The sequence below is a fragment of the Sminthopsis crassicaudata genome, chromosome 4 (genome assembly GCF_048593235.1).
Source record: "Sminthopsis crassicaudata isolate SCR6 chromosome 4, ASM4859323v1, whole genome shotgun sequence".
NCBI classification, from domain to species: Eukaryota; Metazoa; Chordata; class Mammalia; order Dasyuromorphia; family Dasyuridae; genus Sminthopsis; species Sminthopsis crassicaudata.
Window position 1 is genome coordinate 463,372,860 of NC_133620.1, and position 55,887 is coordinate 463,428,746.

The window sequence follows — 55,887 nt, forward strand, 5'->3', positions numbered from 1 at the left end:
CTCTTGCCTATTAGAAATACTTTTTACCCAACCATATTGCTTAACCAGGACTCCCAGTTCCATGTAGAGATTCACCTGCATACAGGAGACAAATGAGGGAACAAGAACAGAAATAGCCAATCATTTTAAAGGTTAAGAGAAGGAGGGTGGGTTAGGGGATTTCTGTGGTTTTGGGCTATTCAACCCTGCTTCTTGCTTCTGTAAAGTGACCTCCCTCCTCCAGATTTCTTTCGAGAATCAAATAAAGAAACTTTCTGTTTGCATCTAGAGAGACGCCTCCGAGTACTCAATTTGAGTTACTCTTCGTGTTCCACATTTTATGAATTTAATAAGTATCAACAGACTTGAATATTTCTATGTACAAAGAACTGAAAATGTGTATATAATTGAAATATTATATGTGGTTCTTAAAGCGTATATTAAACTTAAAGTAGTAGTAACATTTCCCTATGCTTCCTGTTGAACAGTCTTGAACAAGATGAGGTGAAATCTTTCAACTGAACCAGTCTTGTGCTCTCTTTGCTGTCTTTTTGTTCCATGATGATCCTTCCTCCCTCTCTCCATGCCTTCTTTGTTCCTTTACTTCTTCATTCTTTCCCTCCCTCCTTTTGAACCAGCTCTGCCAACTCACTGAAATATTTATCAGCAACCAATTATGGGAAATATCTAGGCTTTTCTCCTATTTCCTGGTTCAAAGCCCAACTCCTGCAGGACCTTACTGACCTTGGCCAAAATCTTACCCCACCTAGACCATCTTATCTAATAAATTCTTGCCATTGTGATCTACTCAGGTTCCAGTGGGATTAAATTCCTGGATTAGATTGTCATTTACTTCTAAATTGCCTAGCCTTGGGCAAGTTACATTCCCCCCCCCCCTTCCTTAGTCCTTCATTAGAATGGTTCCATTTCTCAGTGTAATATTCATTCTCATTCATTATTAACTATCAGAGTAGATTTCCATCCTCAGAAATATCCCCTCGTCTTCCAAGGGCATATAAATCTTGAGCCCATCACTAGGATTTGTTTTTGGTCTGAGAGAGAGACAGCCAAATGTCCTTTCTTTTTATTAATAAAATAATTACCCAGAAAATATGTTTCTCGAACCTTTTAAATGTCACATAATACTGAGAGTCTATAGTCAATGAAATTGTCTCGCGGCTCCAGGTCACCTTCTACAAATGATACTGGCTTAAAATGGGCACCTTCCCACTGTTGCCACCTGGTGGGACAAAATGATAACTCCAAACGAAATTCAAATGATAACTTCAACACATGGATATTGTGGCTTGCTCTTGTAGGTGAAAGTGTCAGGGACTCTGCTCACACCTTGGTCTGTTGGATTATGTAGGTCAGTTGTTTTTAAGTTATTAAGGCTGGGCAGAAAACTGGAGCCTCTCTTTTTGCAAATTTTGACTACAATAGCCATAAGACCCAAAACCGCAGTCATTTATATTTAAATATATATTTTATGGTTCTTTCTTTTAACCACCACCTAGATTTTTTTCCCATATCTTCCCCCTTCCCTTCCGTGAAAGAACTATTTTGTGTGTGTGTTTTTAAGAGGAAGAGAAAAAAATCCATTAAGGTCAACCAACATATATTCCAATATATTGTTCTATAAGAAGTGATGAACAGGCTGATTTCAAAAAAACCTGGACAGACTTACGTGAACTGATGCTGAGCGAAGCGAGCAGAACCAGAACACCATACATAGTAACCGCAACATTGTGCAATGATCAACTTTGATAGACTTGGCTCTTCTAAGCAATACAATGATTCTAGACAATTCCAAGTGACTCAGGATGGAAAATGCTATCCACATCGAGAGAAAGGACTATGGCGTTTGACTGCAGATCACAGCATACTATTTTCACTTTTTTTTTTTTTTCCTTTCTCATGGTTTTTCTCTTTTGTTCTGTTTCTTCTTTCACAACATGACAAATGTGGATATATGCTTAAGATGATTACATGTTGGGGCAGCTAGGTGGCGCAGTGGATAGAGCACAGCCCTGAATTCAGGAGGACCTGAGTTCAACTATGATCTCAGACACTTAACACTTCCTAGCTGTGTGACCCTGGGCAAGTCACTTAACCCCAGCCTCAGAGGAAAAAAAAAAAAAAAAGATGATTACATGTTTAAATTACATCAGATTGCTTGCTATCTTGGGGAAGGGGAGAGGAAGAAAAAGGGAGAAAAATTTGGAACTTCAAATCTTACAAAGATGAATATAGAAAAAACTATCTTTACATGTAGGTGGAAAAAATAAATGATAAGTAAAAAAAAACAAAAAACTAGAAAACTGCCAACCCCCACCTCTAAAAAATTTATCAAGCATAACAAAATATGGTTAGTCCCTGTGTCAATGTCCTGCCTGCCTCCTTCTCCCCAGCCCTCACACACTTTTGCAGGCTGAACCACCAGGATGCAGCTACCATGACTCTGCATGGTTTTAGGAGTAACCCTGAAGGATTAGGGGTAGTATCCATAACTTGAGTATCTACTGGTGTGCTGTAAATTACTTTTCCAGACTTAATTAGCTTTTACAAAGGAGTATTTTACTAACATGGTATATATATATATATATATATATATATATATATATATATATAGAGAGAGAGAGAGAGAGAGAGAGAGAGAGAGAGAGAGTAAGAAGAGCTGAAATAAAAACATCCCCTCCCACAATTGACACATTTTACTACTAGATCAGGGGAAAGTGCCTCGAGTTTAAAGCACTTTTGGTCAAATAAAGTCTTTTTGATGGGAGGTATCCTCAATATATTTCCCTTTGGGATAGTGTAACTTTTCTGCGGGGCTCCTTGTAGAATCTTCAAAGTTATCTCTCCTCCACATGTCTAGTTTTTTCCTTGGCTTTGGATGCAGACACTGCCCAAAGTCACAGCTCTATTTGAACATTAATTTACCTATTGAAATCAGGTTCCATGATACCCCTCTTACTTATACAGTATTCCATAACCATGGACAGTGATCTCTGCTGTGTGCCCCAAGGCAGTAGTGTTTGATCAACTCTCCAAGAAGCTGCCAATCTGCTAATCTGAAATGTAGAAAGGGTTTCCATACAGGGAGTTTCTCTTATGGATGAAATCAAAGGTTCAGACCCACCCCAAAATAAAACAAAAAATATGTGAGGCACTGTACTAAGTAATAAAGATACAGAAGCAAAACTAAAAACAGATTTTTGCCCTCAAGGAGCTTATTCCTAACAAAGGGAAACAAGACTTATACAGATCAGACAATAAAAAATAAATATAAAACTTGCTGGGGGAGCAAGATGGAGAGAACAAAGAAAGTCTCTTGTAGAAGGGGCTCCTTAAACTGAGCCTTGAAAGGAGTTAGGTGTTCTAAAAGGGAAGAGAGGTCCTTTGGTCCCAACATTTCATTTTACAGAGGAAGAATCAAGGCAATGTCACCATTCACAGAACTAGAGGCAGAACCAGGACTCTCAGAAGATGCCCAGGGCCCAGTCAGTATCCCTGCTACTTCTTCCTGGTTCCTCTTAAAACTCATCTTCCCCACCCAAATACCAATCATCCTACAACCCTCCCTCATTTTGGTAAACATCTTTCTACTTCCTCAGGTTCACCTTCTGAACCTCATCCTTACCTCTTTTCTCTTCCCAATCTGTCACATGCAGTCATAAGATTCCAAAGAAAATCAATTACATGGAAATGCAGTTAATCAAAATAAATTTTGGGAGAGGCAATCAGGGTTAAATGACTGGCCCAGAGTCATATTGCTAATGTCTGAAGCAGAATTTCAACTGAGGAAGTGGAATCTTCTAGCTGGGCACTCTCTATCCACTGTCCTATGTAAAAGGATTTTAAAGCCAGTCTAAGAGCAGTAACAGCCAACTCCTTCCTAACTTTAATACGTTCTGACAAGGATCTTGTGATTTAAAAATACTGATGCAGAAGGCAAACCAGGCCCTATGGCCCCCAGGACTGCTTTTTATCATACTTATTGAAATATTAGAGGACTAGATTATCTCTAGAATCTCAGCCAGAATTATACAATTTAAAGATGGCTGAAGTTCAGGAAGAAGCTCCATTTATCTGAGTAAAGACTTCATCTGGCCCAGGAAGGGGAATTCTTTAAGGGAAAAGCAAAAGTTCCAAATGCTTATTAGGAAAAGTCCTCAGCAGTCTCAGAGGGCAGGCCTTAGAAGGTTTGAACTCAAGATTTGGCTTCATTACTGTCAAAAAAAAAAAAAAAAAAAAGATTTGGCTTCACTTCTGTAAATTCAAGATCCAAGGCAAGATCCAAGGAGATGAGTATGGAAGCCATTTGCAAAATGTGAAATGCTGTTTCAATGGAAGTCATCGTTCTTAGACACTACTTGTGTGGTGCTCGCCAAGATACACATCATCTTCGTGGGTCAGTTTCCACATCTGCAAGACCAGACTAAAGATCTCTAAGCTTCCTTCCAGCTCTTCAACTGCAACCCCAATGTAGAAGCTGAGGATTGCTTAATTAGAATAGTAGCTTAACAGGTGGGAAGACAGAAAAACTACAAAAATGTGACACAAGACCTCAAAAGGCACATATAAAGGCAGCCAGCCATTAAACCTTCATGAAGTGCTCACTATGACTGAGACACTGTGCTAACGGCTGGGAATACAAAGAAATACTGTCCTTGCCCACAAGGAAGCTCACATTATAATAAGGGGTTGGAGCATGTAAATAACTGTATAAAACAAGATTTATAGAGTAAGATGGATGGTAATCTCAAAAGGCAGGCACTAGTGTAGGGAGGACGAGCTGTCACAAGTTTTGAAAGCACCAGAGCCCACCACTGTCATTGCTGCATAGATCCCCCCACTCATGTCCCAGAACCCTGAACCACCAATAAAAATTATTTCCACTTTCCATCTTTTAGTAGGAAAGAACACAAGAATTGTTTTAGAGCAAAGATGAGATAAAAACATCAAAATAAAAGTCTTGGTGTTTAAAAGAATCATCTGGGGGTAAAAACAAAACAAAACAAAACAAAACAAAAAAAAACCCAAGATGTGAATGTCTTCCCTGCAGTCACATGGGTTGTAATTGTTCTTCCTTTTAAAAATAACTTATCTTCAAAGGGAGGCAGTTAGCATAGGAACCAATTCTCTCCATTCCCCAAATTAAAGACCCGAGAGCCCTCTCTCTGTTGGAATACTATACTTTATTGTTTTCAATAGTGATACAAATTATGCAGGTTGGTTACAGAAGAGAAACTCTAGCAGTAGGTTATAGAATGAGGTACGTACTATTTATTTTGGTTCAATTAATTTCTAATATCCACAAAAGGAAGGCTCTAAGAAGCTGGGAATACACATAAAAGCCTGCCAACCTCACATAGTGAGAAACAAAGAATGCCCACTCCTGTACCAGACAGAAACACAACTTCGTCTGCAGTTTGGCCTGAAGTCAAATGTCCTGCGACAACCACCCTAGAGTCTTATGGATTCTAAGGGGTGAAAGGGAATGTGGCAGCAAGGAACTGGATTTGCAATCAGATGACTTGGGTTCGAGTCTCAGTCTGCCACTTGTGACCATGGGGAAAATCGCTCAATTACTCTCGAGTCTGTTTCCTTTTTTGTAAAATAATGTCATGGGTCCAGCCAGGTTGGTAGGTCCCACCTACCTCTAGGTCTGTGATCCCGTTCAATTGGTCAATGCCATTTCAGAAAAGAAAAATGCTCAAAGATCCTTTAAAGGCACCACTAATGACCTTCCCCTCCCCCCCATCTACTCACCTGTCCCATTTCATCTTTTGAAGAAGTCATTTCTACACATTCGGGTAAATGTCTAGAGGGAGGAATTCTCCAATTAGGTTTGATGGCTGTGGGAATGTGCAAACAGAGCGACACAGACCGAATAACACTTCTCTTAAATGTCCCAAGGAGCCTGGTCACCCTTTTCTATTACGGCCCAACTACAAACCTAAGGAATGCTTGGGTAATTCTTGGTCCCAGGTCCAGTTCCAGTAGGGAACCGGAGAGAAGGGGGCGTGAAAAAACACATAGTCCGGGTTCAAGTGTTCCTCTGACAAAAAAGGACTGTGATCTTGGAAGGGAGGGACTTCTAGTCTTCATTGGTTCACTGGAAAGATTCAATGCAATGCCCAGGTCCAGATTCCCCCACTACCTCCATTAAAAAAAAAAAGAAAAAAAAATCAGTTTAAAGGGAAATGTCAATACTAAATTATAGAGAGGTTTATACTGAAACTGCACAATGTACAAAATCCAATCCATCATGCTGCAAATCCTGTAACTATCAAAGGGGGGGGGGGGGGGGGGAGAGAAATCAGTCTCATTTGTAGCCAGGGAATCTAAGGTTCTCATCTAGCTTTTCAAGATCTTGCCCTTGCAGTTTAACAAGTCCCAAGGAGGACGCTGCTGCCAAAGGACTTTCTGTCCCTTTTTCTGTCCCTGGGAGGCTCAAGTGTTAACAAGATGAAATGCTCAACTGGTCTTTTAAAAAGAAACAACTGAGCACCCTGAATTCAACTTGACCTTTCAAATTTCTTCCTTCTCCTCCATACACATCAAACCCTCCATTCTTTCCCCTCCTTCTACCTGTATTTCTCCCCCTCCCCAATCTTTCCACAAGAGCAAGCTGTTTTTGGAATACTCACTTTTAGATGGACTCTTTAGCCATGGGTCAGGGAAGAGCTTATCAAGAACTTCCTATTAGGACCTGGAATTCAATGAATTCTGTCATTGCTCCAGAATAAGAGACAAAAGGCAAATGCCCAGAGTGGCAGGGTAGCCTCTTGGAAGAAGGGGATTTTTAGGTCAGGCAGATAAGTGCTATGTTTCTAAGATTTATATTCAAAGAACTTTAACCCACACACCATTATTTAGCTCAAAAGGAAGAGCAGAATGAAATGGCAACTACTGGAAATTTAATCCACTGCTGTTACTGAAGTCTTAGGGGGTAGCATGAAAAATCCCAAGAATTGGCATTTTTACCCCAAGATTTTGGTTTATATAACATGAATATTTTTGCCCCTTCCCACTGCAAAGATCTGGGTAAAAACAAGTATTCTTTAGTTTAGCGAGGAGTTTCCTGAGCCAGAATCACCTACAGGATCACTTTATTACTTATAAAAGCATTTCCTGTATTCGGGCACTAAGAAACACTCAAAGCTCATTTCTGGCCATTAGGATAGGCCCCAAAACTAGACTACGCAAGAGTCTTGGCCTAAGTGACTTTGGACCACGGATTCCTTGTCAGCTCCAATGTTCCATAACTGACATATAATTCATCACAGTTCCATAACTTTTTCTAAAATTTTCTCCCACTTACTAAACTAGACAGAATGGTTTCAGGGAATCAGACACTGACTAGATGGGTGTTTGTTTCCTGGTATTGAACATCATTCTGACTCTAGGGACCAAAGTTCTAATCCAGTTCGTGGTATGTACTATTGTGACTATGAGCAGTTCCCATCCTTAATCTGGACCTCACTTTCTATTTCTATCAAACAAGGGGGAGTTTAAGATCACATGATTCCCTGAGACTGCTTTCCAGTTAGGATGCTAGAAAACAGAGCCTACATCAAGGAGAACAGCTCTCTCAAGATAAGGTATATTTATCATCAGCCTTGATCTTTTAAAAGTTCATGTTATAATTAAAAGAAATTGGAAGTTTTTGCCTTTAAGAATGATTAAGTTGAAAGGGTCATCTTTCCTTCATTTACCAAAAAGAAAAAAAAAAAAAAATCCCCCAATTTTTCATTATCAACTTAAATTTCTCTTTTTCACTCAAGTAGTCAGTCCCAAGGGCATAGAAAGCCTTTCACCTTTCCAGGAAAGCAAAGTCAAAATGAGCAATGAAAGAAAGGGTGGTAATGGTAAAGGAATCTATCTGCTGGTTCAACAAAATGAAGGAAACCTTGTGCCTTGCCTTACAAGAGCAGTGTGATGTCCCAGATCCCTTCCTGCTCTGAACTTTTAATGTCCTAAGTATCTGTACAGATAGTGCCTTTCTGTACATCACGAGATTCTACCCATGTTCTCCTAAGCTCCCCAACTAAAAGGCCATTTTTGCTTCCTGTATCTGACCATTTGAACAAGGCTTAATGCTTTTTAGTATTTGCTAAGTTTTAAAAATTAATATTGCAGGGACCTTCCAGGAGATCCATCAACTTGAAACCAAAGTTGCAAAAAACTGGATCCCAAACTGTTAAGTTTTTCTTTGAATATCCCAGATAAGTCAGATTTGAAATTTCTTCCTATCATGAAAATTTCTTAGCATTTTCCAGACCAGAGCTAATGCCAGACTACATCAGAGGGTTATGTTTCTGTCTGGTAGAAACAACTTCTTTTCCAACTTCAGAAAAAAGGGACAAAGAGGGAGGACAAAAAGCTGAAATGAGACTCAGTTACTATCTTTTCAACCCATTTTTCAGTAAGGTTTTTTTTTTCCCCTTCCATTTTTCAAGGTAAAAATCACAACAAATGTTAAAAATCATTTAAACTGGACCTTCTCTTTCAAATAAACCAGCTAACAGAAGTTTTCAGCATCAATCCATGGTGAGCAGCTGAAAAACTGAGAGAGACCCATAAATAAAGACCAGCATTAAAATATTACTTAAGGTTTTCTTTTATTTAAAAGATCATTCACAAAATACCATATCCATAAATTTACTTTCTGTCATGAAGCAGAATGGGTTAAGTGTTTGGAATTCCATTCTCACATTTAAAATGCAACTGGATTAACCAGAAGTTGAGATTTTTGTTGCTGTTGTTCTTAATCTTTTCCACATTGAAGATGTAAGTAGGTCATCTGAAAGCATCCGTTTTGATTACAACCACATAATGCATGTCTTTCTTAGATTACGTGTTGGTGTTACACAAATGGTTTCTTATCTTAGGAGCAGAGAGTATGACAGGTGGAAGGAAGAAGGAGGGAGGAAAGGAAGAAGGAAGCAGGAAAGAGGAGGAAGGGGTCCTGTAAATTGCTGTAACTCTAAAACAAAGATAACAGTAACTGGAGCCAAGAATCGGGAGTCAACAACAATACCATCATCCAAGTAAGACTGACTTAAGTGGTCCCGGTTTCCAAGAAACCCGGACTCTGTGGGCTTCCTTCTAGTTACTGGTATCCCCAACCTTAAAGTTTGGTCTTTTCATTTCCCAAGCATTTTGAAAGTAGAAAGTAAACTCTCCCCTGATGAGCCTTCTTTCTAAGAGGCACAGGTCCATCTACGAGATGTTTCAAGGTTCTTGACGAATCTGAATGAGACACAACATCGCCAGATCCTAGGGTCGGCTTTCCTGGCCCATTTCAAAAAATGATAAAGGGAAGCACAGCATCTCACTATTGACTATTTACACTTGGGGAAAAGGAAATACCGGGGCTAGAAGCAAAACATATGGCCAAAGGTAGTAAGTTTTACACTCCTTCCAACATAACACAAAGTCAACTTTATCTGTATAAACCTGCATTTAAAAGTTACTTACCAAACATGTAAAACTTTAAAAAAAAAAAAAAAAAGTGTATAATTTTTTTTTTAAAAAGCAAAGACTCAATGAGCAGTTTTTTATGTTCAAATAGATACAGACCCACACCTTTGTGCAAGCACCTCATCCCAGTTGAGTTAAAACCAGATTGCAATTTGCAATCATTAAACAAAGCCCAACCCTCTCATCTGCCTAATAAAAAGAGTTCCCTAATAAGGATTTTGGTTTGGGCAGAAGCTATATTATCTACAGACCCGTGGGAGTGAAACCAATTAATTGTCTAAGGTAATACCCATTTTCCAATTTTATACATATACATACAGTTTAAAATTTGATCCTATTCTGCTCATATCATATCTGTTTATGGGAAGGAATTGAGGGGGGGGGGGTGAGAGGTAAAGAAAACTATCTGTGAACTAGTTGGAAGGGCTATGCCAGTGTTTGATCCCTAGCCTTAGAGAAGGCATCCAATTCTATATGTAGGTCAACAGATGGTTCAACCTGGTGGGGAGTTCTTTCGTATTTGCTTCTTTGGAGCCACAGCAATCCAGAACCAAACATGCAGGTCAGAAGAGAAGTGAGGAAAATCCAAAGGAAACAATATTGGAGTTTTAACAAAGTCTAACCAGTGTTTCTAAAGTAAAACAGAGAAAGCTAAGGAGGAAAATGGAGCAGCACCTCATCCCCAGGAACTCCCACCCTTGCTGATGACCACAGCTTTCATTCATCTGCAAGAAACCACGTGCTGCGAAAACGAAGAGGGAAACAGGAAGGGGAGAGGAGGGGAGGGAAGGAGGAAAGGGAAAGGGCCAAGGTGGTGGGGAAAAAAACAGCACAAAACAGGCACTAGATACAGCAAAGCCAAGAACGTACTAAAAACCACTTGTTAACAGCTGACATGCATTCACAAGCTCTGTGTGTTTTCAGTTTCAAGAAAGGAGGAGGACAAATGTCAGGTGGCAGGAATGGTAACTGCAGGGTTGACGTCCAGAGTAATGACTCTGCTGCTGTCTTGCTCAATAATTCTCCCCCCATTCCCTCCCAACCTTGAGCTCATTCTTGCTCTTTGTGAACCACTTCCTCTCGGGGCCTGGCTCCACCGAAGATAGCCGAGTTGGGATTGGCTACTTGATTGAGGGGGGTAGCAACTGTTCGAGGTTTAAGCTGAAGTCGGGGCCTCTGTGCTCTTTCCTCTGGAAAAATAAATAAAACAGCATTTATAAAGCGTGATTTTCTCCAGCCAGGAAATGACCATGACAGCCTAGTACCAGATCCTCTCACTTAAGAGTAAAAACTACAGATTCTGAGATGGCTCCATGAGAGCGGCAACAATTGGGCACTTCTCCCATTAGAGGGAGAGAAGAGATTTACTTTTAAATCTGACTAAGGAGTGGCAGTTCCTTTAAGATCTGTATTCTTAAGACGACTCACCACTTGCACCAGGCAGCAATTGCCATTTGCCATCAGCACTATACCTTCTGTTGGTTCTCTGAAGTCCATTGAAGATCCTCGGAGGGGCGGCCCATCTCTGAAGCGACTCCCCATCGGGGGACCCCCCGTTCGCCGGTCGCCTGGGCGACTGCCTCCACCTCTGCCTCCCAGGAAGTCATCCTTGAAGCCTGGAGAATAGAGAGGGGAACAAACAGCTGCTCAGAACCAGCACATCTTTAAGTGCATCCAGGGGTTAGATGAGATGGAACCTGGGAAATGCCAAGAAACATCTCAGGGAACTAGACCCTATTTGCCTATGTGGGTCAATACATTCTTGGTGACCTGTTAGTCAAAAGCAGTGGTTCTCAGTATCCCTTTAAACTATTAAAAATTACTGAAGATCTGTTCAAAGAATTTTTGTTTATGAGGATTCTATTTACCATCTACTATATTAGAATTTGTAGATCCTCTGAAAAGGTTTCAGAGACTTTCAGAATTCACTGAGCCACACTGCGTGTAAGAGGTGGCTTTTCTATCCACTAGGCCAGCTAACCTACGCAAAGCCAATAGAAAATGAGCATCAAGTGCAGTATGATACTCTAAGGAACATCATCTAAGTTCCATCTCCAGAAGCTAGCACTTTGAGCTTCTGCCAATTAGTGACTACTCCACTGGTCCTAATACAAAGGCAAAGGGAAAATGACAATGGGCTCCTGAGCAATCAGCACAGAGCTCCTGGGAGAGGTCACAAACCATAGGTTGTTTCAAGAAGGATACACTTCAAAAGAAAAGGAATTTAGAATTTAGGAAAAAGTCCAATAGCAAAGTGAGAGCTTCACCACAAACCAAGTGACACTCCCTCCATACAAGAAAAAAATGTAGAAACCATCTCCAATTCAAGAGTATGTTTTGCATAAGCTTGGATCAGGTAAATCCCTTTTCTTTGATCTGTAATGTGTGAAAAAAGAATGGGAAAACCACTGCCACAAAACACCATTTGTAGGTTTCTGTTTTTGTTTTTTTTTTTTTTAAAACTACTCTGTAGGTCAAATAGATCAAATACAGCCTTTATGTTCTCCCTACAGAATGCTTTCTGTCATAAAGACCATGGAACTAATTTAGAGTTTATACATTACAGCTTTTAGTTCATTTCAGAATAGTTATTTTCTGGACAGTTTTAAGAAGCTTAAATTTGAGTGGATTCTTTCTATAAATCAGATATGAAATGCTTCCTATATGGATTCCAGTGCTCCTGGAATCTTTCAGTTCACAAAATCAATAACATATAGAAATACCAAATATTATTTTAAGATGATTTCTAAGTAATGTGAAATTAGCAAAAATAATCTAAAAACATGGTATTAAAATAACATGATCAATTTTCTTAAACAAATGTTATCAGTCCACCACCAAATTGAGTATTTCTTTGAAGAGCCATTCCTGTCCCTTGTGCCTTTGATAGGTGTGTCCCCTGGACAGGATAGGACCCTATCCATGGGCCTGGGAGAGCTCCAGTGCTGATGGAAAGCTCTGGGAAGCCAGGCAGCAGGATATACTACCCAGAAGCAGGTGACCTCAAGAGAAATTATGAAAATACAAGATTATGAAAACGACAGGCTAAGCAAGCTTTCCTTCACTTTCTGCCATAATTATAAAATGTATTATTTTTAAATGGACCATAAAAGAAAAACCACTCTAGATGGTTTGTTCCAGGCTCCCACATCTAGTAAGAATTGTGAAGTTGGATCTGAACTCTGCTCTTTTTGACTCCAGGCACCATCTAGCTGCCCTAATGGATAGTTACTATACTAGAAAACCAAGGGAATTTGGTAGTTATGTCATCTGCAAAACATTTCCCAAAGCCGTTTTTGTTTAGATGTCAATAATTCGGTCAGGTGGTTCTAGAAGGTGGAAGAAGGGACAACAGCCTTAGAAATCTTGACCCTGTACCATCTAACATTTTATTAATGACAAGAAAAAAGGTATGGATAGTACGCTTAGTAAACACTAAAAAGGCCTGCTTGGGATAGGGAGGAGAGGAGCTTGCTGGCCCTTGTCTCTGAGCCATTGTGTACATTTTGGGGGTATAGCACGTTTCCAGAATGGTGATGACCAGTGAATTTGCTCTATGAGCTGGGAAAGATAGAGTATGCCAGAGGGCGGTTATACGGATGTATATCCAGTGGAGGAGGAGCTGCCTGGTTTTCAATTTAAATTTTGAGAAATCTCTTCAAAGTCCACCTATTTTTATTCCAAGTTCATCTGGAAAGACTTTGGGCTACATTCAATGAGTGGAAATACTGAAATTAAACATCAAAGCAACTTCAAAATCATCATCATGAAAACTCTGGCTAACAGGAAAAAGGCATTTCTGCTGCAGCTGCCACTGAGGTGGCCACTCTTCTCCATTTGGAGAAGCTCAAAGAAAAGCTGTGTTTCAATCCAGAGCCTGGCTGATTCATAAAAGTAAGGGTTTTATTACATTACATTATTGCATTTTTATGGATAAGTTCATTTCTGACTGGCTAGGGATTATAGAAAAAGGGGGAAGAGGTGGTTTTAACCCTGAAATTATTTAGCCCATTACTGAATGGAAATGACAGGATTTATTTTTTAAAAAATGAAACAATTTGGCTAACTGCCTCCCAGGAACTAGAATAGAGCCAGAGTCAGATGCTTGTTCCAAATGAGCTTTGAGGAAGGCCTCTGGTGAGATGTGTTGATAGCGGTTACACTGCTTCCCTCATCCCCACACATCAAGAAACCAATGACAGGTGAAAGCCACTGATCAGCAACTAAAAATCATGGATATAAAGGCAAAAAGTTAAGTATAAGAATTTAAATCTAATACCAGAATTAAAGTCATCCCGGGAATCCCATCCGCCTCTAGATTCTCGAGATCCACCCATTCCTGAGGAGAGACAAAAAACAAAATTGACAAGAAGGGTTAACTATGTATTTGCCCTAAATGAGAGCAAGAATTCATTGAGTCCAATAAAACGTTGAAAATAGGAAGAAACCAATCAACCAACAAAGTCCTAAAACTGAGCACTAGAATTCCAAGGATCATGCTTGGCCATTTATTTCCCAATTCCAGGAAATGAGTCAGTTTCTTTTCCTTCTTTGCAGATTTGGGGGTAATGGGATGAGACCCCTGAATCAAGACTAGCAGCCTCCCCAAAATGACCACTCCTTTATAGAAACCAAGAGGGGATGAAGGAGCTAGCTGCCCTGGGCTTACCTAGTCTGGTCCTCAAACCACAGAGTCTTGTCATGCCATGCTCAAATTCTAAGCCGAGCAAGACTTGACAGGGCTGCCAGAGCGAACTGCTTATATAGGCAGGTTCTACAGAATGCTCTCCTCTCGGAGACTGGTCAAGTAAGGGGATGAGATTTTTAGCATCTCTCACCTGCTGCACTACATGTGGGGCTGAGATGACTTCTTCCCATCCTCTATCCACTATCCTACTAAAATCTCATCAGCTTCATCCCCACCCTCACCCCTCTGATTGGAGGGTAGAGCCATGAATTCCAAATCTCTATTTAAGAAAAGAACCCAGATCAGTCATCTCATTTCTAACTTGCCACACTACTCTAGAACTTCTCACTCCAACACTGCCCCCCCCTCCTCCAATAAATTATACTCCTTGAAGACAGATTTTTTCTCTTTTTTGGGGAGGGGGGAGGAAAGAAGGGAGGAATGTGTTTGTACCCTCAGCACTTAGCACAGTGCCTGGCACACTTATTGCTGTTTAGTTTTTTCAGGAATACCCATATCTTCATCAGTCCTGTTGGAGTTTTTTCAGCATTGATACTAAAGTGGTTCACCATTGCCTTTTCCAGCTTATTTGACAGATGAGAGAACTAAGGCATACAGAATTTAAGAGCCTTGTCTAGGGCCATACAGCTAGTATCTGAAGCCAGATCTAAATTCAATTCTTCCTGATATCAGGTTATTGATCTATTTATTGCATCATCTAGCTGCTCTATAAGAGGTCTGACACATAGTAGGCATTTAAATTTACTGACTGAGCAAAGACTTTAATCCCTACATTACAAGAACTTGCCAATAGGCAGCAAAATGCCTAAAAGAAAACTAAAAATATTCTGACTCGGTGCACTGTAAGTAAAGTTTTTATGGTTAGTTTTTTAAAGAATCACCTCTGTCATCTGGTCCACCTTTCCTGAATCCAAAGCCACCTTTATCTTGTTTTCTACCTTCGGCAATGTCCACTCGAAGTGATCGATCACCCAACAGCTGGTTATAACAAGAAACAGTGTAATTAACTACAAGAAAAAATCCTAGAAAACTAATTTGGCCAAAATTAATCTGAAAATATACTTACCGCACCATCATAGGTCAAAGCTTCCTTAAGGGAATCCACCTCATCGAATTCTACATAGCAAAATCCTGTAAGACAAATTTCCAGTTTACATCAGTGTTCATAGGTTAATCCCGGGAGGACAGGTAAGCTTTCCTGTTTTTATTCTTTAATAAATCCAGCTCCATATTACAAAATTGCTTCCCTCCACCTGTAATATCCTCTTCAAAACTTTAAAGTATTGCACTTCATATGGCTAATAGAGAAATGTTTTGTGTGACTTTATCCATATAACTAACTGATATCACTTTTGCCTTCTCAATGGAGATAAAAACACCCAAGAGTTTATCAATGAGAACCCCATATCACAATGAGCAAGGTCAATGCATCTCTTTCCAACCTTTTTTTTCTTTTTTGGGACTGTGAGGAGTAATAACTTAGGGTAAGCACTTGGGGAATCAGAAAAATCCAAAGGCCAGACAGAAGAAGCCTGGATGAGGAATTGGATTCAACCAAGCTGTAATGGGATACAATTGAATCCAGGGTCTGGACAAACAGTGCAAGAATATTCCTCCCCACAAACAGATACACACGTCAAGGGAATTCCCTGAACTTGGCTTACTTGGACTCTAATTATTTTAAGGTCTGTTGGATTTTCCCCCCATAGTTTGATCACTTCTAGAATTAAAACTTTTAGGTCAGATAACTACTTTCTGTCTAGTTCCGCTTAGGTGGGGGCCCAACTTTCCATGAGGCCCACGAGAAGGAATCCACTGGAGGCTGTACCACCAAAGTAAGGAGGGTCAATTCAATAAACATGTGCCTTGGGTCTAGTATAGACCACTAGTAGATCAGTCCAGTTCTCAAGTTACCAATTTAAAAAAAGGAAACAGCCCCTGCTTGCAAAAAGCTTTCATTCTCCTTGGGGGAAGAGAAACATGGACACAGATGAAGTAAACAAGCACAATCAAGTACAAACTGATTTCAGGGAAACGAGGGCCCTTCCATTTAGCCCTGAAGGGAGTTCTGTATTGTAAAAGGCCAAAGACCATTCTAAGGATGGGGAGGACAAAAAGGTAGTTAATGTCATAAAACCAAAAACAATTATGCTTCAGTTGGAACACAGATTATGTGAAGTAAATCTGCAAATGCATTTCATAATGACATGAAAGGAAAACCTGGATCTGTTTGTAGGCCTCAGGGTACCAGCCACTTTGGGACAAGACTGAAGGTAATTGGGAGGGTAGACAGATAAATAAATTAGCATCTGCCTCCAAAAGTCATCTAGCCATTCACTTCAGAAAGCAGACTATCAATGTTCTGAGAGAAGACCCAGAGTCAGATTTTTGGCTCAATATAAACAGACACAACTTCCTAACAATTGGAACCACCCCAAAATGGGATGGCCCACTTCTTTTAGGTAAGTTTTCCTTCACAGATTGTCTGAAAACAGAGTGAGGCATGGATAATAAAAAAAAGATTATTGTTTTAGTTAAGCGCTGACCTTTTGGGTCCTGTGATATTAAAATGATTATAACTGATAATACATAAAATGATATACAATGTGATAATGATTTGTCATATATATATATATACTGACAGATAACAATAACTTTTAAAATGATTATGACTGATAATATATAAAATAAAATACAATGTGATGATTCGTCATACATATACATTGACAGATAACAAGCATCGATACAAGTCAAAAAGCATTTATTAAAGTTATTGCTCTTCCAGAAGTCACAAATTAATGGGAAGAGAATACATGCAAGTAGCCAGGCAACACAAAACAAAGCAAGAGCAACTCAAGTGTTCTCAGGGTAAAGCAAGTGGGGGTCAAAGAGGCCTCCTGGGGAAGGTGGCATCTAAGTCTTAAAGGAATCCAAGAATCTAAGAGGAGAAAGTGAGGAGAGAGGCCACGCGAGGCTCAAAGAGGGTTATGGGTAAGAAGGTGTTTTGTAATTAGAGGAAATGTCAATGCACAAATGCCTTAATTTTTTGACGCCCCCCCCCCTCATTTCCTAAGCAGTTTTCTGGATTTTTTCTGTTCTTCACAATGATTTATCTATGACAACATTCCATGACATTGACCAAGCATAGCATTCTGCTTCAGCTCCCAACATTTCCAGTGCTGCTACAACAGTTTCTGAACAGATTCTGATTTGGGTTTGGTTAATATTCTCTCATAATAATCTATACAAAATGGAAATACGGCACCTGCCATTTGCCGACAGCTTGATTTTATGGCTGTGCATTCAGGAATAATCACAGTGACACCAAAAGTCACCAAAGATGACACTTTCGGGCTGGCAGTCACAGTTGGGAAGGACAGGCTCAGACTCAGACCTTGAAACTGGGCTGGATTTAAAATGAACACAACTAAAGCGCGAAAGTCTTACCTACACCATTTTTGCAACATTCTACTCTCCAAAAGGATTGATTTATTTTTAAGATGGCCAGAGAGGTCAAACTTAGTGCAAGTAATATGACTACAAATAAAAAATTTCTTTCTACAAAATACTTAAATAGCTGCATTCATTCCAGGTCCTCAAATGAAAGCACACAGTATCCAAGCGTACCATCACAGTCACAAAGGAACAAAACATACTGTCAGGCTTACAGACCTCTGGCTGACCCTCTATAAACTTTCTGGATCACTTCACAGAGACCTCATCAATTGAGTGTATTTGTGCTCCTTGGTACTCACCTTTAAATTTGTCCGTTTCTTTATCTCTGACTAGCCGTACGCTCCTTACACTGAGATCCTTGAAGATCGCGTCTATGTCTCCCTGAACAGTATTGAAAGGCAGATTTCCTACATAGGCCGTGTAAGGGGGCTCTGTCGGCAGCTCCTTCTGACTCCGGGAACCATGGCCACCAGCGCTACCACGGGACCTAAGAAAGTAAACTCAAATTAACCAAGATTTTTGTTCTGGCCTACAGAACACGGGGCAGGAATTATGATCTCTACTTTGTTTTGCTAATGCCCTAGAAAGTTCAGAGCTGAAAGGGACCTTAGGTTACCCAACCCCTCCTCATTTTAAAAAGGAAACTGAGGTCCCCCCCAAATGGAGTGGCCCCTGTAGGTAATATGGCTAGGAAGTGTCTGAGGTGAGATCAGTTCACATCTTTTGAAATGTATTACTTTGGCCACTCTTCTAGCTTGGTATCATCCAGGAAAGTTCTTTTTCAATCTGGCATCCCTCCCCCACCCCAATTAAAGAAGAGACCAAGGATTTCATCACTTTTTCCTGTTACTTGTTACTGTGAAAGGTTGACCTTAAAATAGAGTCTGCAAATTTACTTTATTTATTTTTTCTGGGTGGGAGAGAAGAGAGGTTGTAAATTAAATAAACCACAATGCCTTATCCTGACCAACAAAAGCTTAATTCTTTAGTGCTCACAATTTTTTTTCCCACTATAAAACAAAACTAAGTATATAGTCTACGTCAGCCTTATTAGCTTTTACAAAGAAACCTGGATGAAGACTAGTAATTAAAAATTAATTAAAGGTCAAGGGGGCTACAGTTTATTGCAGGGGCTGCTGCTCAGCTCTCCTTGTCTGCTCACTAGCTCAGGGAGTTGGAGGAATGATCTTGTTTTCCCTTCCTAATAGTCTGTACGTTGAAAATGGTAGGAAAAAAAAAAAAAGGGGGGGGGGAGGACTTGCCCTTATTTTAGAGCTTGATAAATATTAGAATTTTTAGCCTGACCAGAGGCAGGATCACTAGTCTCAGAGCCTTCACCCATTTTGGAGTCACTGAGTTGGGGTATACTAATCTAGCTCAATTTGACCCCAGAGAGCAAAGCCAGGAACAATGGCAATGAGCAAAGAAATAAAAGCTTCCAAGGAGGCCTGCACAGCCCACCACCCCAACTTAAAGCAAAGACTGACCTCTTAAGATTGTTACAAAGGCTGCTCTGATATAGAGGCGGGAGGGATGTACTTTAGAAATGATGATATAAAGACAATAAAAAACTTTTAAAGATTGTAAAAATGTGAGCCTGTGACACATTTTTCACATAACAGAAAAGAAACCCAAAGCATGGTATATCGAGAAGCTTAAGTTCGGATGAAGGAGCATACACTAAATGAAGAATATTAAAGTCTTCAGCTACCCTCAATAGGTACCTCCCTTAGAAGAACTGAGAAAGACAAACCCAACGCACCAAGTCAATGGCATTAAAAACAAAAAACTGCCTTACTTTCTACCATTTTTACACTTAATCTCTCAGGCCCCCTCAACCTCTTCCTTCCCATTACCCAGACAGCTTAGCAAAAGCAACTCTGGTAATAGGACTGGTCCCCAAAAGCTTTTGTTCCACTGGCATAATAGCCATCACAATACCTCAATCAAGTGCAATGAATGGGGAGATTTTATATAATCTACAGTATGTAGATCCAGTAAGCTTCAAAATATATCCAATGAGCTAATATATATTAATGTAGTCCAGAAACCTTAAAATGACATCCATGTACACATACAAATAAGACAATCTATATTTGTGCATAATTTTATGGTTCCTAAAACGCTTTGATATGCAACATCTCATCTGATCTTCACAACAATCCACACTAAAGGGGATATTATCATTGCTATGAAATTGAGAAAACCAAGACAAAGCAAATCTTGCTGAGCTGTGGGTCCATGACATGCTGACGTTGATATGTCAGCCAACGTTCAAACCCAGGTCTTCCTAGAGCATGTCAATACTCTCTCCATTCTATCATGGTGCCTTTCAGCCTTTAAATATATTTTATTTTATTTATTTATTTTTTCCCCCCTGAGGCTGGGGTTAAGTGACTTGCCCAGGATCACATAGCTAGGAAGTGTAAAGTGTCTGAGACCACATTTGAACTCGGGTCCTCCTGAATTCAGGGCTGGTGCTCTATCCACTGCGCCACCTAGCTGCCCCTCTTTAAATATATTTTTAAAAATATTTCTGATTTAAGGAATTGTCCACCGAACAAAGCTCCCCATGCAAGCAGACTGGCACTACTTTTATTCCTTATGGATCTTCAGAGGTACTGAAGTTAACAGGGTGAGTAAGACAGTTCATATCCCAAAAAAAAAAAAAAAAATATATATATATATATATATATATATATATATATATATATATATATATATATATATATATATATATATATATATATATATCAAAGACTCAATAGGTTGATACAATTCTGCCTTTAAGGAATACTGTCATCCAGTGCCTTCTCTGGACTTGACTTCCCTGATAGACTGTTTAGACTATTCCATCTTGCTAAGTAGGTCTCAAATGCCTCAGCTTAATAGTTGCATACATTATATTTATATTTATTTTTAGAGACCATATTCTTAACCTTTTTGGTGTCATGGCCATACTTAGGCTTACAAAGTAAACCACTGATAATGAAAGTTATCTTGACCTGAAAGCTGATGATTTTCATCAACTTTTATGCTAAAACATTACAAATTTACTACCTGGAATGTCTAAACTAACTCATAAAATTAAACATGATATTGTGAACAAAGAATTTTCAAATGCAGCTGGAAGTTCAACTAAATATGATTTTAAATCTGTGAAGATAAACAACCTGTCCCCTCCCCCAAAATCCCACAACTCGTAATGAGTAAAAATATCCTCCAAATGCCATAAAGACCAAAATGCTTCAAGACATGAACTCAATCAAGAACTTTTCAAGTCTAACTAAAATATTCAATCAAAAAGCAGTCTAAATTAATGAAAATTGAATGTCAAAGAAACCCAATGTCATTTCTCAATCCTAGTAAAAAAAACAAAACAACAACAAAAAAAGCAACACACACTTTAATATATACAAAGACAAAGTAATTTCCAATAGCAGATGGCTATATAGTTTTTAAGAATTCAGATTTTGTGACAAAATTATTTATGATTTATATCAGAAAAAGTCTTAAGATTTCTTATCAAATAGTAAGGCATATTTTACTATAAATGACAACAGACTTTAAACTAAAATACTCTAGATAATATTAATTTAAAACTCTACAAACACTTATAGAAAGTATAACTTGCTATAGCAGACTGAGATGCCAAGACAAGCACACATTACAAAAAATTAAAAAACCAAACTATTTTAGCTTTTGTTCTTAAGTGAATCTTTCATCCTGGGAGAAATGGGTATGTAATACCACTCGCCAGTATTTCTCATTCTGCTAACTTTTGTCCACATCCTTCTACCAATGTGAAGATGCACTGTCGCAAAAGAAAAAAAAGCAAGCAACATATTTTTAAATGTTTTCACATACAAAGGAGTAAGTTGGCTATAAGGGGTCACATTTCAAACAGTACACAGAGAGACAGTGCTATAGGAAATGCTCCTGAGGCCTGCATTTCTGTTTAAGTGACTTAGTTAAGGACAATTTCTGAAAGACAAACTCCCAGCTACATGAATAACAACATTATGAAATGGACACTAGCATTTGTCTCCATGTTCATCAAAGGGCACTAATTATTGTTTGGGGAACGCAAGACATTAGTCAAATACAGAGTTCTTTATGTGGTTCAACTTTTGATTTTGTGGTCTTAGGTCAGTTCCTCAATCTCTCTGGACCAAAGTGTCCAAACCGAGTGTCCACTACAAAGCTGATCCTGATGAATCCAAGAAGGCAGCTACCTTCTTGTTCCAATGGTTGTTTATCTAACTATCTACACATTACTAACTGATCCACTTCCCTTCCTGATTGTATTTAGGTGGCATCATGGATCTTTTCCATGTCTCATCTTTTCACTGACTTTTGGGGTGTAACTGACTTTTTTTGAGACCATGGTGTTCCATAGTTTGTAACCAAATGGAATCAATGGGGAAAAATGGGTATTAAAATGGGCACTGCAAAAAATAAGCAGCTTAAGGTCACTAAAAATACTAATGTTCCAACATCACCCTCTCTCTCTTCACATCTGCGTCTCATTTCTTGTCCATGGCACTGCCAGTCTAGGACACATATAAACAGATTAATTCAATGGGTCATCCCGCCAGCTGTGTTATCACTCCAGTCTCATTCCAGGAGTCAATGTAATTAAATAGCAACTACAAATAAGACCATTTGGATATTTCCTCCATCTAACAAAGTGCCTGCCATTAAAGCAAGTGTTGTAATATATTGTTTCTTCAATCAAGAAGGAATTTGTGGAAGCTAACCCCATCAGGACATTAATGAAGGTCCGTGGTAAATAAACCTTTATTCATTCCCTATTTTATATCACTGCAAGGCAAGGGCCAATATTACCTCCACAGTCATATGTCAAACTTTTGTATAACTTTCACATACATGGAAGGTAGCTTTAGGAATAATTGTTCTTGTTCTATCCTGTCAAATACATTCTCAAATGTATTTCTCTGGTTAACAACTGTGGGATGTTTTATTCCCTATAATTGCTAATTGTATAAATGTAAATATGTAGTCTAATGTAGAAAAAACCTGAGTGCTCCCTCTGTTGTTCTTAAAAATTTTTCTGATGAGAGCGTAGATTGTTAAAGATTTTAGATCCTGAAGACAGAATAATTTGCTGATATCTTGTGAGTCACATTTTATGGAGGAGAATCACATGAAATTACTGTTACTTCCTTTGAATCTTTGCCTTAGATATCTGGAGAATTATCCTCCAAGCACTTTTAGAATAAGTGCATATTTTTCCTTCGGTATCTGGCCAAACCTGAGATTACTCCCAAAGTCATCTAGAGTATCATCAGTACATCAAAAATGAGCACTAACTTCTTGGAGCAATGATTTAGTTTCATTTTATGTTATCTTCTGTCCTTTTGTCTATTTCACAAATGAGCTTATAATTCTAAATGTCCTCAGTGGCCTCTTTCCCATGTAGGGAGACATGTGTTCACTGGGAAAAGCTCCTAAGTTCATCTAGCCGCTATGTTGAGGAAGTCCTTCCTTCTAAATCAAGTTCACTGTTCTATGAAACGAGAGAGATCTCAGAGGTGTTACAATCACAGTTCTTAATCAAGCCATGAATACTAGTTTAACAGTTATGGTTTTATTCTGTCATTTATGTCTAACAATGAAGGGGGGGATATGCCACTGAAGGAAAGAAACTCTATCCATGATAATCAAATAATCAAATCAAATAATCATGAAAACAGGAGATATAAATCAGGGATACTCCAGATCAAGGAATACACATACTGAAAATCAAAGGTAAAGGAGTTGTAGGAGTTCACTTTATCCTGTGTCCAAGAACAAAAACAATGACTTCATAGTACAGATACATCTCAAAATTTTCAGTAGGTCTTGATAAGCAAAACAGAGCATCATGAATTACCCAAGCCATATATCACCACCCCTTTCAACAAAGGAATCAGAGAAGTGATATGAATCTGGCAAAACTTTCTAAACTGAGGAATTATGTTCTTTGATCCTTGGCCAAAAAAAACAAAACAAAACAAAAACAATAAAAAGGACAAAAATTAACGTTGGAAAATATGGTTTGGATTTAAACATTGAAAGGCCAAAGGCTCATGGACAAAAAGATGTCTCTATGAAGACTAGGAAAGTCCTAATTCTTGAAGGTTCCAAACATTTCCTGTTTCATAAATGCAGCGTTGACTCATTTGGGATACCCATAAACAAAATTTCTGGCAAGAGATATTTCATTTTATCTAAAAACTCAATAATTCTTTATTAATTTGAATAAAACTCAATTATATGACTATCTATTTAGCCAAAATTCAAGGCAGGTATTATTTTTGCAAATTCATACATAATTCATCATTTGTATTAATATCCTTAAATATAAATGACTATCCCTACATTTTAACTCGGGTTTTCTAAGAAAGTCAGTGTGTTTGTGTATACAAACTTTTACAAGTCAGTCAAGTTTCATAAGACTCCCTCAAATAAGCTGCAACAGTTAACAGTACCATGGTCATCCCAATACTTCCAGTGTTCTTCCCAAGGATGCATTGGCTTCACTTCTGTCAATTAAAAGAAACACAATTTTTAATATTCTCTGAATTGTGCCTTAGAGGCTTTTAAAATGTAAAGTATTTATGATATAATCTAAGTCAATAAAATCTTAGTGGCCCTTTCAAGTCAAGTTGGTACAGGAAATCAAAAAGGTTTGTTTAAAATGTGCTTAATAGCAGGTAAGAAGACAGATGGTATTAGCACTTTGGGGAAAAAACCCAATTACCCATTTCTCTTCCCAGAGATACTGGGAATTTTCAATGTAGGTATAGCCAGAGTTTAGGTCATTCAGAATTAAAATGACAGCACAACAAGATACAATAGAATAGTTTCTAAGAAAAAACTGAAATTCAACCTAAAGATCTCAAGGCTATAAAGGAAAGTATTAGAACAATCGATTAAAAAAAAAAAAATTAGTCCTAAAAGTATTCACTTGTTTCACTTTTAAAAAGCTGTCTTATAACACTGTGAATATATTTTACCAGACTACTGAAAACTCCTCTCAACTCACAAAATTTCTTAACAATTCAATGCATCCTCAATCCTCTGAGTAAAGGTCAGGAATAGCATGAACCTTTTCCTTCTTCCTGTCAGTAGCTTCCAAAATTTTTTTGCTATTACATTAGCAGAAAGCAATCCATCATATTCACTACAGGGTGTGTGAATAAATGTGTGACAATGGTCTTGTCTAGTCAGAGAGAGGGGAAACAAAGGCCTTACAGCATATCTGGTGTCCTGCTGAGTGAGCAGGGTGAGGAATAAAAGACAAGCCAAAAAGTCATCCTCACTGTTAAGGTGCTTCCATTCTAACGGGAAAAGACACATATGCAAAGGAGCAGGAAAGGGTGGTGGAAGGACAAAGGAGGCAGCCGAGAAGTCTGGAGAGTTAGGAATGGAGCCAGGAGAGAAAAGAGTATGGACAGCATGGACTCTTCATGAAATCATTATCATAGATAGGAAACTCAACAAAGAGGAATCAAAGGCAATCTTCAGAATGAGAAGGATTGTTGGTTCAAAGAAGGAAGAGAGAGGAAGAGAAAGAGGGAGCTCATTGTCAGATGGGATCTGTGACTAAAGCAGGCAGGACATCTGGCTCAAGCTCCAAAGGTAAGTAGGCACTCCCAGCTGCAGATCACCAGCATCATCTCTATAGGTATCACTCTACAAATAGCAACCACAATCCATTCCTCCCTCTTTCACCTACTAATCCTTCTTAGCCAAAGGGAAAAGAATGTTGGGCTGGGTTGGATATAAAAAAGATGACAAAAGCAATAGTTAATTTACAGATTTAGATGTCATAACAAAGTAGCATTTAATTGAACTAGAAAAATAATAAAATTCATCTGAAGGAAGAGGGCTAGAATACCGGGGGAAATAATTTTTTTAAAAATAGTAAAAATAAAGAGGCAATAAAATAGCATTTCTAAGCCTCAAATTATATTGCAAAGTAGTCAAAATGTTGCCATAAATTTCAAGAAAATGTATTACTCACAAGGAATGCAAAAATGATAAATGCTCTTTTTTAAGAGCCTCTAAGGCAGCTTCATGATCCATCAAATCAGATGCTTTTTCATAGTCAGCAAACAAGAAAGCACTGGGATCTAGTACTCTCTACATTTTTCATTCAAATGCTGTGGGTCCACTGTGGATGTCCTCAATTTGTGAAGAATTAAGTCTCAACATTTTGTGGAGATGAGAAAATAGGCATTTGGATCAGCAGTGACTGAGGTTCTTTCTTAGTTGTCTCTCTTTTCCCTCCTTCCCTTCAGTTTTAACCTTATATTGTGTGTTGCTCCTGACATAGAGCTCTCATGGCACTTACTCTAATCCAGCTGTACTTCCCATCTTTGTTCAATTACAGTCCAAGTATGGTGGGTTTTACAGTCCTTGATGGCAACCAATTTATTGTAAAAATCTTTGTAGAACCTTTTCTAGTTGTTTGCTGTTCTACTTCCATTTTTGTCCTTAAATACTCTGCAGTTGACTTTGATCTCTTGCCAAGTTTTCTTTATTTAGACTGGTTTTAAATTATAACACATCTCTATTTTATGAAGTGACAATATTGATAATCCTACATCATCTGTTTTTTTTTTAAATATAAAATTTTACAACTGTGTTAATATTCTAAGCTGACTTTGCTTTTGACCATCATGTATCTTCTTTGCTTGATAAAAATAATCCTGTTCACCAATTCTCTGATTATAAATATCAGACAATGAAAAAAAAAGTAGATGTACAATTTCCAAAGATGTTCTCTATACAATGGTAAAGGAGAAACAGAGTGGAGTCCAAGTTGAAGAGGGACTACTTGTGAATAGTGAGGGCTTCCAGATCTCGTTTTTCAGATGACACTACACTGCTTTCAACAAGCCCAGAAACACTGTAAAACATCCTAAAAGACAGCTGTAAACACCTTATGCTTGCCCAGACCATTCACACAGGAGTCCTAGTAAATGAAAAATGCTGATTGGTCAGACACACATCTGAGACAAACAGCTAAAAAAGAACAGTTGAATCTAGAAGTAAAAAGGATAGTGAGCCGGATTGCCTTCAGGAAATTATAGCTCCTTTAAAGAGAACCTTCCCTCCCAATCAACCAATTCCCCAGCCTCCCCCAACTCAAACACCTGCCCTGGAAATAAAAGGGTTTTTAAAAAGGCATATTTAGGCAGCAGCATCCTAGAAGGAAACATTCAAATCAATGAGGTTACATGTGAATAATTAAACCAACAATATTACATTTGAACAATCATAAAGACTATCTGGCATTTATTAAAAGATAGCAAAAATAGATCAGTATAAGGAATAAACAAACACCACCTCAAGAACTCAAGGTTCAATAAGCCCAAAAAGTTGCTTGGGGAAACTGGAAAGTTGGCAGAAGTTAGGTTTTAAGCCAACATCTTACAGCCAAAATGGATATAATACATGACCAAAAGAATGATAAGAGAACAAGATCTGGAACCTTTTATGGCAATGGCTTGGAATAAGAGGAAGATTCTTGATCAAACAAAGGATGGAGATAACCATGAAAGATAAACTAGATAATTTTATACCATAAAATTGACAAGTATTTTCATAAGCAAAATCAATACAACTGGATTATGAGCTATCATCTAGGAAAACTTGGCAAAACAATTCTCTAGGAAGGGTATCATACCGAATATAAGCAGAAAAATCTTGTTGTTTCTGTATACAATGTTCTCTTGGTTCAACTCTTAGTTCACTTAGCATCAGTTCATGTAAGTCTCTCCTGGACTTTCTGAAATCATCCTGATTGTTTCTTATAGAACTTCCACAACCTTCACAACCATAATTTATTCAGCCATTCCAACTGATGGGCATCCACTCAGTTTCCAGTTCCTTGTCACCAGTAAAAAGGTCGATACAAACATTTTTTGCACATATAGATCCTTTTCCCTTTTTTTATGATCTCTTTGGGATACAGGCCCAGTTGACAAACCGCTAGGGCACACGCAATTTGACAATCCTTTAAGCATAATTCCAAATTGTTTTTCAGAATGGATGGATCAGTTCATTCACCAACAACAATGCATTAGTCCTAGTTTTTTCACATCCCCTCCAACATTTACCATAGTTTCCTGTCAACTTAGCCAATCTGAGGTGTGAAACAATGTAATTTCTTTTTTTTTTTTTTTTGCCCTGAGGCTGGGATTAAGTGACTTGCTCAGGGTCACACAGGTAGGAAGTGTTAAGTGTCTGAGACCAGATTTGAACTCGGGTCCTCCTGAATTCAAGGCTGGTGCTCTATCCACCTCGCCACCTACTTGCCCCGAAACAATGTCATTTCAAAGGAGAAAAAAAGGAAATCCGATTCTTCTCATGCAGCAAAATAACTGTATGGATATGTATAATATATTGTATTTAACATGTATTGGTCTACCTGCCATCTAGGGAGGAGGGGAAAAATTGAAGCAGAAGATTTTGCATGGGTCAATGCTGAAAAATTACCCATGCATATATCTTGTAAATAAAAAGCTATAATGATTTTAAAAAGAAAAAAATGAAATCAGATGCTGAATAATTATGATGATCATGCTTAATTCTGGTGAATAAGAAAAAGCTATCTCCTCCCTCGTTTATTTGCCAGGTGGAGGAAAGGGCAGAGAATAGGCATCTGTATATTGTATTTATCATCAAACATGATAATTCCATCAAAATGATTCTGGAATCTTTCTTTTTTTAAAATTATTTGTAATAAGGGAAGGTTTTTTGGTGGGGGTTTAGTTAGAAATGGAGATTGCAAAGAAATTCATGAAGTTAAAAAAAAAAAAAAAATACCTGAGTTCAAATCTGGCTTCAGACACTCACCACTTCCTAATTGTGTGACCTTAGAGCAAGTCACTTAACTTCAATTGCCTCAGCAAAAAAGAAAAATAAAATAAAAATAAGAATGTTGACAGTTGGGCTAGGTGAATTAATCTTTTCCAATTCAGATTATTTCATGTAAGTACCACCATAGATGAAGAAATTAACTCGCCACTCCCCCCCCCAAAAAAAACCTATGAAGCATTCAGTTCTTTTTCCGTCCCTAACAAAATATTTAATATAAAAAACATACCTTTTGAAGGATAAAAAAAAATATTCTTTTCAAATACAAATGTGATTGAGATTAAGAATGTTTAAAAGCATTACTAAATGTTAAATGTTAAAATACTAAAAAATTCTTAAAAAGTTTTCTGTCATTTATTTGATACATAATTACATAATATTGGGCATGTATTATGTGGGTCTATAGACTAACAGACATGTAGGACAAAAAGCCATTCCAATATATAGATGATCCAAGGAAGTGAAGAAATTCTCAAAAGAATTGTCAATTATTGACAACCACATCAAAGAATGTTCTGATTCACTAATAGATATGCAAATCAAATCAAAACAGCCCAAATGTTTCTTCATTCCACATCCAGCAAATTGGCACAGATGACAAAAGATGAAGAAAGAGGGAGGAGTAAATAGTGAGAAGATTGGCATAGTAGTTAGTATATTGTTAGTTGAGTTATGAATCAGTGCAACCATTCTGGAAAGCAATTTGGAATTATACAAATGAAGTGACTGAAATGTTTAAATCCTATTGACCTAATAGACTCCAGTTACCCAATTTGCTTAGCCATTTTCATATTGGTAAGAGCCATTTTCCACAAAAACTGCTGCTATGAATATTTTTGGGTTTTGTGGGCTTTTCTTTTAATTTTATACCCCAAAGGAGCATTGCTTTAAGAAATGAACATGATGAATACAGAGGAATGTGTTAAGATTTATGAGATCTGATGCAGAATGAAGTAAGCAGAGTCAAGACAAATTATTTCTGCAAAATCATAAAAACAATCATGGCTTCTAAAGAGATGAGAAGGTGATCCCACCCCATTCCTTTGCAGAGGTAGAAGGGAGGGAATATATATATATATATATATATATATATATATATTCAAACTTTTTTTTAACACAGTGATTGGGTAAGCTGAACCCCCCCTATCCTTTTTCTTTAAAAAATATTTGTTAAATTAGATTATAATTGTTTTCATGTCATAGCATGATAATTATTGTTATATGAGATGGTTCTTTGGAGAAGAGATAATGGGAGAAATTCTGGTAATGCAAGAAATAAAATTAAATAATTTTTTCAAAGACAGTCTACAGAATTTGACATTAAAAGGAATGGAGTCATTCCAGTTCCAACGACCTTGTAATGAAGAGAGCCGTCTACACCCAGAGAGAGGACTGTAGAAACCGAATGTGATTCACGACATAGCACTTTCACTTTTTGTTATTTGCTTACATTTTCTCTCATTTTTAACCCCACCCCGTTTGATTTTTCTTGTGCAGCAAGATAATTGTATAAATATGTATGCATATATTGGATTTAACATATTTCTACCATGTTTAATGTATATTGAACTATTTGCCATTTGGGAAGAAGGGGGAATTGGAAAATAAGGTTTTGCAAGGATTAATGTTGAAAAATTATCCATGTATATGTTTTGAATTTTTTTTTAAAAAGGGGAGTCATTAAGAGTCAGTAAACTAGGTTAAGCTCATTTTATTGTAAACATCTATTGAAAATAGTTCAATAGTACAAATAATCATCAATCTATCTAGGTTAATACAAAATGCTTTATATACAGTTCCATTCAGATTTCTTAACTGCCATGAAACAGGTACTGGAAATCAAACTCCACTTTCCAAATGAAAGTGAAGCAGACTGGGATAACCAATTTTACCAAGATCACCAAAATGGTAAATAAGCAGCCCAGACACTTTTCCAAGGAAAGTGTTGGACTATGGCACATATTTGTATTTTGTCTAGACATGTGTTAGCACATAACTGAAAATCCAGAGAGAAATAGTTCATCATAGCTCCTTCCCAACCTACAAGTATATATTGAATTCATAGGGCTTTAAAAACAACAACAACAACAACAACAAAAAAAAACCAATAAAAAAACAAGTTAGATGAAGCTTACCTGAAAGTAGAAAATCAGAATGTATGTACTACAAAAGATTATGATACATAGAAGTAGGACAATAAAATATAGCAATGTTTTTCCCTACCTAGATCAATCAGTAAACATTTATTAAGCACTTACTATGTACCAAGCACAATGTTAGGTCCTATGGAAACAAAAATAAAGAAATAATCACTACCCGTGAGAAATTAATATTCCAGTGTGTCCAGTGAAGACACAAGCATCACACATAGCAATATATATAAAATACAAGGTAATTTAGCAAAATCACTAGGACATGGGGAGGGGACTCATTTCATCTATATCATTTTAATAATCTCTTTAAAATGTCCTCTCTGAACCTCATTTTCCTTATCTGCAAAATCAGAGCGCTCTTACTCTAGGATGTTTAAATACAGCAATAAAAGTATTTTATAAATATGAGCCATTATATGAATATTTAACAACAACAATAAACATTTTACAAGTATCACTAAATAACACTTACTACACAGTTATATTGCTAATGCAAGCCATGACTGGTGCTTGGAGCAAAACAAATCAGATTGCACATGAACATAGGGACAAGCCTGGTTGAAACCCCACCTAGGCAGTCAGTATGAACCTAATGACACAGAGAAAGACTATGGGGACTTACTGGACAATCACCTCCCCCCCCTTCCGGTACCTAAAAGCCTTACATATTGATTCTTTTAATAAAATGTCACTTTCTTGATCTGCAAAATGGAGAATTTTGACTAAATGCCCTGAGGCCCTACTTCCTGGTCTAGATCTAAGAATTCGAAGAACACTAAGAAACAAAATCTAAAATAAATTTTATCTTTAGGGAACCACCTCCCAGTTTTCAGATATCCAAGAGGCTACACCAAAAACATTAACTTCTAATAAATCATCCTTTATGATTTAAAAATACATGTATTGAAGCCCATTAAGAACAGGATCCTGTGCTAGAAGCAGTCTCCTCCCACAAGGAACTTTAGCCTAGCAAGACAAAACACACAAGAAGATGAAACAGAGAACAATCTGATGAACAGTACCAAAAGTTTAAGAGGAGTCCAAGAAGATCACAAAAAGGAAGTTAAATCTCAGACATTTTTGTTAGGCTTGTTAGGGGGAAAGGAAGCTTGAAAAGAGGCAAAGCCCTGCTAGGGCCCTAGTGGTAGAACAGAAAATGTCAGGAGAGCTGTCCAAAAGGATAGACCGAGGAGGCTTAACAACAGGAGCTTTGACTGTACAAGTGTAGGTTTAAGAATCAAATTTTTATAGGTGGGAGACCTGTGATGCAGGAAGGAATGTTTAAAAAAAATCTTAAGGGGCAACTAGTTGGTGCAGTGGATAGAGCACCCAGCCCTGAAGTAAGGAGGACCTGAGTTCAAATCTGGCCTCACACACTTAAACATTTCCTACCAGTGTAACCCAGGGCAAGTCACTTAACCCCAATTGCCTCACCAAAACAAACAAACAAAAAACCTTAATACCCAAGGGAAGTTTTCTAATCAAATTTAGATCATGATAAAAACTCTTGAGTGTCTAATATCATGAGAACCAAATGAAACAAAATGCTCATTTCAAAGACAAATATAAAATGCAAATAATCAAATAAGTGACATTCTTCAATAATCTGATGTTTTTCTAGAAAAAAAATATTTTATTCATTAGCTGGTAACCTAAGAAGAGGAGTTCTTACCGGACTTCTTGAACTTGCTGTTACAAATATGTTGTTAACTATTCAAACAAAACTTCATAACTTTGTTTTTAAAAAACAAAAACAATGACAAATATTTTAAGTATCTGGTTCCTTTTGTAATCCTGAATATTTTATGCACTTACGATTTTGAGAAGGGTGTCCAAAGGCTTCATCAACTGATGTCAAAGGAGTCCATGACACAAAAGAAGTTAAATACCCTTGATGTAAAGGTAGAGTCCCATTATGGCTACTCTACCATTTACATATTCTTATTGACCCTCATTAGTCCAGAGTACTATGTAAAATACTGTATATCTTAAATTATGGGAAGTTCCCAGCACCCTGAAGGTATCTAGGCTTATATGAGTTAGTCTTACATATGCACTTCTTTATATTAGGTGTACCACATACACAGTTGTCTCCTGGAGAACAAGCACCATTAATTTATCTCTGTATTGGATCTAAAGCCTGTAACAGTATATACTGTAAACAGCAGGGATTTAATAAATATTTCTGGAGTAAAATGATATAATACAAAGAAAAATATACCACAGTATGAGAATTTAGTGATTAGATAATAAACAATATTTACATTACTTGCAAAGCCCAGAAAGGGTCCAAGCATCTGACAAGAGCCTGATAAATAACAGAGAGCTGTTAATAGATCTATATTTAAATTAAGGGAAGTTTTCCCATTAAAAGACAAAATTCCTTAGAAATCACTAAATCAGTCCGATTCTTTTTGTACAACAAAATAACTGTTTGGACATGTATACATATATTGTATTTAACTTATACTTTAACATATTTAACATGTATTGGTCAACCTGCCACCTGGGGGAAGGGTGGGGAAGAGGGGAAAAGTTGGAACAAAAGGTTTTGCAATTCTCAATGCTGAAAAATTACCCATGCACATATCTTGTAAATAAAAAGCTATTTAAAAAAAAAAAAAAAAATCACCAAATCAGCATAACTTAGCAAATAAAACAATTCCAATTTATTAACTACACAGAAAGCAGGAAAAGCAAAGTGAGCAAAAGACTTATTTCTGCAGTAACTCCAAATCTTAAAAGCTATTTTTAAGTGTAACTGAATCATTTTTGAGACTCAGATTACAAATTTTCATTCTAGAGCCTGGGTATCTAAAATATATCCTTCTCTTCCTGCATTGTGATTGTACAAAGACGAAGGGATTCCCTTGGGAGGTCATCTTAAATTACTAGCTAAACAGAAATAAAATAAGTGTGGAAGTATACTCAGCTACCACCTGATATTTCCGGGCTTGCTTTTGTTTTCTATTATTTAGACTTGCGATTCAACTATAAGCATTTAAGTCTAATTTGTCAGTTCATCTAAGGGTAAGACTAGATTGCTCAAGTTCCTTCCAATACTAATGGACTGAATTTCACTGTAGTACAGATAATATTTTATCACTTCAATTTAAGATAAAACACTGGCAAAATTCCTAGAAGTGCAAACAATAGAAATAAACAGGCAGCGCTTTACTGTCTAGTCCCTACCAATTCCTAGGGGACTCTCCAGTGATCCCTATTACTTCTAGGATCAAATATCAAATTCTCTGGCAAGTAAAGCCTGCCACAACTTGACCCCTTTAAGCTCTACTGGTCTTCCTGCAGTTTCCTCAAAAAATGATGCTCCATATCCTGACTCCAGGCCAAAAATGACTCCCACTTCCCCTCTAAATATTCCATTAGTCTCCTGATTAAAAAACAAACCAAAAAACCTCCTGAGGTAGGAACAGGTTTGTCTTAGTATGCCCAGTGTTTAGCCCAGTGCTTGGTACATACAAGTGCTTAATAAATGCTTGCTGAGTAACTAGAAAAACTGATAATTGGCTCTGCTCAAGTTGCACCCTCATCTGAAATGCTGCTTCTTAAAGTTTTTTGACTCTTTGGGGGTCTCCTTGTTTTTCCCTATTTTGTCCCCCTATCTACATCTACAAATCAGTTCTATCTAATGGCAAGTTCCAAAGAGGAATTTGGGGATTTAGAAAATCTCAGGTAATATGGAAATACTGAAAAAACTTTTGAGGGGCAAGGTCAGATAACTTTAGGCATTCTAAGTATAAAACTTCACACTAAGAATTATTTTTAAAAAAAAAATTCCCTAAAATAACAAGTGTTTTTTATTACTGAATCAGACAAGACCATTATTTCACAATATTTAAAAAAAAAAAAAAAAAAAAAAAAAAAAAGTCCCACCCAAGGCTTTAATGATCCTAGTGGGGGTGGGAGGGAGGGAAGGGCTGAAGGTAACCACAAACCTATGTCAACTATGTCAACCTAGGTCAATATCTATATCAACTTCTTTCATTCCTTTAGTCAAACAAAGAAGAAAACCACTTGCAAGTTTTGGAGAGCAAGGTGCTGTAGTGACATTCATCCTACTCAAGACAGTGATTTGCAAAAGGGAGGAGGGGACTTCAGCATACAACACCTACTTAAGCACAAGAGGCCTGTAGTGGTTTAAGCTTTTACTTAACAGTTATAGATGTCAATCATTTCTACCACACTGAACATCAATTACAACCTTAGTCATTTTTTGAAGACAAAACTTAGCTAAGAGCCTACATATTCCAAGTTTAACTTCTATGGAATCCAAACTTAAGATCTCTCCTATATATACTAAGCTTGAAACTGCCTGAGTTAATCCTGTACCACTGAAGTTAGTTTACCAGGCAATTCTTAGTATTTAACATTCCAGTAACCCCAATTTCCATAGTCATATCCCCAATTTTCAAGGCTACCATGCTTGGGTAATATTAAGCAGTCATGGAGCTCTAGTGCTATAATTGTCCATTTATATATATAGCATTCCTTACTACCCCTCTCCCATCCCCAATTGGGAAAAAAGGGAGAAAGAAACAGAGATTTGTCCAAGTCATAAAATGGTCACTCAAAAATTTTTAAGCTGGATTTACTCAGGATTTGGCTATCAATTTCTAGCAAAAAATCTAAGACCCTCACTTTTCTCTGGCTGCTAGTCACTTTCTAATGCTTTCCAAATTTCTTAATGTTTCTTCTAAAAGGGATACTGTAATAAATTTTTAAAAAGCAAAAAATAAAAATAAAACAAAACCCCCAACAACTCAGATCTGCCAGGAGGTGGAGAAAATGGATAACACGGATGCCTGTGAAATAGTCCATACTCAATTGTTCCCCACATCTCACCACAAGAAAAAAATTTGGGAGAAAGGGGATGTTAGAATTTGATATAGTGCACAATTTGCAAAGAATAAGGTCTTCAGTGCCTCTGGATGAAGTATGCTCAGTCCAGGATTTCTCCTCTGCACTTAAGGCACACATACACTAAGTTCCACTGGGGCCAGGAAAATGGTGTTTCACATCGTTGTACCTCAGCTCCCAGCAGAGTGCCTACACATCATTTTCTAAATTAACCTAATCCTTCCTTCATGATACATACCAAAGAGACAGCATGAATAGTTAATATCTCAAACTAGTTTAAATAATATATGCTCCCCAATCAACAACTGTTATATACTACCAGACTGAAATAATTTCCAGCATGCCAGAGTTCTTGCCCAGTTCTCTTGGGATAAAATGTAAAATACTTCTTTGATACATACTTTGTGAATTTATTACATACTTCCTGCTTAATTTTCTCTGAATCTTCAATTCCTGGGCTACAGAAGTTTTAGAAAATTAATCCATAATCTTGTTGACTTTGTAAGCTTTGAGGTCAATGATAAAAATATAATAAAAAAAGATGTGCTCTGCACTCTAAATAAAGATAAGAAATATAAGAGTAGTGTATATATATATATGTATATATAAAACTGCCTTTTTTTTTGTCTCTACCTCCACTCAGTACACAATCGAGCATCCTTTGAATTGACTCTATTTGGGTCTGAAATGGAAATAATACATTTGATTTAAAGCAGAATCTTTAAGGAACTTTTTGCTTACAAAGCTGCAAATTAACCAATCTACAAAATCCGGAGGTGTTCAAGATTTATTATTAATTTTGGACCAAAAAACCAAAACAAAACACAACACCCAACATGCTTGGCTAAACTAAGAGCCAGAAGAGACCTACAGATGTCACCTACATCAACTCTCTCCTTTTACAGATGGAGAAATGAAGCACAAAGAGAAGCGAGTGGCCCGGAGAAACACAAGTAGGAAGCATGGAAGATGGAATCTGAGGCAAGTCTTCCTCCAAAGCTATAATCTTTCCAATTTATTAAGCTTAAAGATTGAGCTTAAGTAAGCCTTTTAAATGGCAACTCAGACAGTCTATGTAGACCCATTTTACTCTCAATTCAACTCTACCTGTCCTAAGCAAGGAAAAAAAAAAAAGCTACCACACATGTGATCACCGTAATTCATACTGAAGAGGTACAAAAAGCTATGTGAAAAACCTGCCCAAGGCAAGACTAATAATATGCTATTCAAAGTAATTTTTATTAAATAGGGTCCCAAACCCTCACCAATCAAGACCTCATGCTATAGACTGGCTTTAAGTATTTCTGGCTAATTAGTACCGTTTGTGCACATATAAAAAGAACCCTTTCATTCTGAGCTATTCCCAGGCCAGTGCATTAACAACTTTTCATTCAACAAAGATACTTTTTCTTTTAAGGGGTGGTGGGGAGAGGGGTTTTTAATGTAACTCAGGATTAAACAAGGAACTGGATACCCTTTATTAGCTACTGTTATTAACCTAGCAAAGTATTTTTTAAAAGCAAAGGGAAAAAACCCTCCACACCCTTGAAGAAATAACAATGTTCATACTCTTTAACTTGTAAAAACAGTTATGAAGTAACCAATAATTACAACAACAAAAAAGCCAATGTGGTTTCCTCCAGTTAATAAGTGACATTTTTATTGACCAGGGAACGGAGCTATTTTTTTTGGAAGGTTCCCCTCCCCCCCAGCACATTTTCCCCCCATTGACTAAAAAAGTCAGAAAGGTGAACGGGTCAGTGCAATTCCCCCTCCGAGCTCTGGCCCTTCTCGGCTTTTGCCCCTAGAGGCAACTTGGAAGCGGGAGAAAAGATGCTCCCGGCGGGGAGAGAGATCCTGGGCGGCAGCCCCTGGGTCTGCATCGGCCCCCTGGGGAAAGTGAAGGGAGGAAAGGGGGAGGGAAGGAAAGGGGGGGGAGCATGAGGGGGAAAGGAGGGGGAGCAAGAAGGGAGGAGGAAGCAAGAGAAAGAATAGAAAGAAAAGAAGGGAGGGGACGGAGGCTTCAGGAGCAGCCCCCCGCCGCCGCCCCCGCCCGTGTCCCCACCTGGGCCTGGGCCGCCGCCTCCGCCCCTCCCCGCACCCCCCGCGCTCCGCTCGCTCGGCGGCCGCGCTGCAGCTCCCGCCGGGCCAGACTTGCGGCCTAACCGCCGGGCGGGCTGGGCCAGGCCGCGGCCTCCTCCTCCCTGCCTCCCGCGCCCGCCCGGCGAGGCCCGGCCTCCCTCCGCACACACGCCGCCCGCCGCGGGGCGGGAAGCCTCCTCGCCTCGGCCCGGCCCGCCCTCGGCCCTCGGCCCCGGCCCCGGCCCCGATGGCCTTCCCCGGGCCCGGAGGGCGCGGGGCCGCCTTCTCCTTTAGCGCCGCCGCCGCCTCACCCTCTGCCGCCGCCGAAGCTGCTGTAGGCCCGATCGTCGTAGGTATCGAAGTCCGCCATTTGCCGTCTCCGCTCCGAGAGGAACCAGGGCGAGCGAGGAAGGACCCCGCAATATAACTCTCCCCCCCCGCCCCGCCCCGCGGCCGGGGCTGCCCGCCGCGCTGCCTGATCGCAAACCGTCCTCACGCAGGCACGCAGGCACGCACGCAGCCGCCGCTGCGGCGGCCGCCGCCGCGGCAGCAGCACGGGGCGCACGCACGTACGCACGTACGCACGCCCGCCGCGCCGCGCCGCCACGCCGCGCCCGCCGCCCTGCGGCTCGGCTGGGCTGGGCTGGGCTGGGCTGGGCTGGGCTCGAGCAGATACCCCCCTCCCTCCACCCTCGGCTTTCCTCCCTCCTCCCCCCCTCCCTTCTCCTCCCTGGCTCCTCCGGCGGCTTCTGCGCGCCCCCCGCCCTGGCCCCATTGTGTGCTGGCTGGCCTCCCTCCGACAGCGCCCCCGCCTGCCTGGGGGGCCTAGTGCGCCACGCGCCTCTGGCCTCGCGGCGGGGGCTGTCACTCACCGGGAGAACCGGGCGGGAGCCTGGGGAGGTTCGAATCTCCAGGGGGCTCCCTTCCCCCACTCTCCAAGACTCCCCTCCCCCACGCTCCGGACCTCGCTTTCCCTTTCTGGAAAAGTAAAGGACGGCCCCGCCCTCCTGTCTATCCCGAGGTGGGGGAGAGGGGGCCTAGTCTGCATTGTTGCGCTGTTCACATAAAAAATTAGTTTTTTTAACCCCATTTCCATTTACCCACAGACCCCTGCCCGCTAGCCCATGAGCCCTTTCCTGTCACTAATTGGGCGGGGGGGGATGTAGAACGGCCTTGGACCCCTGCAGACACAGAGCTCTTAGTTGGCACCTACTGTGTGCCACCGCCCTGGGACTACAAAGGCCATCTATCCCACCCCCCTCTTCTTACGGATGACGGACACAAACGCCGGAGTTGCCATTTGAACTCACGTCCTCCGACTCTAAAGTCCGCTCTCTACTCAGTCTGGCACGTGGTGGTCAGTTTCAAGGGGCGGACTCCCTGGTCCCGTGTTTGCGGACGCGGTGGGGAAGGAGCGCCAAAAAATATACTTTTTGGAAGGTGTCCATCCAAAACCCCGATATTAAAAAAAATAAAGTGCCAGCCACAAAGCAATTTTTGAGAAGACTGGATGATCTCTTAGAAGTCCCCCATCGCTCCAAACCTAAAGGACCTTTCTCGTTCTCAGATTTCCGGAGCAGCCTCCGTTTATTCCGGGCTCACTCCGGACACTGCCAGAGCCCGGCTGGAATAAACTTGAGACCACCCAGTCCTTTTAATTGAGCGCAAACAATTCAGCCCAAACCCGGAAATATTTGTCCGAGGTCACAAAGCTCCTAAGCTGCCTCCCGAGATCAAGTTCAGAACCATTGCCACCCGGATCTTGGGTTTTGTTTTTTCCCCCCTGAATAATCCCCTCCCCCTCCCCCTTCTCATTTTTATTCTTTGTTACCAGAGATAGCTTAAAAAAAATAAAAAAATCCATCTCAAAGAAAGAGAACTGATGAACTCTGCAGATTTAAGCACAATTTTTTCACTTTATTTTTTCTTGACTGTTGTGTTTTCTTTTGCACCATGGGTAATATGGAAAAACATATTTTGCATAACTTCACTTGTATAATCGATATTATATCGAATGCCTTCCCAAGGGATAAGGTGGAGGGAGAGAATGAAAAGTCATTTTTTTTTTTAAAAACGAACATTAAATTTTAAAAATATAATCGGAAAATATTTAACAAAATAAAAAAAAAATTAAAATACAAAGAAAATGTCATTGGATAGCAGAAGGGAAGAAAGGGCATAAAAACACAACATTTCAATAAAAAGCATCTTGGAAAAAAAAATTTTAGAGCACGAGTTTGGAGAAGATGTCTGTGATCCTTCGCTTTCTTCACCAGCTCCATCTCCTTCGGAACTTTAGCGTGCCTGACACTAGGATCATAGATTTAGAACTGAAAGGAACTTGGAAGTCATCTTTGGCTAAACAATTTACAGATGGGGGAACTGAGGCTCAGGAAGCTAAGCGGAAGTGCCCAAGGACATGGAGGGAAGTGTCCGAAATGGATTTTGAAGGAAGCTGCTTCGGCTCCCAGAAGTTCCTGGGCCATTCCAGACAACAGTGTCCCCTCCCCCTCCCCCCACTGCCCCTCAGTTTGATCTGTGGACTCATGGCTGTGTCCCTCCTGTGGTGCTGCTGTCTAGGTGCTCCCCCTGTATCTTCCCTCCAGGAAGTCATGAAAGATGTCTTTCCTGTAACCTGACACCAGACTGGGGCACATTCTAGATACTCACATACGGATAGAGTTGCTTGCTTATTCCTCCCCTGGATTCTTAGGGATCCACCTTCAGGAGCATCCAGAGAGGCAGTTTGGGAGAGCCCATGCTTGCTGTGTGATGTTAGACAAGCTGCTTCTTCCCATCTTTAGTCAACTTCTCCCTCCTCCTCTGCAAAGTAAGAAGGTTGGATTAGAAAATCTTCAAATTTCCTTAGTCTGGGTGCCTCCCACACAGTCCAAAAAATAAAAATAAAACTAAAGAGAGGAAGAAAAACCTTTCCCCAATTCTGTAAAATAAAAGATCAATGGTCTCTGAGATCCTCTCTAGATCGAAAACTGTGAATCTGTACCGTCTCTCAGTCTCCATTTTCTGTCTCTGTTTCTGTCTCTGTGTCTCTTTCTATGTGTGTGTCTCTCTGACTGTCTCTAACTCACCCTGCAATAGTAACTGAAATAGGAATTTTTGAGCTGCTTCATTTTCCCAAGTTGGACTAATTTGCCCCTCCCTGGAATGCTATGTATTTTATCTTATGCATTAAAAAAAAAAACACAACACTGTTCTGAGAAGGGGTACATAGAATTTAATAAGCTGTCAAAGGGGTCCATGCTACACACAAAAAATTAAGAACCACCGTTCTAGATTCTCAGCTGATGACAATTCTATCTTTTCCTGCTACCTATGAAAACCCTTGGAAGTTCACGTCCTGCTGTTTGTGGTCGAGGTCTCCAGAACAGTCTCTCACTTGGTTTAGGAGCACAATTTATAGAGGGGATGAAATGTCCCAGGGATAGCAGCAGCAGTGGCTGCTAACCCGCCACCAGATGAGAAGCCTGCTGCTTTGCCCAAGAGAAATGGAGACCATCTTTGCACAGAACTCATCCCAGCTCTTTTAGCGGGTCCTGCTCAGTAATGAAGGTTATATTTCATCCTCATCATAAAGGGCACTTTGGATGATGAGGCATTCATTATATGGCACAGAAGCCTTAATTAGAACGGGCTAAGGGAGAGACCACAAGCCCAAAATGGCAACCCGCAAACCCAGTTAGACTGGCTTCTAGCTAATTGGAAGGGGAAGGCAGAGAGATGAAGCCAGGGCATTTTGTGAATAGAAAACGGGTATCATCACCATCATCATCATCATCATCATCATCATCATCATCATCATCATCATCATTATATTACTGAATTGACAGTGTATGAGGTGGGCCTTCCCTTACTCATTCATCATATGGAAAGAGATGTGAGGGCTGTAATGGTGAGATGAAAATCAGATCAGCCTTAAGTTCCCTCTTTGAAAGAACTCTAAAGTGAATTGAAGCATTCTAAATGCTTGATCTGTTTCCTAAGTTTGGGTTAATTATATATCAGACGGGCAGACAGTAGGATGCTTCCATGCATAATGGCAAGGTCCACTTTAGCTAAGCAGGATTTTTAAATGCCTCTTGATAAGAATATTATTATATATTATTTTAAAAATGCAATAATAATTGTAGCCCTTAACTGATAAAAATAATGATTTATGGTGGGTAAAGGACTGTATTTGATCCTCCTAGAATTTTATAGCCAAAAGGGACATTGGAGATCACAACAAGTCTTTGCAATAAATAATTAGGGCAAGTAGATCCCTGTTTGATGATGGAGGAAAATGTGGCCTGGAAGGATGTGGTTAGTGGAGGTAAGACTGGAGTCCTTGTCTCCTGTCTTCCCAAACCAGGATGATTTTATGGATATAAAACTTAATAGATATAACTTGACAGATTTTTTTAAAAATTTCGACAAGACTATAATAATAAGGATCATACAGCAGCACCTTGAATGTACTCTATTTGTTTCCTACACAGCATCTCCACAACATTTCCCCAATCGTGGTGTTCCTCCAGCCTTTGCTTCAGCTTCTACTGAGGGGGAGCCCACTACTTGCTAAGGCAGTCCCTCCTTCTACTTTTGGATAGCTCTTCCAGGCTTGTGTCACCTGATGACTGGGTAAACACATCAGCTATGCCTTCATCTAAATAATTTATAAGAATAGTAATCATTTCAATTCTGATGGAAGTGGCCCTCTTCAACAATGAGATGAACCAAATCAGTTCCAATAGAGCAGTAATGAACTGAAGCAGCTACACCCAGCGAAAGAACTCTGGGAGATGACGATGAGCCACTACATAGAATTCCCAATCCCTCAATTTTTGTCCACCTGCATTTTGGATTTCCTTCACAGGCTAATTGTACGCTATTTCAAAGTCCGATTCTTTTTGTACAGCAAAAAACTGTAGGGGAATGTATACATATATTGTATTTAATTTATACTTTAACATATTTAACGTGTATTGGTCAACCTGCCATCTGGGGGGGTGGGGGAAAGGAGGGGAAAAATTGGAACAAAAGGTTTGGCAATTGTCAGTGCTGTAAAAGTACCCATGCATATAACTTGAAAATAAAAAGCTACAAAAAAAAAAAAAAAATAGTAATCATAGATGGGCAGGTTGATGTGAGAGAGTTCTCTGAGTCAGGAAGCCCTGTGTTCAGGTTTGGTCTTTGACACATGCTGGCCCTGTGTACGTGTGCATGTGAGTGCGTGTAACCTTGGACTAATTACTTAATCATGAACTTGAAAACAGATTGTAAATTTCAGAGATGATTCAGACTTTCTTTGTGTGGTTTAGAATCAATGGATTATCAATTACAAATTGATTAATAAGCTTCTATTAAAAACCTAATAAGCCATAGTAATACAAAACCTTCAATGAAATAGTATCTGCCTGTCCAAAGACACAGTACATGCACGTTACAAGTTAGCCACAATCTAGGTGCAAACACAGAACACAGTCATCCATTGCCTGGATTTGCTCTCCATTGATCAATGTTGAGCCAGTCCTCATCACTAGGCCATTTTAGGACTTCTGCAAACCAAACCCATGAACCAATGGCCCTATTACTCACACATCACACTAACCTACCTAACTTTAATTCAGTTCAAGTAAGCATTCACGACATCAAAGTCACCTTTGCTAGGCCTTAGAAAGAAAGCCTACAAGGAAAATTTCCTTTTCTCAAGCTTACGTTCTACTGGGGGTGTAGCAGTACAGAAAAATGAAAAGAGACGAGGGTAATTTGGGGAAAGAGTGAGTACTTCTTGGGAGGATCACGGAAGGCTTCTTGTAAGAGGTGACTCCTAAGAAGAGCCAAGAGTGTGAAATGAAAAATCACTTATAAGGATCACACTCTGATGTCCTGTAGTCTCTTCCATGAAGCCTTCTTAGCTTAATCAGAGGGAGATCCATAGGCTTATTCACTTTCCAGTCAGATTGGGTTTGGACTCCTCCCGCCCTCTCCCATATCCCAGTTTCTCTCGTTGAACTCCACTCAGTTTTGTATTTGCTTTGGCCCCACACCTAAAAATGCAATAAAATACACTTACCCATGATTTATATGTGGTGGAAATACCTTACTGCCCATTCTTGTATTGGCTTAAGGATTTTATTCTACTGTTTGTATGTCCTGGCTGTGTGTATCTGCCTCGATGTGGTCTAATTGGGAATGTTAGCTCCCGGAAATTCTCTCTGTAACTTAGCACTAGCTCCTGCATCATCAAGTGCTTAATAAAGGCTTTGGGTGATGATGATGGTGATGATGACAGAGTGGGTGGTGTTCATGATGCTGATGCTGATGAGGCTGTTGAGGAAGCTGCTTGTGTAGGTGATGACAATGTCAGGTCATCATCATCTTGGGATGCTACTTGATGAGCAGAGGGCCGTAATGGAAAGATTAGCCTCAGAAGTCAGACTTAAGAGATGGGACCTAAGATGCCATATATACAGTCCAACCCACGCTTGATGGAAGAAATGGTCCCTACAACAACATCTCACAACTGCTGTGACGTCAAGATCTACAGTGATAGGGGAAGCCCATTACTTCCTCAGGTAGCCCTTTCTAATTTTAGACCGTTCCCTCCCAACCTAAAAACATGTTCCTCAAGCCTCCAATTTAATGGATTAGTACAAATGTTATATAGTATAAGAGGCAGAATGGTGGATTAGGCAGAGAGCTGCCCCAAGGAATAAAGAAAATGTCTTTAGACAGCTCTTTACAACTCTTAAATTGCAGAGAAGGCTCAGATTGAGATTCTCTCATTGTAAAAGGTAAGGCTAAGAATTATAATGCTCATTTGATTTTTATTGAATTTACTCTAACAAGCATATATTTAATGCTTACTTTGTAAGTTCCTGGCACCTTGTCAATTATTGGAGATATAAAGATAAAATGAAAAGCCATATCTGCCCTCAAAGAGTTTACATTCAAGTAAGGGGTAACAACACTGACATTGTAAAGAACGTACAAGTTATATACAACAATAAATATAAAGTAATTTGGAGGAGAGCACCAAAAATTGGGGGTATCAAAAAAAAGACCAAGTATCGAGTAAATTTGAATTCAGCCTAAAAGGGCTAGTGTTATGGTGTCAATAGAGCTTGGGATTTGAAGTCCAGAAGACCGGAGCTTAAATCTTGCCTCAGACACAATCAGTAGCTGTATGTCCCTGTTAATTTGGGTTAATTGTATGACTTAGGTGGCTGGCATGAGATTTACCAACCCTTTTTATTATAATTTAGTCAAACTTTCGTGAACAAGTCATTTCACTTCTTTTTGCCTCATTTTTCTCTTCTGTAAAATGGGAATAATAGTCTCTACCTCCTTGTGTTATTGAGTTAATATATTAAAGTGCTTTGCAAACTTTTAAGCATTATATAAATGCCAGTTGTTGTTCTTGTTAAAGAATTAAGAGTTGAGAAGGGTGAAAATTGTGAGTGTAACGGCAGTCTTTGTAAAGGAACAGAGATAGGATAGTGTGAAAAGGACATTCTACCAGTTTGGGTAGAATACATGGAAGGAAGGCATTATAAAGAATCATCTTGGGAAGGATAAACTTGAGCCAGATTTTGAAAGTCATACAGGAGAGTTTGAGTTTGTACTTTATCCTTGTCCAAGGTTCTGAACCTTTCTTGTGTCTGGGACCCCTTAGGCTATGTCTGGTGAGGTATATAGACCCCTTTTCTATATCATGCTTTTGAGTACATTTAATAAAAATATGTTTAATTAAAGAAGAAACCAATTATATTGACATACAATTATCAAAATATTAAAATAATAAGCTCCCAGATCTCAGATTAATAAACACCTGATTCTTAATAAGAAGCTAATGAGATTTCTTGAGCAAGAATTGTTGGGTATCACTTTGGCAACTGAGTAGATGATGGAATGAAAACCAACTAATGGACTCTTGAGGAATACCAATTAGAAGGCTACTAGAATAGTCTAGGCAAGAAGTGAAGAGCATTTGAATTGAGGTGATGACCATGGGAATGAACTTTTCTCCACTCTCAGAAGGTAAGATGGTCTGCCATCTTGCCAATGGCAACCTCTCTACTTTTGCCCCAGATCCCATCCTCTCCTGCCACCTCCAGGATATAGCCTCTTCAATCATCTCCTCTAACTCCCTATTTTTCAACATATCCTTATTCACTGGCTTCTTCCTGCTGCTTTCAAAAAACTCTAGGTCCAAACTCAAATGAAAATAGATAAAAGCCACATGCTGACTTAGAAAACCACAAATTAGCATTATCTGTCATATTTTATTTTTATTTATTTTGTCAAACATTTCCCCATTACATTAAAATCTGATTCTAGAACACTGGAAGGTGGTGAGTTTGATCTCCTTTGGCCTAGATTATGGCCATTCTAGACAAAAAACTAAAAAAAAACCCTTCATTGGACCTTACTCTCTCCTTAGGAAAACATCCCTTTTTTAAAATTCAAAGTTTTTCAAATTCTTATATTCATGGAATCTGTTTTCATATCTCCCACTTATTTTTCTATCTTTGTAATCAATCTTCTAGTCCCAAATCTCAACTGATACTTTCTCTAAGATTACCAAAAATCTCTATAGAACCCTCTCTGACCTACTCCACCAATTACTACTGGTACTATGGGCCTGTGGAAGAGCAAATTTCTTTTCCTACTACTGTAACTCCTAAGCCCCAACTAATGTGCTTTGAATTAACAATTAATTTGTAGATTTCATCAGCTTTTTAAAAAGGTATTTAACCAAATGGTATGCAAAAGCAGTAGTTAAAATAATACGATCCCCCAATCAAAACCTGGATTATACTCTCCCAAAGTAATATGATAGTGAGCTACACACATATGGCCAAAGAAAGTCCTCCACTAATAATATGGTCAGAATAAATTATATTACATAGATATGATAGTTTGTCAAAAAAGCATAACAGAATGGCGTAAAAATCAGAATCCAAAATGTGTTATTTACAAGAAACTTATTTGAAGCAGGGCACACATGGAGTTAAAGAGACTTAAGTAGTATATGTAATATTTCAGCTGAAGTTTAAAAAAAAGATAGTGATAACAATTATGATCTCAAAAAAAGAGATCTAATTAAAAGAGATTATTAGGGAGACTACATGTTGCTGAAAGGTACTAGAGATAATGAGTTAATATAAATATTTGTATATATGCACCAAATGGCACAGAATCTAAATTCTTAATGGAAAAGTTAATTCAATTAAGGGGAGAAATAGAAAGTAAAACTATACTAATGTGGAGTCTTAATTAACTCTTCTCAGACCTAAGCAAATCTAATAAAAAATAAACAACAACAAAAAGAGAGAAATTAAGGACATGGTTAAAAATTTTGAAAAATTATATTTGATACAGTTCTGGAGAATATTGAATAGGAGACTATGTTTTCTATGAATGACACCTTCACAAAAAGTGACCATATATTAGAAAATAAAAATCTCACACAAATGAGAAAACCCAGAAATGTTGAAAACATTTTTATAGACCATAATATAATAAAAGTTATATTCAATGAAGGGTATTTGAAGCAAAAAATGAAAAACTTATCAGAGACTAATTGCTAAAGAATGGCTAGGTCAAAGAATAAGTCATTGAAATTACCAATAATTTCATTAAAGACAATGAAAATAGTGAGAAAATATACTTAAATTTAGGTGATATACTCAAAAATACTTAGGGGAAGTTTTACATTTGTAAACATTTTCATCAATAAAAGAGAGAAAGGGCAGATCAATGATCTGGGCATACAACAAACAAATCCTAGAAAGACAACAAATTTAAAAGAGTCAGATAGAAATCCTAAAGGTTGAAGAAAAAAATTAACAAAATTAAAAACAAGAAAAAAATGAATTAATTAGTAAAATTATGAGCTTCAAAAATCAATAAAGTAGATAATCCATTAGCTAAGTTGATCTTTTAGAAAGGAAGAAAACCACATTTTTCAATATAAAAATTTTTAAAAATGAATTCCTAACAATTTAGATGCTGAAAATAAATTAATCTTCTGAATGAAATGGATGTCTATTTACAAGAAAAAATCAAATCAATGGAATTAGAAATAAAATATTTCAACAATTGTATCGTTGAAAAAGAAACTGAACAAGCTATTCTCCAATTGATAAATGGTCAAAGGATATGAAAAATTTTTAGACAACGAAATTAAAGCCTTTTCTAGACATATGAAAAAATGCTCTAAATCACAATTGATTAGAAAAATGCAAATTAAGACAACTTTGAGGTTCCATTTCATAGCTCTCAGATTGGCTAAGATGTCAGGAAAAGATAATGATAAATGCTGGAAAGGATGTGAGAAAGCTGGAACACTAATACATTGTTGATGGAATTGAAAAATGATCCAACCATTCTGGAGAACAATTTGGAACTGTGCATAAAGGGCTGTCAAGCAAGCTTCTTGATAAAAATCTAATTTCTAAGATAGGGAACAGTTTGAAATTTACAAAGGATATATGATTTAGACAAGATGGGTAATATAAACAAATTATAGGGGCAAAAAAGAAATTATCTGTCAGATCTATAGTTAGGGGAGTTGTTGTGTCTAACTCTTCATGACTCCATTTGGGGTTTCCTTGAAAAAGATACTGGAGTCATTTATCATTTTCTTCTCCAGTTCATTTTACAAATGAGGAAACTGAGGCAGAGTTAAGTGGCTTGCCCGAGGTCACATAGCTACCAAGTGTTTGAGGCTGATCTGAACTCAAGAAGATGATTCTTCCTGATTCCAGACCTAGTGTTTTATCCATTGTGCCAGAAGCTCACATGGCTAGGGGAGGAGGGATAGAGAGTTTCAAAAAATGAACAATTTTTATTACATAGAATTCAAAATTTTGTGCACAATTTTCCAATGGATAATGATCAAAAGATATGAATAGGAAATTTTCAGAGAAAAATCTCTAAGCTATCAATAGTGATGAAAAATGCTTTAAATCATTAATAATTAGAGAAATGCAAATTAAAATAACAAATATACCCATAATATTAACAATGTTGACAATAAAGCAAAATGGCAAATGCGGAAGGTACTGTGGGAAGACAGATACACTAATGTACTGTCAGTAGAACCATGAGTTGGTCCAACTCTTCTGGGAAGTAATTTGGAACTCTGATCCAAAAAATTATTAAAATGTGCATGTCTACTATAACACATTTAACATGTATGGGACTGCCTGCCATCTAGGGGAAGGGGGTGGAGGGAAGGAGGAAAAATTCGGAATAGATGAGAATGCAAGGGATAATGTTGTAAAAAATTACCCATGCATATGTACGTCAAAAAAAAATTATAATTATAAAATTAATTTTAAAAATGTAAAAAAAAATGTGCAGGTCTTTGGGTCAAGTTTACTGTTTTTAGATCTATATTCCAGGAAGAGAAAAGAAAGATGAGAAGGATCCATATATGCAAATAATATTTATAGTAGCCTTTTTGGGGGGTAGTATCAAAAAATTGGAAACTATGAGGCTGACCATTAGTTGGGGAATAGCTGAATTTATCATGGTTTGTGAACTTAATGGAATACTATTGTGTTGTAAGAAATGTTGAAAGAAAAATGTTTATAGCGGCATTTTTTCCCCCTGAGACAATTGGGGTTAAGTTGCCAGGGTCACAAAGCTAGGAAATGTTAGGTATTTGAGACTAGATTTGAACTCAGGTCCTGAGTTCAGGTTTCTTGCTCTATCCACTGCGCCACCTAGCTGCTCCTATAACTGCTCTTTTTGCGGTAGCCAAGGATTGGAAAAGGAATGGAAGCCCATCTGTTGGAGAATGGCTGAACAAGTCATGATACATGAACATAATGGAATATTATTGTTCTATAAAAAATGATGAAAAAGCTGATTTTAGAAAGACCTGGAAAGATTTACATGATGATGAGTGAAACAAGCAGAACCAGGAATACATTGTACACAATAACAGCAAGAATGTGTGATGATCAACTATGAAAGACTCAGTTCCTCTCAAGGGCTCAGTGATCGAAAGCAATCCCAATAGATTTTGGACAGAAAATGCCATCTGCATCCAGAAAAAGAATTAAGGAGAAATGTAAATCAATACGTGTTATGTTCACTTCTTTTATATGTTTTGTTCTCTCTCCCATGGTTTTTCCTTTTGCTCTGATTTTTCTCTCCCAACACGATTCATAAAACAATGTGCATTAAAAATAAACACGTTTATTACAATAAAAAAAAGGAGTAGGAAAAAAAGGTTGAAAGCTTGTTTCAGAGAAATCTGGGAAGATTTGTATGAACGGATGCAAAGTGAGAAGAAACAGGTGAATAATTTATACAATAACAGCAATATCATCAAAACAAAGAACATTGAAACACTTAAGAATTATTATCAACCCAACGACCAATAAAAATCCCCGAGAACTTTTGATGAAACATGCTCCCCATTCCAGATACAGAGCTGCCAAACTGTAGGTTGAGATATTTTTTTTTTTGAGGGGGAGTGAGATGGACAATGTGGGAATTCATGTTGCTTAATTATGCATATTTGGTTTTGTTTTTGTTTTTCTTGTTTTCTCAGTGGAGAATGGGTAGAGGAGGAGGTGGGAGAAAGAGAGAGAATACAGACCTAAAAATCAAATAAAATTAATTTTAAAAGATTAATTAATAAAAAAAATAAAGAAACTGCTTCAGTGGTTTCTGACTATGTTAGCCTCTGGAATCCTTGCTAGCTAGAAGCAGGACCAGTGAGTCTGTCTTTTGTGCTAGTTCCCCTTCTGTGAAAGGGGCATTCATCATTTAGCCCCATCCTCCAGATCTGTATTCATCCCCATCACCCAGATTTGACCACTTCTTACTCCCCCAGCTTTCTAAGGTGATTACAGGCGATACCCCACAATGTACTCCACACTCCAGAGCAATGGAAGGAAGACTTTGTGTTTGGCTCCTCTATCACAAAAGGGTTCTTAATCAATCAGTATTTTTATTGAAAGTCTGCCACATGCCAGGCACTGTGCTAAGCATTGGGATACAAATACAAACACAAAATAAAGATAGTTCCTGCTTTCAAGGGACTATGGAGCAAGAAACATAAACAGGAAGCTATAAAGGGAGTACTGGGGAGAGAAGTTACCCTGTACAGACCATAGTGGAGAATTTTAGAGAAACCCAAAAGAGTACTTCTCCAGTCCTTGCCTTCCTTTCCATTCTTCATTTTTCGGCTTAATTTTTCTTCTTTTAATATTGGAGACAGCCTAACATTAACACTTCCTCCTAAGCTACAAAATCAGAGTACTTTGTAGGACCTAGAACATAACTATGGTCATCTAGACCTTCTGGATGTATGTGGACCTTATGTGTATACCACTCCCACCTTCTCTTAGAGAGGACTAATGGCTTCCTGGATGTCCTACAGTGGAAACGAAGGCCCAGCTGCATCTTCCTCACAGGAAAACTCCATTTCCCAGTGCTTGGAATGGCCTTGGATCCAGGAAACTTCTTCAGAAAATTCCTTGGGGAGGAGGATTGGAGAAACTCAGCCAAGAAAGAAACATTAACATCAAGAGTTTCCATTATGAACTCCTTTTATTAAGTTTATAGACCTAATATGGTCATGGTGCAAGCCATTGTTCTATTTTTTTATTGAGGCTTCTGATCATTCCACGTCCCCCAGAGCCACCCCTGAGCTCCCTTTTTAGCCATTTCCCACTTCCAAGCTGTTGTCCAGTCTCCTACTGTGTTTCTTTCCTCCCCTCCCATCTTTCTCTTTCTCATGAACTTCATCAGGGACCTGGTATCCAGAGGCCAGAGTCCCTATCTAGGGAGGATACATTGATTCCTTCATTTTCCAAGGCCCATTTAGGAAATCTCTGGGCAGCTTCTATCTGGTGGCCCTTACGGCTCAGATGAGGAAGCTCAAAAGGGAAGGCGCAGTAAATGTTGGCTTGGAGAGGTAAAGCGATGGGAATGATGTTTATATCCAGCCTCCCAGTTGGTCCTCCAAGTAATTCCTGGGAGGAACTGCCTCGTGGCTTCCAAGTACCGTGTTGGCAACAAGTGGAGATGGCAACTAGTTCTGGATGATAATCTGCAAAGGACTGCCCAGGATGACCGGCCTGCGTCAGAGATTTGCTCTGTGAGCAAAGCAGAATTGTGGTAGTTCAAAAGGAGCGTGTAACATACAGATTCAGAGACATCTCCACTTCAAGTATTTGTGGGCTATTTCAAGAGACTTGTGGTAGAGCCTTCTGGGCTCAAGCTGGCCCCATCAGACATAGCTGGACACACAGTACCTTGATCCCACCAGTGAGATCACTTAAGAATGAAGGACAATAACCAACTAACCACAGAAAGCAAAAGCTCCACTGGACAAGCATTTCTCTCTCCTTCACCAATGAATTCATCTCCCCTCCTTGCAAAAAACTGAGTTGATTTGAGGCACTCTACCTGATAAACTGGCCCCACTCTGCCCAAGAGAATACTGTTGCTGTTCATTTGTATTAGTCGTGTCTCTTCGTGGCTGTAGTAGTTGGCTATTTCCTTCTCTAGCTCATTTTACAGATGAGAAACTGAGGCAAACAGGGTTAGGTGACTTGCCCAGGGTCACCCCGCTAGTAAGTGTCTGAAGCCAGATTTGAATTCAGACATTCCTAATTCCAGATCTAGCACTCTATCCACTTTGTCCCCGAGCTGCCTCCAGGGAATACATAATATCTTATTTAAGGACCTTCATCCCACTTAGGGTAAGTAAATACACAAAGTCCTGCTATATACAGTACCCCTTAGCCACCCATGGTCCCACAAACGTTTCCCCCAACATATAACTCAGATTTCTAGGATCTCCTCCAATTGACCCTTCTTCAAAGAAGATGTTGATTCCTTTTTTTTAAATCTCTTTTTAAAATTAATTTTATAATTATAATTTTTTGACAGTATATATGCATGAGTAATTTTTTTATAACATTATCCCTTGTATTTATTTTTCCAAATTGTCCCCTCCCTCCCTCTACTCCCTCCCCTATATGACAGGCAATCCCGTACATTTTACATATGTTACAGTATATCCTACAGACAATATATGTGTGTAAATCCCATTTTCTTGTTGCACGTTAAGTATTAGATTCCGAAGGTATAAGTAACCTGGGTAGATAGACAGTAGTGCTAACAATTTACACTCATTTCCCAGTGTTCCTTCTCTGGGTGTAGTTGTTTCTGTCCATCACTGATCAGTTGGAATTGGATTAGCTCTTCTCTATTTGAAGATTTCCACTTCCATCAGAATACATCCTCATACAGTATTGTTGTTGAAATATACAACGATCTTCTGGTTCTGCTCATTTCACTCAGCATCAGTTGATGTAAGTCTCTCCAAGCCTCTCTGTATTCCTCCTGCTGGTCATTTCTTACAGAGCAATAATATTCCATAACCTTCATATTCCATAATTTACCCAACCATTCTCCAATTGATGGGCATCCATTCAACTTCCAGTTTCTAGCTACAACAAAAAGAGCTGCCACAAACATTTTGGCACATACAGGTCCCTTTCCCTTTAGTATTTCCTTGGGATATAAGCCCAATAACAGCACTGCTGGGTCAAAGGGTATGCACAGTTTGATAACTTTTTGGGCATAGTTCCAGATTGCTCTCCAGAATGGCTGGATTCTTTCACAACTCCACCAACAAGGTATCAGTGTCCCAGTTTTCCCACAGCCCCTCCAACATTCATCATTATTTGTTCCTGTCAGAAGATGTTGATTCCTGCAGGAGGGAAAGCAGGAATGTAGGGCCAGGGGCTGCTTACTCTGCTTTCTTCCAAGAGAGAGTATAGGATAAGAATTATATTAATCTAAAGGGAGCAATTTTTAGGTTCAAGGTAATTTCTTTATTTCTTTTTCTTTTCTTTTCTTTTTTCCCCTAAGGCAATTGGGGTTAAGTGACTTTCCTAGGATCACTACAGCTAGGAAGTGTTAAGTGCCTGAGGCTGGATTTGAATGCAAGTCCTCCTGACTTCAGGGCCAGTGCTCTATCCACTGGGCCACCCAGCTGCCCTCTTAAATTGTCTCTTACTGGGAAAGGAAAACCCCTAATTTTATATTCAATGTTTGACTTCTTTCCACTAAATGCTAATTTCACAATGAATATACATAACTTAAGGCATAGAAATCCATTTATCTAAGTCAATAACAAATCAGAAATCAGAGAAAGTAAACAAGTGAATAGACTCGTCAGATAATGCAGATTAAATGAGCTTTCCCTTAGGGAACAAGATTATTCAGTTTAACCAAGGAAGAGATTCCAGGATCTTGCCCAAAGGGAAATTCTCTAAAGGCTTTAGTAGAGCAAGCTGGGGATGGGCACATGGTGGAGACAGATAGCTCCACTTATTTAATTCTAAATTTCTTGAGGATGGGAGAGGGAGACAGAGACATTGAGAGAGACAGAGAGACAGAGACAGAGAAAACAGAGAAGTGGAGGGAGGAGAGACAGACAGAGACACAGAGGGAGACAAAGAGGGATGGAGAGAGGAGACAGAGACAAAGACAGAGAAATGGGAGACAGAGAAAAAAAGCAGAAAGACAAAAGAGCTATATAGGAAGGGCAGAGAGAGATGGAGAGAGGGCAAAGACAGGGAGATGGGGGTGGAGAGGGGGGATAATTGGGGGAATCAGGAAAGCTGGGTTGTACACTAAAAGAAGCTAGAGGTTTCTGAAGCTGAGGAAGGTAAGCATTTGAGGCTCGGGGAAGTAAAAAGTTATCAAACTGTGCATACCCTTTGACCCAGCAGTGCTACTACTGGGCTTATATCCCAAAGAAATACTAAAGAAGGGAAAGGGACCTGTATGTGCCAAAATGTTTGTGGCAGCTCTTTTTGTAGTGGCCAGAAACTGGAAGATGAATGGATGCCCATCAATTGGAGAATGGTTGGGTAAATTATGGTATATGAATGTTATGGAATATTATTGTTCTATAAGAAATGACCAGCAGGAGGAATACAGAGAGGCTTGGAGAGACTTACATCAACTGATGCTGAGTGAAACGAGCAGAACCAGAAGATCACTGTACACTTCAACAATGATACTGTACGAGGATGTATTCTGATGGAAGTGGAAATCTTCAACATAAAGAAGATCCAAGTCACTGCCAGTTGATCAATGATGGACAGAATCAGCTACACCCAGAGAAGGAACACTGGGAAAGGAGTGTAAACTGTGAGCCTTGTTTTTTTGTTTTTCTTCCCAGATTATTTTTACCTTCCAAATACAATTCTTCTTTTGCAATAACAACAACAACAAAATTCAGTTCTGCACATATATATGGTACCTAGGATATACTATAAGATATTTAATTTGTATGGGAATGCCTGCCATCTAGGGGAGGGGGTGGAGGGAAGGAGGGGAAAAACTCGGAACAGAAGGGAGTACAAGGGATAATGTTGTAAAAAAAAAAAATTACTTATGCTTATGTACTGTCAAAAATGTTATAATTATAAAATTAATAAAAAAATAAAAAAAAAAAAAAAAAAAAAAGAATGTCACAGACACTTGGGGAAGTATTTAGGCAAAGGCCCAGAGGGAAGAGATATAATCTGGTGCCCACACAATGGCCAGCAGCGCCATTTTACTGGGACAGAGAAAGTGAGAAGGGGAGTAGCAGGGACTGGGCCCGGAAGGCCGGAGGCAAGCCTGCTTGGGAAGACCTTAAATCTTGGGGGGAGAGTTGAATTTTGAAGTGGGCCACACATGTTTGGGACGGGCAGCTCCTCTGCCTCTAAACTCCATGTTCTTTGCCCGGAGATGGCAGAACAGTTCCCCAGCTCCTTGAGGGCGGGGACTCTTTATTTTGGCCTCCCTAGCACCTAGTGCCAGGGCTGGAACCTGTTTAATGCCAGCCTGAGAGAAAGGCCTGGGAATGATGGAATCACAGGATCTCAGGCCTGGGGCAGGTGGGGGGGAGGGGGGAGAATGGGTGGGGGCGGGGTCCCAGAGACCATCTTGTCAGAGGAATATCTGAACCGGAATGTCAATGTCATCCACAGAGGACCTTGGAGTCTCAGCTTGTAAATACCCCATTTGGGGAGAGCCTGGTTCAAGTTAGAAATCAGAATTTTAGTTTGGCTTTTTGTTCCCTGTGTGACCCAAGGCTAGTACCTCACTTTCCTCCTTTATAATAATAATAGGTAGCATTGATTCAGATTCACAAAGCACAACCGAAGTTATTATCATCCCCATTTTTCAGATAAGGAAACTGAGCCTGGA

At 38.9% G+C, this 55,887-nt stretch overlaps 1 protein-coding gene and 1 long non-coding RNA gene across 3 annotated transcripts; both read right to left on the reverse strand.

Moving 5' to 3' along the window:
* Nucleotides 1-5,161: 5,161 nt before the first annotated feature.
* On the reverse strand, nucleotides 5,162-6,697 carry LOC141540250 (uncharacterized). The gene is made up of 2 exons (XR_012481498.1): nucleotides 6,636-6,697; nucleotides 5,162-6,141 (listed from the first exon to the last, which is right to left on the reverse strand). It is a non-coding gene; the product is annotated as an uncharacterized LOC141540250 (long non-coding RNA).
* Nucleotides 6,698-8,590: 1,893 nt separating this feature from the next.
* Nucleotides 8,591-38,221, reverse strand: EIF4H (eukaryotic translation initiation factor 4H). Of its 2 annotated transcripts, none has more exons than XM_074264054.1 (7): nucleotides 37,953-38,221; nucleotides 17,935-18,122; nucleotides 15,246-15,310; nucleotides 15,061-15,157; nucleotides 13,751-13,810; nucleotides 10,944-11,087; nucleotides 8,591-10,661 (listed from the first exon to the last, which is right to left on the reverse strand). In XM_074264054.1, the coding sequence occupies exons 1-7, from the start codon at nucleotides 38,009-38,011 to the stop codon at nucleotides 10,522-10,524; spliced, it is 753 nt and encodes a 250-aa protein (XP_074120155.1). In that variant the 5' UTR covers nucleotides 38,012-38,221; the 3' UTR covers nucleotides 8,591-10,521. The 2 variants fall into 2 exon arrangements, with proteins under 2 accessions (XP_074120155.1, XP_074120154.1); XM_074264053.1 differs by having other exon boundaries at nucleotides 10,944-11,114; nucleotides 13,718-13,810; nucleotides 37,953-38,151.
* Nucleotides 38,222-55,887: the final 17,666 nt, after the last annotated feature.

Bases quoted from the DNA above. Each gene is read 5' to 3' on its own strand.
- EIF4H (XM_074264053.1), bottom strand. From the start codon at position 38,011: ATGGCGGACTTCGATACCTACGACGATCGGGCCTACAGCAGCTTCGGC. The intron at 15,158-15,245 runs GTAAGTATATTT...TGTTATAACCAG, and splicing joins CTTTGACCTATGATGGTGCG to CTGTTGGGTGATCGATCACT. The intron at 10,662-10,943 runs GTATAGTGCTGA...TTATTTTTCCAG, and splicing joins CTTCAGAGAACCAACAGAAG to AGGAAAGAGCACAGAGGCCC.